General features: G+C 38.7%; 1 protein-coding gene across 2 annotated transcripts; it reads right to left on the reverse strand.

Annotated features, from left to right (window-relative positions):
* Nucleotides 1-2,273: 2,273 nt before the first annotated feature.
* Nucleotides 2,274-40,735, reverse strand: CDC40 (cell division cycle 40). 2 transcript variants are annotated; one of them, XM_080614547.1, is made up of 15 exons: nt 40,329-40,735; nt 31,112-31,198; nt 29,408-29,537; nt 20,160-20,243; nt 19,124-19,254; nt 18,467-18,563; nt 16,682-16,821; nt 15,000-15,074; nt 14,290-14,335; nt 12,809-12,910; nt 11,390-11,505; nt 11,175-11,308; nt 6,567-6,643; nt 4,211-4,355; nt 2,274-3,313 (listed from the first exon to the last, which is right to left on the reverse strand). In XM_080614547.1, exons 1-15 carry the CDS (start codon nt 40,518-40,520, stop codon nt 3,136-3,138), a joined length of 1,734 nt encoding a protein of 577 aa, XP_080470673.1. In that variant the 5' UTR covers nt 40,521-40,735; the 3' UTR covers nt 2,274-3,135. The 2 variants fall into 2 exon arrangements, with proteins under 2 accessions (XP_080470673.1, XP_080470672.1); XM_080614546.1 differs by having other exon boundaries at nt 19,124-19,263; nt 40,329-40,734.
* Between the last annotated feature and the right edge of the window lie 31,354 nt (nt 40,736-72,089).

Below are 72,089 nucleotides of genomic sequence, written 5' to 3' on the forward strand. Positions count from 1 at the left end.
ACCAGCAAGTTGCAAGAGGGTATGTGGGATATTTCTCCTCTTGCACATGAAAAGAAGTCAAAGAAGACGACGGCACAAGGCCAAAGGAACTATCAAGCTTCCCAGGCAGAACTCCAAGAATGATGGAGGTAGTTCACTTCTCTGTAAAAACTTCCACTGTAAAAGTAATTGGTATTAATAAAAGTGGCAGCATATTGGCACATCATTTCTGAAAGTTACAGAGTATGATCAAGGGGAACAAAACCACAACGCTGTGACAGCAGCCCTGCACTCCAGCTTGCGTGCATTCCATCCTGGCAGCACGATGCGCTTGACTCCAGCCCTCCCAGGAAGCTCCTTTCTGCTTGAATCACATTGCATTCTCTGCCTAATGTTAGAGGAGAGTAACTTGGGGGAACTTGAAACGTGCTTTTTGCTCTTGCCCCCAGCATTGCCTTTCCTCTGGCATTGTCTGCTCACGCGCCAAGTCAGCCCAGGGGACTCAGTCTAGACCTGCTCTGACCAACACCATTTTCTGGGGAAACATGAAATTGGGAAGATACGAGCAGGACATGATTCAAGTTAATGAGCCCAGCAAGGAATCTTTTCCCGGGTGTCTGCTGGAAAGACAAGTCTAGACTCGCACCACAGACACACACCGTCTATCCTTGTACACAGCAAACCAGCTGACAGTGTGAGCTTTGGAGTTTGTAACTCTAAGATGACAAGAGGGAATTATCCTCATAAAAATTCCCCCTGCAGGCTTCAGTGCAGATGGGAGAAATTCCACAAAAGATTAACACGGAGACCAACTGTGAGGGACAAAGGGTTTTATCTCAACGTTTCTGGGGGAATTTTGATTCTGGGCTTGTTGCAAATATTTAATCCCAATTCATCAACCTCAGCCGAATTGATTGAGTCAACACTTCTTGCTTTTTTTTTTCTCCTAAGACAACACCCAGTTATATTCCTACAAATGTTTATATATCTCTTCTTATACTTTGTATATTTTATGTGTGTGTGTGTTTATATATATGTATGAAGTTCTGCCTGGTAGGTGACACATGGGAAAACAGTCCCAACTACAGACCAAGCATTCTAAGTGTTATGATTTAAAGGCTTTTAAGCATTTGGGAAAGGTGTTTGTGATGTGGAAGCCAATATACATTCCTGTGAGAAGTTTTCGTATCTATCTGCTCTATTCCTCCTCTCCTCCCCAGTTCCCTGTACTTACAAGCTGTTAACGGCCAGGGCACGCTGCCACATATCCATTTAGGAAATGCATTTGAAAGAAGAAAACCACTCTAAATTATTTCAGCCCACTTTTGGCTGACACAGCACTTGGGCACAGTGCACACCAGAGCTCAACTCCCAGCTCAGGAGTCAAGTCTTCTCTGTGAAAAGCACCATGTCGGAAATTCACCCTCTGACACAGCAACTCCCACTGGCACCCTGAAGAGCTGGGAAACAGCAACAGCCTCTTCTCTCCTTGCAGAGGGGATGGTCCTTGGGCCAGCACACCGGCTCTTTTGTCTCTCTCCAGGCTCCACAATTTCCTACCTCAATACTGGCATGGGTGCAGGGCCAGACAATGTCCGGTTACCACCAGAGCACCTCTTATGAAAGCAGTGTGTGGAGCTTTTCAGGTACACAAGGCTGCCGAGATGGGAAAGTAAACAGAAACACGAAAACTGTGCGCAGCTACGTGCCAGCATGAATGGACACTGGAAAGACTCAGGCTCAGCTTTAGAGAGTTGGTCTAAAGTGCATAAGCTCCACCTTCACTCATAAGGGCCTAACTTTCAAAGAGTACTCGCTAAGGAACAGAATTGTCTTGTTAATCAGTCAAAAAATCCCAAATCAGCAAAACTGCACAAAACAACGAACCCACTTCCTTCCATCCACACAATTTGAGATCCTTTGCATATCATCTATGGAAGTGCTTTATCTTCTATGCTGCTGTCAATTAAGGCAATTATTCCTTTGCTACTGCTTATCGTTGATAAGCGGCAATTAGGGTTATAGTAAAAAATACAGGGTAACTCAAAACTGTAATTGAATATATGGGATAAAAATGTGTAATTGATTTCTTGCCATTATGTGCTTAAAAAGACAGAAGATAGGGATTGCAAAGGATTTTTTTCTCCTGCTTCAAACTTGCATTAGTTTTGTATGAACAGTGCAAGAGTATGGGTTTATCTGAACACTGGTACACAACTGCAAATTAAAATACCAAATAGTAAGAAATATGTTATATGGACATGCTTGACAGAAGAATTAAAGATAACCAGACATTTTATAAAAAGATTTATTAAAAATAAGTTCTTTAAAGAGGAAGAAGTATGACCCATTTATATACATTAAATTGGCAAATCCTTTATGGGGCTTATAATACAATGTATTCCAAACTGAACAAGAGACATCACATCTTTTCTTAATATGTCATGCTTATTGGAACATAAGAGCATACGGGAAGAGAAAAAACAAACACAACATATAATCATTACAAGCAAACTCTTGAAATCGGTAACTACTTGCAAAGATGAAAATCGGTGATCAGCATGATGCTATTGTTAAAGACAGTCAGAAACAAGAGTTTATGAATACCATCTTCAGTGGATACAGTTTATCTGACAGCTGCTAGCTTCCAATTAGTTCTTCATTTGTATTGTGAGTTAAAAGATCTTGGCAAATGGGTTTGTATTCTATAAATGTAGAAGTATATTGGGGACAACAAAATACCACCCAAAACCAGGTAAAGAAATGCAGCTTTTCCAGTAGGTATCAAAGATTACTTCTTAGGAAGCAAGTTACACAATTGCTCGTTTTCTCTTAACTCCCCACATCTCTGGCAGTCAGAACCACAAAAATAGTTTTTCTTAAAATTATTTTATTTTACAAGAGCGTTTTGCATAAACAGTGACATGACAGCACTTGATTCCGCATGCTTCAGGTGACCTCAGCTTCTCATACCCAGAGGTCATATTGAGAAGTAAATCCTTTCAGTTGTGTCTTCAGAAGATTTCCCATTTTTTAGTGCATACATACAGCTAGCTGAGAACTGCAGTATTACAAACCTCTACTCATCCTTACAGAATTCATTCTAATTTCAGGTGTATACAGGACTTAAATCCTGAGATCTTTGTAGCATTCTCTTTAGTCCCATAGTTTAATAAGACCATCCCAGCCACACGTAATGACTTTAGATGTTTCGTGTGGATGCCACACTGCACCGATACAGACTTTATCATGTGCTTTTAATCTGCTGTAGAGTTTTGTTGTCTTCCAGTCCCAGATGTTAAGTTTTCCATCTGCATCTCCAGATATCACATAGCTGTATTAACAGGATTGAAATAAAAGCTGTATCATAATAGAATATGCTTGTATTATAATACTTTTATATTGAGCAATGGAAAAGGGCTTCATGCAGTGAGCTTCCTGCGTGACAGTCTGCAAACATATCTACCAAAGAATTAGCATTCATCCTGTGTTCTAACGTGCATAAATCGTACAGAAGGCAATTCATCAACTGCAAGGTAAATGTGCTAAGCAATGTGATTATACCATATACTATGTTACTGGAACTAAAGAGAATACATCAGCAAGACAGAGAGTGCTGGAAGTTTCTCTAAAATTTATAGATGATTCTACATTTTCCTGCGGTGCTACTGAGGTTATTCTCCAGTTTTTATAGTAAGGCATATTTTATGTATGCATAGTGGTAAATGTATGGAGCCTATTACTGAGCAAAGAGGATGAAAAATATGGTTCTCTGAACAATAAATAAGGATACTCGCACTAGACCTGCAAATTGGCAATACTGGGCAAGTCCGAATCCCAGGCATTTCAGACAAGTGCGTATTGCGGGAACAGACCCTGTGCTACAGACCACACACAAAAAGAGCCAGATGCACAGGAGGCTTATGGCTTGCTACACCAGGCCTAATTTCTGGATAGTTTAACAGCAGTGTAAATCATCTTTGCAGAATGGGGGATCAGGATTACATGGACTGTTATCTAGATGTTGCTCACAGTAACCACTGAGTATAACTTAGTCCGATCAGATGACAAGAGTAAAACCTTCCGTTCTGCTGCTTGGCTAGAGAACTCTGTCTGATGCCAAGTTAATATGATGGCTGTGCATCAATGAATACTGCAGAGGATTCAAAAAGAAATTTAGCGTCTGTACTAGCAAGTTTTAAGATGAAGCTTATTCTCTCAAAAAACTTACCTCATGTCAGGTGAAAAATCCACTTGACAAGCATAGCCAGCTACCATGTGACCTTTGAAAATTTTCTTTTTGTTTAATCTGAATCTGTTCTGAGCTCCAAAAATCAGAATTTGGTTATCCATCGACTGGCAAGCCAACCATTTCCCTATAAATGCAATAAACAAAGGTGGTATCAGAGTGCTGCATTTGAATAAACAGACTTAACTGGAACGTTTGAAGATATTTTTATAACTTTTCTTGCACTATCTTAATGCAGATGTTCATTATGTAACAGGGTTCCAGGTAGCAGCTGATATTTCTTCTGCCTGGTACAACTGTCAAGAGACAAAACCTTACATTTGACAGGATTTGAGACACCTATTCCTACAAAATGCACTCAGGACTCTAGATAAGCTCTGGCTGTTACAAAAATATGCTGTATCAACCCCACTGACTTACTGATAAGTTTTTAAGCTACTAAATTTACTGGTGCACATAATCAAGTAATTCAGATGAGGGAGGAAAAAAAACCCCAACTATCTGCAATCTATCTGATTACCTGTCTTGTGGATAGTCTAAGACTGTCATCTCTTATTTTCTTTAGAGGAAAAGCACGTCTAGGGTAGACAGAGGAGTTTTAAAATCCTTACATTTTTGCAACTATTTAGTATTCTCTGCCCTAACAGAACGCAATTTAATAAAGATACTTCAGTGAAAGAGAAAAACCCAGGCTTCTCTCTTCTTAACTCTACCTCATTTTGCATCTTGGCAGTGCATTAACTCCTGCCTGAGAATCCAATGAAGGTAATGTGTTACAAAACACCACAGAACAGTGATTTCTGTCCTGAATTTGGCATATAGTCGCTGTCTTTACAGAGTCTTATGCAAACAGTGATAACATAAAATGTGCTGACTTGACTGTAAATCTGATCACACTTCCAGCTACTAGCTTGGAATTTGAGGATTTTTTCAGCCTCCCAAAGAAACAAATTGAATGTATACCGCAAGCATGTTACTCTCTTCCTTCTTAAAAAGTCTGTTTCCTCCATCACTGAGGAGGAAAAATTTAATTGATAAGATTCTTAAATCAGTGCCCATAAGTAGAAAATTTCCATATATGTAAGTTTTCAGTTGACTTTTCTTTAAAGGACTCAACTCCTTTATTGACCCTAAATTGATGCACGACACGTCTGGCACAATCTGTAGCTTAACTATTCCTAAATAACTTGTTTTGTGTGATACTGGCCTATTGTAGTAAAGATAACGTTACTTAATGTGACAGTTAACTAATGTGTTATTTAAGGTGATGTCTTAAACTGAAGAGATGACTACTTCATTCTCAACATCATTTACTGTCTCATCTCAGAAATCAAATACGCAAATGATAGCCAGCCAGAGCTGGAAAAAGAATGAAAAAAACAGTATTTCAATATGGAAGACGGATATGAACTGAAAAATTGGATTAGAATACAGCAAGTTGTGCAGAAACAGGGGTTGAAAAAGGCCAGCTTGGGAAGCTGATGCTTTTAAACACAGCTATCTCTTTCTCCAGAATCTTCCTTTTTATATTGGAAACCCACTTCTATTGTTAAGAATAAAATATCTACACTGGAAAGGCATACAATTTGATGCTGACAGCTGGCTGAAAACATCAGCTGTACAACAAGTTGATCAGTCACTACTTGGCATAATGGGACTGTTAACTGTATATCTGGCAACACTTTAATAATGTTGACACTAAAGCAATTTAATTTTGGCCAAAACAAAGACTGTCCTGTTAGAAGGATTTTCACTGACTACTGGAAGCTCTAAACCTTTATTCTCCTTCAGTCTGCTTCTAATTGAAGAACATAAACATCAGCGAAACATTAACGTACAGAAACACTGAGGTGATTTGGTATTTCTCTTCTGCAAGAGTTGTTTTGGGCTATATTCAGAACAGAAAAGAATAGCATTACAAGGATCATGTACAACATCAGTTTCTGTTTTAACTGTGGCACCACAAGGACTGCTGAACTTCCTTAGTACTTTGCAGCCATTGTCAGTTCCCACCATTGTTTCTTAATATTTTAAATATAGCAAAAAGCAGATTGAGCTCTATGAAAAGAAAGAGTCCTTTTGCCCTGTCTGGATGAAGGTCTAAATTTAAACCAATACATTTATCCTGATATAACTCTAATTTTTGACATAATTTTTATTCTTAAGACTTTTAAATCAAACCCAGATCCAGTCCAATCTTGGAATAAATGCACACACTGGTTTGGAATGGGTCATGTGGGGTGATAGGGGGACACAACACAGCAACATTATGGAGATATAATCAGTAAGACATGCATATGTAAACTATGCCTAAGAAGGCAGTAAAGTTTTAACTTACCATTTGGAGACAAAGTTACAGCTGGCATTGAATGCATACTTGGCTCAGCAATATACTTGAAGTCTACAGGAATGTCCCTGCAAAAGGAAGAAGTATGTTTTATGAAGACATGGAGATATTCCAAAGGGCTGCCTCCAGTAAGCTGATTTACTCAGCCACTGAGCCATGTAGAGTGTATCATGATGTCCAAAGGATGAGTGTGTAATAAAAGCTCAAAAATAGTAGGAATGCCCAACTAGACAGCTCCAGTTGCAGAGCCACCTACAGGATAACCTTTGAGAGTGAATTTACCTCAATCGAATAACCCCAAGTGCAAAGCAGAATCATAATTCCAATTGTTAAAGAGTAAAACTGTAACACAAAGATATTCTATTGCCTCCAGTTTAACTGCAGCTCTTACAAAATTCTTATATAGGTAACAAGAATAGACTGATAAATGCAGGTATTTTACTGGAATGTGTCTTATTTTCTGAAATGTCTTATATGTTTTAATTGTCAGTCTCTGCAAATGCCCTTTTCATGCTGATCTCCCAAAAAAGATTGCTAACCAATTCTGAATGTTCACAAACTTAACTGTGAACTCCTTGGTCTCAACTGCATACAGGACTATGCCAGTGCACATTAAGAATATATACTGTCCTATACAAGGCTTAAGGAAAAAAGAAGTACAGTCTAATTCTTACTCAACAGAAATGTAATTTGGTTTTGACTATATAAATTGAATTACTAACAGTCATGCATACTCACAGTATTCCTCATACCCTGCACTAGAAGACTGGTAAGAAGGGAAGCATGCACATGTCTTTCTCATTAAGCAAAAGAATTCTCCAGCAGAAAATAGATTTGCTTAATGTATTTAGCATAAAACACATTTAAAATGTTCTGTAGCAACATTAATTAATACAAAGGGTTTATGACTTCATTGTTTAATTCACACAAGTAGAAGAGCTGCTGGGACACTATCGGAGCAGAGTGTGGGTGGCTGTTTTGTACTAGCTGACCGAGCCTTGCTGGATGGCAATATGGTTGACATTAGCAACGTAATTGCAATTCTATTTTATTATGGAGTAAGTGATTTCCTGTCATCTTATGTTAAGCAACATGCACATGGGCAACAGGGTGAGAAGCTGCTCTGTTGTTAGGAAACAACACAAATATTCCTGTGATTTAGATGGTAAAATCATTTACCCCTCAGAATAGAGAAGGTCAATCCACTTAACACAATCTGTAGATAAGAACATATGCAGGGATAACTGGCTTCCAAACAGGCAGGCCTAAGACTACTGTTGGACAGTGAAACTGCAAAGGAGTAACAAAGTCCACATAATCTCTAAGGCTGACCAACATGATGGCACAGAAAGTGCAGCCCCTCGCACCCCACCCTACCCTTTTGCATCAACACCCAAACAGCTTCAAACCCCACCTGCAACACAACACAAAGTCATCACTGCAGTAAGGCCAGATCCGGATCAGCTCCTACCACCCAACACTCCCTCAAGCCCACTGGTCATCTGGAGTCCTCAATGTCAAGGTAAAAGCAACCTCACTTTAGGCCCCATTAAAAAAGTCTCATCACAGAAAATGCATCTCCAATGCTGAGTTGTACTGCAGCAAGAAATTTAAATGCAGCACAGGTTGTCCTGCCTTCTATTCCTTTACAGATGAAGGTAGGCTCATCTACAGGATTTATTCAAGACAAGTCTGCTTTATGTTGAAATATACCAGACACACTTAGGACAGCTGCAAGATACACTGCATTAAGTTATTAGAATAAAGAAATACATTTCACATTTTTTTCCAGTCTAATTTCTAAAGAAGTAATATCAGCCTGCTGCCTTAAGAAAAAGCTAAACCAAAAAAATTATCAAGAAAGATGCTGTCATAGCTTTCTGACCTCAAAACTCATGTGATATACAGCTTGTTCAAATATTTAAAGATCTTCAGGTTCCCACTTCACAGCATTTCAAAGGCTGAAAAGTTTTAAATATCAAAAGTAGTACCTGCTAGACAAGATTCAGAAATGTGATACTCTGGGGTTCTAATACAACTTCTTCCCTAAGCAGCAGAGCAAAAAATCCTTTTAAAGAAAGAAGCGTGTATTTGTGCATGTGTGTATGACCAAACCAGACCAAAACCCCAAACCCAACCAAACCCAATTTTAGGATCTACATATCATGAAGAGCTCTCTCAACGGGTACAAGTATCTTTACTGAGAATGATGTAGAAAAGGCCTGCTGAGGGGTATAGCTTTACAGAGATAAGCCTCCTAAGCCTGTCAGGATAATAACTAAGCTACCACAGTATAGTTCTTGCTTTGCTAGTTCACTTGAAGGTGAAAGGAAATAAAAGTCTCCAAGGCCAACTGCCCACATCATTTCACTGCTTTTCCAAGTAGGATCAGATGCACATGAAGCAGACAAACTAATATCTTTCATTTCCAAAAGAACACTGCATATGATACCCATGCCAAGTTTAATATCCCCGCTGTAACAATACAATCACAGGAAATGAGAAAGCAGACAAGTTTAAAAGTACTTCCATTAAGATTCCTAAAGAAACCATTTAATCTGCAAGAGTCTGTGCTATACTTGCAATTTGAATGTTCAGCAACCAACCAGTTGCAATTGAGTGAGATCTATGCATGGGATGAACTCTTGAGGAAAGGAGATTTGAATTCTCATGATGAAGTCTGACATGGCGTCCTATTACCAGCTCTGGCCAAGTCAAGGAGTTTACAAAACTCCTCTAGACAATTGAAACTAAGCAATTAGACCAGCTTTAATTACTGGCTTTTAAGGCCATACTCGCATCGTATTTACTTCTGCTTTGTTTCTGCAAGATACTAAAGAAATATTGTGCTGAAGAACAGATGAACAAATGTACAAAAAAGGATGTTTTAGTAACCAAATTACCCTAAGTTGCAAATTATTTTCCTTATGAACTTAGGAAAAAATGATTTGAAAAATCATTTTTCACAGAAGTTTAAGCTCTAAAAGCTTGTGTAGTGAATATATTAACTTACCTTTAAAGCATTATAAAACCTTGGATCTTAAAATTATAGAAATATATACTATTTATGATAATACATATATCATGGTAGGTTGTGGAGAAAGTTTCTGAAGTCATGCTTAGGAAGACAGCATTACATTTGCTTTTTCTAAAACCAAAAAAACCTGCCAACGACTGGTTTATGCCATATTGCCAACAGTTGATTTCCCTGTTATCTGAACAAGGAAGCATACAACAAGTTCAGTACGTATTTTTTCTTCAGAGGGAAAAAGCTTCTGTTACTGGAACAATCAGATTGTGATACTCCCGTGCCAGAACCTTTTTGCCTTTCCTGCTCTTCCCCACAGAGTGACTAAATCCACCCACTTCACTATTTATTTCAGCCATCAACACAAAGCTCACAAAACAAGGGCAATCCAATCTCAAGGAAATAAGAGATTTGTGCAAGTGAGATCATCCTCCCACTCACTAGAGAGGAGACATTCCTTAGAAGATACGATACTGCAAAGATTTTTCTTTAAAGAGCTCAGTAAATGTACGAGTCTAATTATGAAGTACTGAACAGGGATTCTCTTGGAGTGACATATGGTGACAACATTACATGTCTAGCCTAAGCCTGGGTTCTCAAACTTTGGTCATTACCACTGCTGGTACTGGCAATGATAGCAGCTGATCACAGACATGCTGAGGGTTTTTGCTGGCTGCTTGGGTACCATTCAAATGTCACAGATTTTTTTGTCTCTTTTGTCTAGGTTTGTCACAGAGCTGTCAATCTAGTGTCTGTATTGTGTAACAGCTTTGCATGTGTGAGCAGCAAAAGAAAGGAAACTGATACCTAAAGATATGGAATTGATTATTTCAGAGAGAAATGTGAAATCCTAGAGGAATCTTACAAGTCCTAAGCTGACAATCTTAGTAGCTAAAAACTTGTGAAAAACATTTTAGATTGGAGAGATCTGCTTCTTCCCCAGGTATATTAAGAATTGGAAATCATTTAAAATTATAGGTTTTATGAGTTTTTCTTTGATAAACTCTCCCTTTTCTGTCATCTATTTTATTCATACTATGAGTACCAATGATTGCCAAAACCCCCAGAAATTAAGCTACTTTGATTAATGTATTTAACAGAAAACACATGCAAAATGTCCTGTATCAACATTAATACAAAGTTGTTATGATTATTCTATTAATAATAATATTATATTAATGCTAAACTACTCATTTAATACATGGTCTAAGTATTATATGATACTATGCATATCCAAGTTCAAAGCATTCAAAACTGACACACACAAATGTAAGACTGCAGGTTAATTTAAGACCTAATACTCAAGGAAAGGAGAGAGAACAGAGATCACTATTAAAGTGCAATGTGCTTCAGGCTGACAGGCTATCTTATGCTTTCTTTGGGGGAGGAGGAAATCTGGGAAGTATCTCAAGCATTAAGCCAGAATAGGGTTTTAAAGCCAGCTCTTCCCCAACTAGCTAGAACTGGGTACACTCCAGTGTTCCACACGCTGTGAGCTCTTTTAAAAATAAACTCTCTTCTCAGTTTGCTCATAATACACTTTAAGTTAAAATTCAAAAATTTAAACTTACCATTCCCAGACTCTTAAACTCTTGTCATCAGATGTACTCACAAACCTTCTATTTTCATCCACAAACACAATGGTGTTGACAGCTCCCAAATGCCTATCATATTCCTGCACAATCTCACCACTTCGAATATCCCACTACAAATAAAAGAGTCAGAGTAAGACCATTTTTATTACTAAATATCAAATTTTAGAGGACGAGATAGTACACAGACATACCTGAACAATTTTCTTATCTGACATTCCAGCAACAAAGAGATTTTGTTTATCTTCGTCAGGATTGAACTTGACACAATAAGGAACCTTCCTGTTTGTGAATCTTGAAATACACTGCCCTGCAACAGAAAAGCCATTCATAGTGCATCAGGTTGGAAGTTCTATGAGCTGATTAGTTCTTGCAGATACTGATGAAAACCATTCGTTTTACTTTTACTTTACTAACAGCAGAAAATACTTGTTTTATAGCCTTTGAGAGGATTAAAGAGTAGAATTTACCCTGTTCTTTGATTAGACCTTCTTTTACATGTTTGCATTAATGCAACCTGCACAAACACATACACATATAAACTGTTCCCTACCTTTACTACAGCTTTCTAAAAATGTAATTGCATAGTACCCTGTATGTTATCAGGACATATCAAAACTATTAGGACCAGTCAGGACATCACAAGCTGACCAGTCATTGCAAAGCATCAGATCCTTAGGATCAGAGGTCTTCTTAACAAGAGACAAACTTGGGAAGAATTCCTCAATCCTAAGCTTAGAAAAGAGTAACAGTAATCCAACTGGAAAACAAACCACTGACCTCCTCCTCTCATAGTCTCAGCCATAAATACCCTGGTTACACGTTATCCGTAACTTGCAGGAGCCTGTTTTAATCTGAAAGCTCAAGACATTTTTCAGGTGTCTAAATGACTGAGTTCGGACTCAAGACTGGAGAATCTGACCTACACCTTCCTAACTGTCTCCTATGTAAGACTAGGAGCACTGCTAACCAAGAAAGCTAATGTTTCTTTCAAACATGGAAGCTTCCTGTCTTAGGAGCAGACTTAAGGTTAAAAAGAATATTGACAAAAATCTATCCTGTATCTTTTTAGCTTAAAAAACTGCTGGAGCAGAATGCTACAGAGCATCTCCCAGGCAGTTCTGTGAGAGCATCAGGCCTACCCTCCATCTCCCTATACCAGCAGTTTATCTTATTTGGAGTGCTCTTCAAGTGCAGGTTAACCAAAAGATCAAGTGAAAGAATTCTTTTAAATTAAGCATATTAAAGTATGATTTTATTACTAACTAGCATGTTTACATTTACAGGTATAAAAAGGTATAAAATTAATTGATCAGGTAAAACTTTGTCTTTTTGTTGAGAACTGTTCTAGCACTACAAATAACTATCAGACTTCTCAAATAAAAAGGTATATGAAATACAGCTATATAGGTAGTGTCAACTGCATCATTACAGATAACAAAACATTTAGGGGAAAAAAAAAGAAAAAAAGAGGACTATTCATCCTGTAATAAAAGCCGGAACACTGAACTACAAGAAGACATTAAGGACAATTGGAAACAACATGACTGACAATATATCAATATATTTACTATTAATTAAACATAGTGCCAAATAACAGTTTGTAAACCTACCTGTTTCAGTGTCCCAGAGTTTAAGGTAGCGGTCATAAGCAGCACTAAGAAACCGAGTGCCAGCATTATTAAAACAGATGTCTCTAACAGCTTTGCTATGTCCTACAAGACAGAAAAAATGCGCTGATAAATTTCTTATCTATTCATGCCTAGAATTAATGTTTTTGTTTCTTTAAAAATGTTATGCATGTTAAATGCTCCAGTCTTTAACAATGCAGAGAAAACAAGAAAATCACTCAGTGAAGTTATTCATGAGCACTAGTAAAGAAAAAAATCAAGTAAAAGAAAGTGTAACTCCTAAAGAATAATGAAAATAAAACCCCCAAATCCCCACACCTCTAAAGCACTGGAGATAGAAACAACAGCACTGCACAGAACCAAGCGCTATGAATCATTCATAAATTGATTTACAATCAATCTTTGGCTTCAAAGATTGTTCAGGTCACAGTTAAGAGCTGCAAGAGGAATTTCAAACACTGTAATAATTGTCAACATCTAACAAAAAACAGGAAAGAAACACTAAAGGAGATACATTTAAAAGAGAAACATTTATAATTAGAAAACAAGTACAAAATATGGGCAATATTAGATCAGAAAATTAATAGTGCTTTCATCTGGTGTTAACCTTGTTATCCCTCAACACCAATTGTTTCATGTGACCACTGCATTAGACTTGTAGGAGACCCTCTTCAGTTACAATATTGGCACAGTAACTTAAATACAGCAAAATAGCAGGTGAATCTGGCTTATAATAAGGACCTTTTGAGAAAAGCAGTCAAACTGTTCAGAAAGAGCAGTCTACTGAGAGATAACCTTTTTTGAGCCATCATTTTCATCGCATTGCTGTCATCAGAAATATTAGGTAAAAAAAAGACTTCTTTGTTGTTACTCAACGTATATTCACTCAGTGTTCTAGAAATGTTCCCATTTCAAAAGGAGAATCAGTTGCTTTTGTTCTGTATTCAAGGCTGCTAAGAAGTTTGTATTTCTGTCTCTCTCAGATATCTGCTTTAAAAAGCACTTGTTACATGAACAAAGACAGCACCTGAACCTGAAAAAAAAAAATTCCCATGCTTTTTGCACAGAAGAAATGACCTATTTGAGATGGGATCATCAGACCATGAGACGCCCTCACTGCATAAATACAGAGAGCTGCTGTTCTCAACATGAAGTTGGGGCAATTAAATTTCAAGATTTTGCCTTTGAAAAGGAGTTTTGCATAAGGTATTGATGACTGCAACACACTAATGTTTTGGTTTAAGGGTCATAAGATGTTTTACATGAACATTAAATTATACGGAATAATGACAAACGCTCATTAAAAACTTGCACTTTTCAATTCTTATTGCCAAGATCATACTGAATACTATGTGCTGGATGCCTACAAGTCCTCTCTATGATAAATTAATAGGCAAACCTAAATCATATCCTTCCATGAAGGTGTTTTAAATGAAAAAAATCAGTGAAGAAAAGACTATTACCAATAAATGTTCGTAGACATCTTCGATCACCATACACTTCCCACAGCTTGGAAAAAATAAAAGGGATGGGGAGAAAAGATGTCAGTTGTTAAACAATAATGATACTGAAATTAGGTGCAAACATACATGGCAACATGTAATTAATTAAGGAATTAATTACAAAGATATGACACCTACTGATTAATCACAACTATCACAACCCAGAAACTCACAAGAATGCTGTCACCTTCTTGTTAGCAAAGCGCCCTTAAAATAACTAAAACCCCCATACCGTATTCCAACTTTAAAGCTCTAAGGTTTTACTAGTAGAAATAAAACCAAAAGATATCACCAGCTTTCTAATATGAGGTATGCTGGACTAAAATGAGATTAGTTCAAGACCACAAATGCTTCAATAAAACACTTCAAGAGAAACCTTTTGCTAGCTGTAAAACTAAGCTCCACAGAAAACAAATTATTATAACAAAGGCAATAACCTGAGGAACCTGCAACCTTCTAAATGCTATTACTAAATGATTAACACTGTTCTAACACCAACAGTCTTGGATATTTTTCCATCTTTGCTCAAACAAATTTGTAATCAAAAAATCAAGTCAGAAAACCAAAAATAACACAGACAAAAGATCTGGTAGAAGCAAATGCACTGTCTGTATTCAAGGATGGTATTTTATATATAAAAGACCACATATATTACCAGTAAAGTAACTTACCTTAATTTTGCAATCCATAGAGCAAGACAACAGTATATGCCCAGAGAGAGGAAACAATCTAACTGCACTGACACCCTGTAAATAAGACATAATTTAAACAGTAAGTGGAGCATCTAGGTGTTTTCCTTTGTTCACTTGCCCTCTTTTCTAAGCAAAAAGCTTATCCTCATAAAATATACAGATACTGTACCTTGAAAAGAAATAACCTGCCCACATTCCATTTTGGAAACAGTGATGCATTTTGAACAATTGTTATTGACAAATTGATTCACTTCAACTGCTGCATACATACCCTTTTCCAACACTCACGCTGCTACTGTGGTAAACACAGCAAAAATCCAACCTGTGGGTTTAGGGTGACTGTTTCTGTATAACAAGCCTTTTTGGGTGGGGCAGGTGAGGAATTTTTCCACAAAAAAAGTTCCTGGGGAGCTCCATCTCTTACACATACTACCAATGGCTTGTACCAAATGAATTCAGATTCCCTGAGCACAGCAGATTCCCACTTATCTATTTCAGATACTCCTTTCAGAGAAGTCCAAAGAACAACTCATTGTTTCATGTCCTTCTTTCCATTTCATGTCAATTACTCTATTCATATTCTACCCAGTTCCTCCCACCTCTGTTTGGAGTTGGGTGCTTTATCCTCCCTATTATTTTCTCCTTATATCGTCCAGTTTTCTAGAGTTGTCAGCCCATCTTTCACCTGCTTCTCACATCAGTAATGTCATTCATCTCAGGAAAAAGCTGTTTTATGCATCAGTCTGCTTTAATAGGATAATAGGCTGAGGAGTGACTAGAGCTTTGTGGAGGAAATGTTATTCTGGCAAACACTGATAGTTACAGCTACAAGCTTTACGATGCAGCAATCATTAGGAAAAAAAAAAAAAAAAGTTCAGAGCTGTGACTCAAGTAAAAAGGGGTGAAAAACTGAAAGTGTGCCCTGTGTCCTTCTTTCTTCTTTCCATCTTTCCAATATCATTAAGGTGCCGTCCACTGCCAGATAGCATATTCCTTCGAGCAACACAGAAAATTAGAGAGAAAAGCAGCAGCAAATTGAGTATAAACTTTACAAACCTTAACAGTGGAAGACTTCTTTAATACCAAAATATGTATATAGTTATGTGCTCTTGCACAAGAAGAAACTGTAGATGTTAAATGGCATCAAAGAAAAGTCTCAACCAGGCACCACCTTTCAAAAGTAGTAGCTTTTGGGTAATAGTGTTTGGGAAACTTGCTGATTCATCATAAGCACAAAACCATTATAACTTTTTATAAGTTTGATATGGAATAACCCTTAAGTACTTTAACTATATTTTTTCTTTAAAAAAAAAAAAAAAAAAAGGCATGTTTAGGGATCTCCAGTATTAGTCTTACCCTTATTCATGTGATAGTTTAGGAAATAACTCCACATCCCACAGAAGTCACTGAATAATACTTGTCCCTTTAAGGGAGATCAGGAAGCCATTATGCTAATGAAAAGGTATATGCAAGTAAATAACTGCATTTCAGCAGACAAACACCTTGTCTGAGCATGTAGTGCAACCAATTACACGCATAACATAGTAAAGACAAAAATATCCCTTCCTTCTATTGACACTTCAGTTTTATAGAAGTTATTAGCTTCAGACACAAAGTGAAGTGCGTTTTTATGATTCACGCTCACACACATGACTTCCTACCTTTGTATGTCCAGACCACACGTGGATTTGTTTCTTTGGAAGATAGCACTTTTCAGGTGGCATTGTAGAACGGAGATTAACTCCAACATCTTGAGGGACATGAAGGTATGATCTCCCTTGGTAGTCATACATTTCCTTAACTGAAAAGGTAAACACAGAACTCTGAGAATTCAAGACCCTGTACTGTAAAGGTTTATAGTCTTTGAAAGGCTCAACGGCCACCCAAAATTAAGGTTTTTCTGAACATAGCTGATCTGCTGTCAAGTGGGAGGGAAAGGAGTTAGGGGAAGAAAAATCCACTTCAGAGGATACAGATGGAGAACCTTATTTGGCATCAGTTAAGCTCAAATTAAATCATTTCAGCAAAGTCTGCTTGGAATCTGATAATCTGAACATGAAGACAGTCTCTCCACACACACACCTGACTCTTCATTAATCAGCAAAAAAGTGCTCAACGCAAGGGTTGCTTACACTAACTCTACATGGATTCAAATGTGCAACTCTAACCTTGGCATTTGCTTGCAACTCACATTCCAGCCAGCTCTGTGCCATGTCAATCATGTCAACAGAACGACTAATCAGAGTAAAAAAAAAAATACATTTGGCCAGTGTGAATCAATATTGGTCAGCAGTAGCCAACAGCTGCTCTTTAACTAGATTTAAGAAGTGATTAGACAATCAGACATGCAGGGATGCACTGTGCTCAGAAATGGGTACTTCAGAGTAGACTTATGCTGGATAGCCATGACATTAAGCTGTGCACTGATTTAATTTCTCCCTTTCTGGGATATTGTTATGGCAGTTTCAGTTGTACAAGCGACCTCCTGCACAGTATCAATGCTTAGATATTTCTGCAATGTTTGTTTTTGAGAAGACTAAAGTTTATCTTATAAGGTCTTTCACTGCAAAACTTCAGGTAGAGGCCACAAAAAGCTGGATTAAAAATATTATTCTACAGGAGCCCAGTGGCTAAAATTTTAGGTTTGTTAAGATGATCACTATTCAATAAAACCTGTCATGATCTGCTACTAAAGAATGAAGTACTAATGTCAGCCACTTCTTCAATGCATGTAAGAAAGGATACTCCAACTTGTGCATGTGAGCCTGTCTGTAGAAAGTGGTAAAAAAAGAGAGATTTGGTTTACCAGCTATCTATGCCAAGCAATATAAGGCAGGACTGTTTTGCATGCAGAGTTGAAGTAACAGTTTCCCAAAATCACTTTTACTTACCAAACCATTTTATTTGAAGGTACCACTATAAATACTGATGCTATAGGCTTCCATAGCGTAATTATTTGACACACAATTATTTATAGTATAGCAAGAACATTTACATTAAAACTGAGGAAGTATGAAGTCCAAGTGATTTTCTAAATTGTATGTAAGCCATAACTCAAAGCACTACCTGCTGATGAAAATACTGGCATTCAGAACTGCAGTAATTCTGAAGCTGAAACTAAGCCAAACTCATAACTTTAAAATGTTTGCTCTGTAAAACAGGAAAGGATGTGCACGTCTAGTAACATTGAAAATAAATAAATAAAACCAGTGCCCTGAAAGATGACATTTCTAGATGCTTTTCACAGTATGAAGTGGAATTAGTCCAAGTTTATCTCTTTTCCTGTCCTTTACACTTACACCTGTGAGTGCCGTTATCTCCAAGACAGAGACACAAAGGTACCTCATCAAAAATGCTGAGGCTGCCTTCCTTCCTTACTAATTAACACAGCAGGCAAGAAAACACTGTGAACAAGATCAGGAGAAAAGACAGGAAGATGGCATTACCATGTAATATAGTCTTCTCCTCTCCAGGTTTATCATCTTCTATTTTTCCTCTCTTCTGCCTCTTAGCTGTTATTTCATCCAACTCTTTCTGTTCTTCCTGGAAAAATAAACCACAATTTTTAAAAAATTCAGTGTCCAGAATCACATCACAAAATCCAGAACTGTACCACTGTTTGTTTATTTACTATTAAGAACACATTTATTTGCTAAATGAGATTAGAAATATTTCTAAGCATCAGTAAAGAGAATACCTTTCTCAAAACCAGAATAGTTTGAAAAGAATTTAATATTATCTTTTCATTCATAGACTACAGCTAAGCATCACTGTCTGAACAAGGATGTGTGTTCGAGGGTTGTGTGTGTGTGTGTGTGTGTTATTGGAGGGGTTCTTTTGTTTGGCTGGGTTTTTAAACAAGCTGAACTTTCAGTTCTTTTCAAGCTGCTTCTGTATATAAACCTCTTTTAATCACTCTACACACTATGCACAGATACAATGCCTTTTATTTCCAAGCAGTCCTGCAAATAATAGAATGCAGAATATTGGGAATACCTTATTTGGACATATAACTTGACATGTATATCATCCTAAAGCATAGCATGGGTAAACCACTGTGATGTACTAACAACTTGTAGCTACTGTGTTAAAGTAGTACTTACTTCTGATGGTTTGGCTACTTCTTTTTCATCAACATACTTTGCCCATGGTCCCAGAAAACCATCAATGTTAGATGCATCATTCTCCTTGAATTTCTTCCTTTTTTCAATTTTCCTTTGTCCTGTTTCAAACACTGTTAAACCTGAAGAAGGAAACAATACATTGCCTGGCTGCTAACACAGAATACAACATCACAAGTCACACCATAGTCAGTTTAACAGAAAAAGCCACCACCACCACTCTTCCCAATATGCACCGCAGAATGGAAAAAGCATTTGCATAAAACTGGTGAAAGCATTGCTAACTTTTCTAACTATGAACACTGCTAACTGTACAATAACAGAAGAACCATTTAAATTGTTTTTATGGTTTGTTAGACAATGCAACCATGCATGTACCCATGCATTTTTAACAGTGAGTCTGCAGACATCAATTTTCATACTTGAAATAGTGCAGTGTTTGAAAGCAGGGTCCCAGCAACTGGCTTCTGATCCCCCTCACCCCTTTACCATTTGGCAGCCTTCAAATGGCTTTTCTTTTCCAAATAACCCAATATCTTAACTCTGCTAAGTACAGATAACATGCAATTTCCAGCAGGGGTGCTAGAGGTTCTATACAGTGATCAGTTTGCTACTGAGTAGCACAGTTAAGATGATTAGCTACATACAGGTATCCTAATAAAGACATATGACAGTATTAGCTAAGACAGAATGTAAGAGGACCAAAAAGCTGTTTCAAACATACAGATCAATTCTATTTATGCAATGGTACACGCCAGGTTCCAACCGCAAATATTTGAGATTTGACATGACAGCCTGAAATATCTGCTCCTTCAAGAAAGCAAAGCACTCCAATATCTCTCTTCCCTTTTCACATTACAATTACAACACATCCTTTTTTATTGCATCTTTGGATATGCATAAGTCTCCCATAATTCCTTCCTTTGCTAATACCTCTTCCATTTCTCAGTAAAAAAAAAAAAAAAATGGAAACAGTCATCAGTTGCAAGTCATTTATATGAGATTCTGAACTAATTACCTTGATTTTTTTCAGCTTCTTCTACGGAACCAATATATTTGGTAGCAACTTCAGGGGTATCTATGGAGGGATCTAATGCATAACCTAGAACAAGAAGAGAGAAAAAATACTCTTATTTCAAGCTTTTTAGTTTTGTACAACCTTTAATACTTTGACCCTGCCCCTCAAATTTTTTTCTTGTTGACTCTGAAGGAGCTAGAGATGAAGAAGGGTTGATACTTTCAAATCCCATCCACTTTTCACTCAGCCTGAGTATTAACACAAAGTATCATCACGAAGCCCTAAGTATGCACTGCTGCCAGAATGCTTCAATTTGTACAAGAGAGAAGCAAATAAATACAATAGGCAACAGTTAACATAAGACAAAAAGGGAGGGTTGTCACAGGAAGCAAAGTCACTGAATCTTTCTAGTGGGAAGGGTCCCCTGGAGGCCCCTGGCCCAATGTCCTGCTACAACTGAGGTCAACACTGAATTCAGATCAGTTTGTTGTAATGCAAACATTACTAGTTTTTTGAAATGTCACAGCAGCCTCTTCTTGTTGTAACATGGCATAACCAGCTCAGAATCTTATGTCGTGACGTGACTTTAAACAGATGCTGCTTTAGTTCAGTGCCCTTGTTCCTTGGTTTTCAAAGCCAATCAGTCACACTGAAACCAGCCCACTGCTGGTGCACACCCAAAGCTGTCCGGCCTCAGCAGCAATCTCTGGCCCTGCAGCCTCCTGCTCTGCCCGCTACCTCTGCTGGGTTAAAGAGAATGCTACTCGTGTCTGTCAAGCCTAGGGATGGCAGAAGCTGGAAGTAAGAGGACATGGCAAAAAAAGGAAAGAAATTTTCTAGGGCTTTGTGCATATTCTGTCTCCCCTGGCTGAAATCACTTCATCCTCTTCCTGCCAGAGTTGGGAAAGCTCGTTCCTTCACCTTGAAAGCAGCTGAAGTTCCTTTAACTTGCTTTAACTAACATGGATGGTACCAGAAGCAGCAGCAATGGCATTTAATTTTCAAGAAAATCAAGTATTTTTAATCAAGTATTTATTATCATTTCCTGATTGCAGCTATTGAGTCTCATAAAAACCCCAAACCAACCATACAAAAAAAACAACATGAAGACCCCTGCTGAATTCACTCTTTAAATAATTTATAAAATTTACCAGCATTTCATAGATATTCAGGATATTTACTATTTTTTATGCTGAGATTCTCATTTTAATATGTATATCTCACAGTTTTTCTTCATTTCTAGAGTGGATAGCAGGATCTTACAAGAATAAGATAGATGAATAAATTCATCTGGTTCCCAAGGAACAGGAGTAGTGAACAGTTAGTTACTGACCACCATGGCTTTTTTTTTTTTTTTTTTTTTTTTTTGGAAAGACTGCACCCTAGTGGACATATCACCATTTTTTATTAAACATTATTTAAGTGACAAAATGTCCCTTGAGGACTCAATGAGAATCTCTCCGAATCAGGAAGGGGCAGAGGCGGAAAGATGGCAATGAATATATTAAATCACTGGTAAAAGTAATCACATACACAGAAATCAAAGAAATCCTACAGCATACTATCTAATTCTTATATTTCTGATGATTCAGAGACAATCAGGAACAGCAGGACACTGCTCAGTCCACCCCAGAAACCAATGGGTTTTATAATAATAAAATATATAATAATAATAATAATAGCACTTGGATGCATACAAATTGAGAACCTATCAATATCATCCCAACAGCCCAAGGAGGTCATCTTCCCCCTTCCTCCACATTACTCAAAGACTACTGTCCTAGAAGATGGCCCTCATAATTTCTTTCCAGATGCTGGGGAAAAAATATTATGAAAATTAGTAGAAGAGTTATTCCAAGAACATAGCAAGTGTTCCCATACAGGTGCAGCAATTTGTAGACCAGTTCTGGAGCTTCAAACCTGGTAAGACCCAGCTCCAGAACAACATATGCCCAGATGTTCCACCAATATGATATAAAGATAGAAATGCAGACCAATGTCCTCTTATGAAATATAAATTCCCACTATACCTATACCAAACAACAACAAAAAAGGATCATTCAGTTATTCTAGACTATTACCACAACTCACTTCCAACGATAAGCAAACTGAGCAGACGCTGCAATTACGCTTTTGCTAATTAGACTCCCTGCTTTCACTAAGCCCCTATTTCAATGAGTTCTCTTCCAAGCTATAATGCTTCTGTTAAGAGCGGAGAGATATTTCTTTGGCTTTATGTCAAAATCAATACAGTGGATTACTTGTCCTCCAACTGTACTGACACAGTCTCTGGGACTCTATTTGGTCAGTACTCGTAAAAGAGGGACAGTATTCTAATGAATAGAGCCCCTGGGACAGGCACAGCTTCCCATGGAAGTGGAGACTTCTTATAGCTGGGTTGAATTTGGTCCAGAATCATTCTCACAGAAAAGCTCTGAACAATTTCTACTTTCTAGTGGATATGGGAAAGAGAATCTTTTCTTTCTGCCTGGGACTCCTAAACGCAGCTGCAAAAGACAGCTTGCTTTTATCCTGCTCAGCTGGTATGCCATATAATGTGCCCCGACTTCTACATCTCCTTCAGTGTTATTTAGGAGGTAGATATTTCATGCATTGTTTTAGCAAGGAAAGGTACAATTCCACCTACATTCATAATTTCAGTGCACCTGAAAATGGTTGGTTAAATTATCAGACTTTGGTACATTCCAGAAAGACAGATAATTACAAGTATGTTTACACTGCACTGGGCAATGCAGCACACAGAGACCTGAGATAGCTCAGGTATGTGGAAAAATGCAGCTGGACTAAACCATTCTGACTGCACTGGCCTCTCCATGGAATCAAAGCAATCAGGGAATAAAATGCCTACAATTGTAAGAGGTAATAGTGACTGTAGGTGTTGCATGTAACATGAGGAGATGAAAAACAAACAAAAAAAAAATCCGAAGTGTTATTTCCAAAGTCAGTCATTTTAAGCTTTTAAAATATCAGTCTTACTGATGAAGTAATCCTGTTACGAGTATTCAGTAACTTGGTTATAACAAGCTTTGAGATTCATGGGCAGCAGACTGTTTCTTTAAAAAGGATTTCAATATCTTGGGAAGAAGAGATTTTAAACTACCAAATGAATGAAGCAGTCCACTTCTACAATGAGTGCTGATGCTGAAAGAGCCATGAAATTATTTTTCTACCATATTCATAAACAGTTCGTGTGCAGTATGTAAAAAATAATCTGTAATTCTCCTTCACACTGAAAATTGATATATGCCCACATAATTAAGGACAGTATATTGTCCTTCTCAAAAAAATGCTCAGAAAGGAATTACCAAGAAAACAGACAGCTTCTTCTGAGGGTACAGACACAGAAGAATAAACAAGGCCTTATCTTTTGGGGCTTCCTAGTCTTTTTAGCCATGCTTCAAGGACTACAACATTGGCTTTTGACCATTTACATCGTCATGGCCTGTGAAGTGAAATTTTTTTTTCTAGAGATAAAGCTTTCTCTTTAATAGCTGAAATTATGTAAGAAGATTGCCTTACATGAATGGATTCAAAATAGGGTAGATTACCTATGACTGCAGGTGCAAAACTGGTTACTAATTAAAAGAAGTCAAGACTCTCACAGGGTAATTACTGAAGGCTTTCCATCAAATTGGGAGGGGATCTTATACTAAAATGGCCTGCCCAGATATAGTATTCAGTATTTTTTATCGATTATGCCATCAGAAAAGGATCCCATACCTGTAAAAGCTGCAGCTGACACCAAAGACAAGTGTGAAACATTTCACTTCAGCAAAGACATGATGAAGGATAAATACCGAAAGCAAGCAAACAAGAAAGAAACTGATTAGATCCAAGGGGAAAAACACAGGCTGCCAAGGTACTGGTGTAGATACACTTAACAAGTGTATCTGACACCAATAAGAAAAATAAATAAGTAAGTAATAAAAAAAAAAAGAAATATAAGATTTATTGCAAAGGAAAAACTACATAAAACATGGAACAGCACTGGGAAGGCCTAATCTAGATTGGCATGTCCAGTTTTAAGCAATGTAGTCAAAATAAAAATTCAGAAAAAAATTAAGAGTAACAAGAATGATAAAATATTGGAGGGAAGGGAAGGCCTAGAAAAGACTGAGGAAACATGCTTGTCAGTCTAAAGAGAGATAAAGGACAAACCGCAAAAACCTGATGGAACCAAAGGTAGCTTCAATTTGCAAAACATCAGAGACAACAATGACCCATGGCTTGACAGGGCGGCTGAAGGGAATATGAGAAATAGTTTAGATTTGTGGCACAGAAGTTTTAGGGTGGTATCAATAAAATCTCAACTATTACACTTGTGAAAAAACCTACAACATTTAGAGTCATACAATAAGTTAGGTTAGAAAAGACCTTGAAGATCATGGGGTCCAACTGTTAACCCAGCACTGCCCAGTTCACCACTAAATCACATTACTAAGTGCCACATCTACACATCTTTTGAATCCCTCCAGGGATGGCGACTCCACCAGCTCCCTGGGCAGCCTGTTCCAATGCTTGATAAACCCTTCAGTGAAGAAACTTTTTCCTAATATCAAATCTAAAGTTCCCCTAGAACAACTTGAGGCCATTCCCTCTCATCCTATTGCTTGTTACTTGGGAGAAGAGACTCACACCCACTTCACTACAACCTCCTTTCATATAGTTGTAGGGAGCTTTAAGGTCTACCCTGAGCCTCCTTTACTCTAAGCTTAACAACACCAGTTCCCTCAGCTCCTGCAGATCTTAACCCTAACATGGAAAATATCTCCAGTGCCTGTGTCAACTTCACCTCTCCAAACTCCTGGAATGAAGAGAACCTTATTGGGATGGGTAGGTCTCATCTAGATTTAAAAGGTTGCTGGTACTGAGAAGGTTCAAGTGCTATTTGATGAAATAGCTGGGGATAGCCAACAGTTAAAGAAAAACAAGCAGGCACATTATTTAAAAAAAAGCCATATCCTTAAGCAAAAGGCAGCATAGAAATCTGAAACCTCAGATAACAAGGATAGCAGTAAGCACAAAATCCTATTTCAACTGAGGGCAGGGAAATGGAAAACCCAAGCATGCATACAAAATGCTTGGTTAAAATTGGAATATCTTGTTTTAAATTTATAAACTAATGTATTCTATTCAATTATGTCAGTATTACATTCTTCACCAGGTAAAAAGAATACAGAAATAAGATGGTCATACCAGTAGGGAAACACATGCTATACGTTACAGAAAGCTTAAAGACAATTCAGATGAACAAGTTAATAGAGTTAACAGGCATTAAAGGATCCTTTGGATTGAAATTCCAGTTTTAAGTAGTGGTGAGTACAGTCACCAGAATTCCCTTTCTGAGCATTCAGCCAGAAGGTACAATAACCATGAAATGGTAACAGAGATTAAACAGGTGCTAGGGAGAGAAGCACAGTAATAATGACATGGTTTAGTCACCTCCTTGTAACAGACTGCAAATCTTACACCAAGATGTGACGGAAACAGCTTTTTTACACAATGTACTTGTACCATGAAGCAGTCACATTAGAAGCTCACATAGGAAAAAAAAAAAAAAAAAAAAAAAAATCAGAAAAGGGCCAACTGAGCAATACAGGAAACTTGATCTTAATTTTTTTTTTTTTCCCAAGTATACACACTTTAACAACCACCACAATGCAGTATAAATTAACATTGTTGAGGAGCCAAAGCAAACCATAAAAACATTCGCTACAATGATCTCAATCTCAAAACAGGAGGGCTGTATTAAGTAAAGAAGATTTTAAAAAGGAACAGAAAGTGAGCAAAGGGTAAAAAAGCCTTTTCCAAATGCAGGGACACTTCAAAGACACCATGTAGGAGAAAAAGAACTAATGCCTGCCAGCTATTAAAGAAGACTTTAAAGAAAGCAGAAGGAAGTGAGCACAGCTGAACAGTATGTAAAGAGAAACTATTAGAAATAAGAAACTATTCTTCAAAGAGCTGAAGTTGCATCCAGATGTGAAAGATACAAAGAACCAAACTCTAGCAGACAAAGTAAACACTACAGTAAGGCAAACCCCCTTTGCCCCTCAAAAACGAGGAGCAAATCACATAAGGTATAAAACCTAACATTTGCCCTTTGTCAAAAACTGCAGGGGCAGAAAGCATGTAGGCCAACAGATACAGGAATGAAAAGAGCATCAGTGAGGTTTCTTAAAATATATGTTCATTGTGAAGGAATGTGGTAGGCTCCTGTGCCAGAACCTTTCTTTATGGGTAATGTGACAAAATATCCATCTCAAAGTGAAATGTCAGGAGACTAGAGACAAACAAGTGGTAACAAAACACTGGGACCAGATGGTAGCTATCCAAGAGATCTAAAGCTGAAACAGTGCAAAAATGCTTATGTTGTATCACCTCAATATGATAGAAATAGAACGTACCAAATACAATGCCAACTTTCAAAAGATGTTTCAGAGGAGATTTGGGGAACTACAGGTCAACCAGCCAGACATTTGTATGGTTAGAAGCTTCAAGCAGTAGAAACTATAATGAAGGAAACAAGGAGTAGGCACTCGGATGAGCATTATATATCGCAGCAGAGCAGATAACACAGCTCTCAACAGAGATAAATTACAATGACAAAACCTCCAGAATACTTCTGAGGTGACAAACATGAATGAGCAAAGCTTGGCTGATGTTGGATACCTTTATGAAACCAAGTTAGACTGATTACAGAGTGTCTCAGAGAGTCTTTAAGAACTCCGCAGGTCTTAAAGTTATTAAAAGTTATTAAGACACTGTCAAGCTTCCATAGCACAAGAAAGTTGCTGCCAGACATATGTTCAGGCCCATGCTGTTCAACATATTAATAACTTATCTGGAAAAAAGGAGCAAGTAGCTTTTACAAAGCTACTCAAAGTAGTAGAGAAAAAAAAAAAAAGCCATGTTAAGAATTCTTAGAAACCCAAGGGAAAAAGCCTCTCACTTTATTGAGCCACAGAAATTCACAGTGAGATTACATCTTAAATGCTGTGCACAGCTTTGCCGTTCATGTCAGGAACAATATAGTGAAACTAGCAGAGACTCAGAAGAGAAAGAAAGCACAGCCATAGATATGGAAAAGCTGCAACAGAGGAACAAGAAGATTGACCACTGAAAATTCATAAATATAGAGACATTGCCCTTAGTTGACAGACTACATACCAAAAAAAAGTATTCATTCTCTTGCATCTTTCTTCTGCTCCTCACTAGGTACCAATTGCTGCCCATGTGTCTAACAGGATAAAGGGTTGAAAGGACCCTCAGTCCTTCTAGTGAGCCAGGATATCATGCTCATTTACTGCATCTTCTAGCTTGGACTTCAACTTCCCAGTGCTTGTTCTTGCAGTTTAAATTGCCTATATCTCAGCCTTTTCATAGCTCTATTATCACTGTACCCAGATCATTATCTTTTGAACATGTCCATAAAGCTGAATACTATAGTTGCACAGTTGCCAATGTTATTAGTCTTAAAAATGTATTTTTTATACTTTCTTGTAAGACAGCTTTCAATACTGCACACTGGTGACATAAATCAACAGCAGGGGCTTTGGGTAGATTTACTAGTTATATCTTTCCCCAAACTAAATTTCACAAACAAAAAAATTCAAAACCTAAACACTACATACAGAGAAAAAGGATCTGTATGCATCTGTTTTACACATACACACCCACAAAATACACAACCCATAAAATGCAACATTTTATTTCACAGAAAAAAAATCTCATCTGTCAATTCAGATCCTGATTAGGGCATTTTTGCATTATCTATCAAGTTCTAACATCAAATTGCAGTCTAGTAAGTTAAAGTTATGCTATGGAACTAAATACCTATTTCTTATTTGCCATATCCTAACAACTCAATGAAAAGTAACTATTAGCTAAAACTGTGTAAAAAAAAAACAAACAAAAAAACCAAAACCAACAACAAAACAAATCCCCCCCAAAACAAACTGTCTTAAATATATTTCAATTTTTAACATTTAAAAGAAAACCTCTAATAAAACACAAAGAGAAACTGAGGATGTTATAGTGTCTGATTTTAGCAATTTTTTTCTTCCAGGTTTCACTGTAATACCTGGCTCCTACATATGTAACCAATAAAATCCCAACCTTGTCTGTCACAGAATGCAGTAAGTGTACCCATGCATGCATAAAGCCCTAATGAATTTAAGGAGACTTGTGAGTAGAGAGGTAATTTTGAGGCATGACAGTTTGCAGGTAGTAGTATTTTGACGGTAAATACAAATAAAGACAGGCTCAAGTCTGCTGTGCAAAAAGCTGAGTGTTGTAACATCTTAAGGTTACACAGGAAGTATCATTATATACTTCAAATTCAGTCTATTCGGCAAGTAAAGTGATACTTCATCTGAAACCAAAGATGCATATTTGCAAGACAAGCCCTTGCAGCCAAGTTTAAAATTGAAATGAAAGCTTACAATGAAACACAGAAGAAAAATTAATCACTGTTATATGTAAATATATGGTAGGTTTGTTCTTTCAAATGAGTCCAAAATAATGCTTAGAATCCACAGTCTTTCCACATCTTTTCTATTAAAAAAAACCCAACAGTTTTTTCTCACAATCCGTAAGAAGTCTATTTGAAATTCAAGCCTCCCCAAAACTCATACGTTTTATTTTCCAAAGGCAACTATTTACAAGTGTAAGGATTCTTCAAGATAAGAAAGCAGCTACTAAAATGACCACCAACCTGGAGTAACTGGGTCTGTCTTTGCTAAGAATATTTTAGTGACATATTCCCACTTTTTTCAATTCCTGTTCATTCAGCCTGTATCTAGAGGCAATTACTCTGAAGAAATTAACAACTCAGTAAGGCTTCCTTTTAGTTTTGAGAGAGCTACCTTTAGTTAGGATCACATGAAAGAATCTATTTGCATAAACAGATCTACAGCTATTTGTCATATTAAAAGCATGAAATTTTGATTCGTTTTCTCCATTGATGCAACTAATGGAAGGATTAATGAAGAGGGGCTTTGTAGGAGGTTGTAAACTAGATTACAGTTTCAAAAGAGAATTACAAAATTACATTTCCCAAATAAATACTATGATCTCCAGCCATATGGATTCTCAAAGACCTTTCTCCATTTTAGTAAGTCTGTTAAAAAGCAATTTACAAAACTTTCAGTCCTATTAACTCTTCTATAGACAGCCCAACCTGGGCACAATACAGGTGGAGGTGAATTCTACTATTAAGGACTTACCATAGGTTGCAAAGGTTCTTCTTTGTTGTTCAAACATGAAATCATTGATGTGAGCTGGTTCTGCATATCCAGAAAGCATATTTCTAGGTGCAGCCATTTGTTGAGTCCTAAATGGGTTTTCTGGTCCAAACTACATCAAAGATGTTAAAAGAAAGTATATCAGAGTTACTGATTTCTTATTTACGTGTGTATAACTTTTCAAGAAAAAACACAGGAGAAAAAAAAATCCCAGCACCCGACTTGTCTTTCAAAAATTGTAACAAAATCACTTCAACTTTATATTTCTTTACAATTACTGAATAAGCTTCTAAGTCCTTTATTTTACACAGTAAGTGCTTGCACAGTTGCTCTGTACAGCTCATTTTGTGATTGAACTCTCTAACCTGTATTACTGGTACAGCAGATAAATCAATACCAACTACTTGACACAAAGTGCTGCCATTCAGTATGTGATCAGTACAAGCATTCAGAAGACAAAATAACTGCATAACATTCCTCGTAAGGGAGAGACAGCAAAACCTACTAAACCTGTGTACTTAATGCAGAAATTATACTGCCAACTGCATTTAAAAAGCAACTGGGAACTTGCTGTGTTATTTCAGGAAATTCACTTATGAAATCCTGTCTTGTTTTTCTTCTTGCAAGACAACAATTGCCAGTCTTCCTGACCATACCACAGTTAGGGGAAAAACAAATAAAAAAATAACAGTGAATACAAACAAATGCAGTACACTGAGACTAATACCAAAATAAATGTAATTGTAACCCTACGATTGTTGCCATATTTGCAGGCACCTGAGACTACCCTATATTAGGCTTCCCTAACTAAAAACACTTATACAAGGTAGCACGGTAGTAAGTTTAAAGCAGTATTTTTGCTCACACGCTTTGTGGCCTTGGTATGTTGTAAAAAGCAAGCTTGCTATGAAAAGGCCAATTTATGTGATTCCACAAAAGGTTTTGTAAGCATAAAGTATAACTAATATAGAAATTTCAGATTGATGCAGCCTTTGTCTACCTAAAATACTAACACCTGGTCTAACAGAAGACAAGCTGTACAAAGAAGTTAAATACTGAAATCAGCTAAAGGCGTGAACAGCTATTTTTATCTTTCAGATAGCATGTCAGTTATAACAAAATAGAAAGCAGCTCACATGGCATCAGGCAGTCCAAATTCAGCCTAAAATGATTTTTCACTATACACATTCAGCATAGCTTAAGCTACTAAAATACTTAAAGCTGATGTGAATCAAAATACTGAAAGAACTTGGATTTTAATTTAAAATCCTGCTCCAAAAGCCATGTATCCCCAAAACTTACAACCATTCATTTTTCTAAGTAGCATGTTGAGCAAATAGCAAAAAAATGTGAGAACAGCAAAAGACTACTTTAATGCACTTCATGTTTTCTCAACATCTTTATAATGCTATTTTCCTACCTTGATTTTTCAATTTCCATAGCTATTATTCTAATAAACACTTTAAGAATCTTCTTAAAACAGCTTTATGCAGAATATTAAAATTCAAGCATTAACAATACCAACACACCTGTGTAGAATCTTTTTTCAGTTTCCTCAAACTAGATTCCAAAATAGAGCAAGCATCCAAACAAGGTATGTCTTATATGAATTTCACATGAGATTTAAAGAACCTCTGCCTTTAAGCCAAAGGCATTTCTGCTCTAAAGATCAATACTGTTTCTTACCTCAGGTGCAAACATGGTATCGTAAGTGGGATTGTACTGAACTTCCTTGATAGCAGGATCAAGGTGGACTCCTGTTTCCACATCTTCCTGAAATAAAACAGACATATGAATAAACCATTTTCCACATACAGACTTTCAAATATATTACATTACCCCATTTCAGACCAAATTAGGGCTGTAGTTCAAGTTGACACTTTCAGGACTGTGAAAGGAGTAGCCTGGGCAAAGTTTCTATTTTCCAAAAATACTGATTGCAAAACTCATGTTGGGCCCTCACTGAGAAATCCATCTAAGATACATGAGGAAATCTGCACGTGTATTATTAATTCTTTTTTTTTTTTTTTTTTAAGGCTTCATGCACACAGTTTAAAACCAGTGGCAAGATTGGAGGCAAGCTTTTTTTTGTTGTTTTTTGGATTTTTTTTCCTTTGAGGATGTTTGAAAACCAGACCTAGTAAAGAAGAGTCAATTGAGTGGTCATCAATTTAATATGAAAGAGTGAAACTAGAGTCTACAAAAAGTGTAAGGCTGAAGTCACAAGCAACTGTTCTGAAAAACAGTTGGGAAAAAATATTAGACATCAGTGCAAACATAACATGGAATAATGAGTTTCAGAGAATCCACTGATCCCTTACCTCCAGGTTTTTAACAAAAGGTATAAGTGTAATTCAACATTTACACACAATTTACATACATTTCCAAGAATGTTGTGACAAAAATGGAACTCGATAGATGAAGAGACAAGAAAGAGGGCCTAACTAAAGGAACAACTTCTCAAGCAACTCGAAGAGAAAAACTTAAATGAGTACACACAGCTGAAAACAAAGCAGAAACGATGGGAAAGAGAAAGGCAGTACTCAGAAAGACCTCGTTTCACAGAGCTCTACTGAAGCTCATTTACACTGACCCTGAATTGACACACCTGCATACCCCCAATTCAGAGCTCATGAAGGAGAATGTTACTTTGCAGTATTATTACTGGTATTGCTTCCCGCATCTTCATTCTAGAATAAATACATTTGAAAGGGATTTACAATGTGCGAGTAAATTGATAATATCCCTAGTAATTTTACTGAAAACCTATCTTCGCATCAGCATCTAATCAGTGCTCACCTACATGATCCAAAAGCATTTGCAATTCAGAGAAGGAAGTGGCACAACAGAGGATTGCATTTTAGCAGTCACTTCCTCAGCACAAAATTACCTTTAAGAAACTCAATCTTGCTTTGCATTATAGTATCTTGAAAGACCAAAATGGCATGTTCTTTACTTGTTTAATACTGTTAGCTATTCTCTAACATGGCATGCCCAGAAGCCTTTCTTCTCCCCAATTTAATAGTAGTTCAATTACAAATGAATTTGCTTAGACATGCAAGACTTAAAAAGTTTTAAAACCTTGTTTTCCAGACACAGAAAAGCAGTACCTTTGCCATGTTATCTGATCATATTTGGTTAAAACTGCTCAATAAAACCAAACCAACCAAAAGTTGAGTGTTTGGTTGGTTGTTTTGGGGTTTTTTTCAGGGTTTTTTTGTTTGTTTGGGGTTTTTGTTTTCTTGGGTTTGGGTTTTTTTTTTTTGGTGGTTTGTTTTGGTGTTGGGTTGTTTTTTTTTTTGAAGAATGACATCAGCTATTCCATCAATTGTTTTTCTACTAAGATCACTGTCTTAGATTGTTAAATCCAACTAGAAAACTTCACTCTCACTGTATACCAATTATTTTAACAGGCAGGTCCAGCAATTGCACTGTTCTTGCTTGAACCCTTAGCACTGCCAATTCTCAGCCTGACCTTGCTCCTCTCATCACACGACCTTAACAATTCAATGGGTTTAGATGATAACAGCTACCGGTACATTCACAGCTCTGACTTTCATACACTATGAACTTGCCTGGGAACAGCACAGCAGGCCTAATCCAGTCATTTAGCAACAACAACAATAAAAAAGACACCCCCATCCTCAGTTAGAATAGGAGCATATCAAAACCATTTTGTAACCTCTATTACCTACACACATTTTCTTTCACAGTTCTATGACCTGAGGACATTTTCCACAGGCAACTTTTCCAAGTCATGTCATACAGCTTGCTCTGCCAGCTAGACTTCAGATCTTAGCAACCAACCTTATAATTTGAAAAAATTAATGTCATTGATAATATGGCAAAATTCATCTTATGAACTGCTAGGAACATTTAAAAAGTTATCAGTTTACTTGAAATTAAGACACCTCTTTTTTTTCCTGCTCATTAAAACTGTAAAAATGAGAAAAATCCAGTTTTGCAAAACTGCCAAGAATTTGTCAGTTCTGCTATTTTTCTTCCTCTTTTCTCCCTGTTAAGTCCTATTATATGCCACTTGGTAATTGAGAAAAGAAACAGATTGTGCCATGAAAGCTGATCCTCTGCTGGACGATTATAGCAATTCTGGTTCTACTTCACTGCTGGTAGAACAGTGCTGAGTCATTTGGAAGCCACACAATATGTTCACTCCTAGACCCACCACAGGCATAGTCCTTCTGTGTGAAAACCACCGAGCCTTGAAATTGAAGCACATGTTATATTCAGAGGTACACTCCCCAAGACCTGCAGCCTTATTCATGTTTTCATACATTTGGGCATCAAATGATGATCTGTTAATACGCTGCTGAAGCACATACTGGTTCTCTTTTCATTATGCCGTTTCACTTTAAACTATATAATAATTAGAATGTGTCCCAATACCTACTTTACCTTCTCAGTATTTTAAAGAATCAAAATCTTCATAAGAAAATAAAGCCTTGAGTTAACATTCTGAAATGTTAGTCTACAGCATGAGTTCAAATTACAGCAGACAAATTATCCTTTGGTCAGCATCTGATAACTGCTATTTTGTACAGCATTATGAGACTCTGGTAGGTAGCAGAAACATTAAAAATATGAAACTAGTCTATCAACCATTTCAGAAATTGCCAAGCTGTCTGCATCGGGGTGTTTTGATGGTTTGTCTTTCTTTAAAAAAAAATAATAAAAAAAAAAATAAAAATAAAAGAGAGGAAAGAACTCCAACAACCTCTGCACACAGTGAAGATCCTGGGTACATCATCATGCATCGCCAGAAGACCATTTCAGCAGAACTCATCATTCCAACACCCAGAAAGTGAAAAAAGTAAACATACAGGTCTTACAACCCTGTCCCTTTATGCTGGCATTCTAGATGCAGTCGCCATAGCTACAGCGAACAGATAAGGGACCACAGGTGCAGCAGTTTGGCAGAGCTGTGTGACTGAGACAGATAATCTAAAGGATGTCCCTCTGCTGTGCTGTAGGTCTTCCTTTGGTCACATATGACATATCTTGATCTATCTAAAAGCCTAAGGTGCGTGATCTATCATGCAGCTTATGTCCCAAGAGTGACACAAGTGGCTCTGCAGGATGGAAAACTATCAGTAGGCTAGACTGAAAGAGGAGGGCATCTGTGAACTTAATGATGGGCTAAATACTACCCTGTGTAATTTCTCACTCACAAAGGCATAGGAATCACAAAAAGGAGGGTCAAGAAGCTGTCAATTTAAACAGATACAGGGTTTCTCCAGAGAAAAATAAAAATTGAGCCGCAGGACTGGCCATGAAGCAGCTTGTGTTTGCTCCAACTTGGAAACTGTATAAATATGGGCTTTACGGCATGCCATAATACCACCAAGGTGGTATACCCCATATAACCTGAAAAAGAAAAATAAAGGCTTTAGGAAGTTACATTTCACCAAATATGGCTTTCTTGGAAGACATAATACAATAGAGCTGCAAACTTCTGCTCTACGTGTCACCTCTCTGCTTTTCTCAGCACTGGTAACAAGCATCAACTGAAATATAGCGGCTACATTGGGCACCACATATCAGCTAAGACACATACTACCGAAAAGGGTACTGGGTTTAACAGTAGCAGTCATTTTTTCTCCTTCTTCGTAGCTGGTGCAGCGCTGTGTTTTTGACTTTCAGCCTGGGAACAGAGCTGATAACACTGATGTTTGGTCTGACCAAGGACTTTGTGAGTCTCATGCTCTGCCAGGGAGGAGGAGAAGCTGGGAGGAAGCAGGGACAGGACACCTGACCCAAACTAGCCAAAGAGGTATTCCATACCACAGCACGTCATGCCCAGGATGTGTAATTGAGAGTTACCCAGAAGGGCTGGAACACTGCTGGGGTTGTTCTAGGTGTCGGTCGGTGAGGTGTTGTATTCTCTTCCCTTGTTATTTCCTTTATCGTTATTATTATTGGTGGTAGCAGTAGTGGTTTGTGTTATACCTTAGTTATTGAACTGCTCTTGTCTCAACCCGTGGGAGTTACACTCTTTTGATTCTCCTTCCCATCCCTCCGGGAGTGGGGGGAGGAATGGGGGGAGTGAGTGTGAGTGCTGCGTGGCTGGGTTTAAACCATAACAGGGGTCCAAAAGAGAAATTCAAGAATCAGAGGTCTAAGAAAATGACACGTACAGAAAAACTGAACAACCTAATTTACACTAAAAAAGATCCAGATTATACAATTAGCAGAAATAAGGAAAGCCAAATACTGAATTTCTCAGTCTATGGATCCACTGAAGTTCTGTAGAAAAGTTAAATGAGTGTCTACCCAAGCAGATGCAGGTAAAACTCTTGATGTAAGGCAAAAAAGCAGCATGTTGTCTTATCACTATACTACTTGATACGTTGTGTTTTCTTTTTTGTTTGGGTTTTTAGGTTTTTAAATAGGTGTGATGTCTACTTACTTGCAATATTTGGTTGATTTACAGTTCAGATATGATTTGATTAGGTAAAAAATTATTTGATACTCAGATGGTCTCCTTTTGCGTCTTTCACCCTCCAGCACAGCATCACACTGTCACAGGGGAATGATGCTTATGGCTGTACTCTGTGGTGTTAGCATTTCCTAAGCAATCTACCTTGGGACAGACAGAAACTTTTGATACCAAGTGTAGACGTTATAACTCCCTAGAGATCACAGAATGCCTAGCTCCTATCAAGGCATGCTCCTTCAGCCCTACCATAAAGGTCCTTTGGCCAGTTAAAAGTCAGCATAGGAAAGAGCACAGGATATAGAAGGGATTTTAGACTATAAATACAGTAAATCAAATTAGCTTTCCTTCCTATGGATTCCTTAAACATGCCACAGTCCTGGTTTTCTTTGGAAAAACACTGTCTGAAAGCCATAAAACAAAACCATTACTGTATATGAAAAGTACTTGATTTATAGAATTCAAAACAGTTCAATAATAATAAAAAGCCTGCTAAAAGTCTTTTTCTGCTTCATTTTTGTTTCTTTATATGTATGCAAGACAAAAACATTTTTAATTAAACACAGGCCAAATCCCTGTAGTAGGCATCAGAGCAAAGCCTTAAATAAAGGCTTAAATAAAGTTTTTAAATAAAAGAATCTGCAGCATGGAGTGCAACACTTATCTGTTCCTTAGAAAGAATATAATGTTATTTACATTGAGGCAACTCACAATCCTTTTAACCCACAATATTTTAAAACTTCAGTCAAATTTTGTAATCTCCACTGTGCTATTATGTGGCTACCTGTAATGTAATAAGAACCATTCATGAATTTAGAAGCAGAATTTGACACTTAAATCTCAAGCATTTGTGTAAACACAAAGTTTGTAAGAACAAAGCAAAGGTCAGAGTTTTCCAGTTTCATATCATGCAAGTGAAGAGTTATGACGTCTATATGTTTTTTTCTGGATATTTTAGATAATAAATCTACAATGCTTTCTTCTCCCCAGGTAAATTCATTACTAATTAGCCAAGAAGCTAAAAAGGGCATGCTGCTTTGCTAAGGCCTAATTAGTTTTAATTATCCATTAAATTACAATATGGTAAATTAAGACCCCATCCTATGAGCCACAGAGGCTGACGCAATTTGTCACTTACCAACACTTGCATAAACCACATGGGCTGTGAAATATGCTGTATTATCTTTTATAAAGATTTTCAGATTTGTTACCAAGAGAAGAATGGTGTTTGCAGTGAAGTTCCAATATTTCATTGTTTTCAGCTTTTAGTCATTATACCTATTCATCTCCTCTTAACAGTAAATGTCCATCCCACTAACTTCAATAGAATAAAAACAAAACAGGAAGAAAAGGGTATGTTAAATGGATTTGTTGAACTAGTCTACGTTCCCAGCATCTTGCAAGATGCCAATTTCTAAACATCTATTCTCTACAAAGATAATATTGTGTCAAAGAAAGCAGAAACCCCCACCATATTAAAAGAAGCCAAAACATTCCTAACAAATAACACCTCAAATTCACTAATATTCATTACTGCTACAGAATGGTCACACACTGACTTTGCATCATTCCTATCTCCATAAATGGGGAGACATTAGGTTTTAAAGAACATCAAGAAATACTACTTCAGTGGAAGAAAGAGACTTCAGTTGCATTTTTCTGGACACCTGCATACTGCCAAAGGTAAACTAGATTCTACAAATAGACCTGAGACTTCCACATCCCTCCCACATTGAAGACAACACAAATGCTCCAGCTCTTGTATTGGGCCAGGACAGTCTAGCTGATTTCAACCAAGATGAGTATCCTCCCCTCAAAACCAGTGAATGCAACACTGTAGATAAATATGGTAAAATCTGCTGCCATTCAAGTCGCACCCTGAACTGATGGAGATCAAACAGTAAACGTGCTGGGTTTGGCTGGGGTAGAGTTAATTTTCTTCATGGTAAACAGTATGAGTCTATGTTTTAGATTTGTGCTGGTAACAATGTTGATGATACAGAGATGTTTTAAATACTGCTGAGCCAAGGCCTTTTCTGCCCATCACAGCACCACACCAGTGAGCAGGCTGGAGGTGTACAAGAGGTTGTGAGGGGACACACCTGAGACACCTGACCCCAACTGAGGATAGTCCATACCATACAGCATCATGTTCAGTGTATAAAGCTGGGGGAAAAAGGAGGAAGGGGATAGATGTTCAGGGTGATGGCATTTGTCTTCTCAAGTCACCACTACTCACGATGAAGCCCTTCTGTCATGGAGACGGCTAAGCACCTGCCTGCCCATGGGAAGGAGTGAATGAATTCATTTTACTTTGTGTACAGCTTTTGCTTTACCTATGAAACTGCCTTTATCTCAGCCCATTTGTTTTCTCTCTTTTACTTTCTGATTCTATCCCCCATCCCACCAGGAGGAGCGAGCAAGTGACTGCCTGGGGCTTAGCTGCTGTCTGGGGTTAAACTATGGCAATGTTCTCTTCTTTGCCTGTAAGGCAAAGCTTACAGCTGCAACATTTCCTGTGAAAGTTATTTCTTTACAGAATATGCAATTTCCTTCAGCATTTTTAATTCATTAGTGAACGTAAATACTTTGTGAGCAATCTTAGGGTGTTTTGTTTTTAGTTTTGTTTTTTTTTTTCATATCAGTAGAAGCTGTAGCAAAATTGATTCTAATTGGTTTTGGCAATGTCTAGAAAAAAATGTAACTTAGAAAGAATCCTAAAGCAAGAAGTTTAGAGTGAAAAAAGGAAAATGCTATGTTATAGGACTTGAAACATATGCTGGCCTCTACTTTCACACCAACATTCATAATGCACTGGTGTTAAAGACCAAATAATGAATATCTATTTGACTTTTACAGTTTATGTTCTTAATTAGCCTAATTCACACCACACAAAAGCCACCACTAACATACCTTAGCCCGTTTTTGCATAGCCAATGGCAAAGAACGCTAGATCATCAGACTTCCATTACTTAAACTTATTCTGAATTTATTCTCACTGTGTTAACTGTAGTTAATCAGTTCATTTAATTAAATGCCTTGGCACTTAGAAACCTCACTCCCTTTTTACCTTGGTTAGCAGAAGGCCCTCGGCAGAGACAGTCCTAGTTGTACTGGTGGATACCCCTTCCAGGGCATAGCCTGGAGAACAGCTTCAAACAGAACATGCTACTGGCACCTAACTCTTTGCACTTAACTCTTTCCTCCAGCTGCTTGTTTCTCCTCTGGCACTGGGAATTTAACTGTGCCAGCACAGCAATCGTGCAGCTACATGGCAAGACAGATCTAGGAATGGATCCAGGGACTAATAACTCCAGCAATTGGTTTGTAGTGTGGGGGTTTTTTTGTTTGGTTTTTTGTGTGTGTGTGTTTTTGTTTTGTTTTTGTTTTTTGTTTGGTTTTTTTTTTTTTTCTTAAATTCAGACATTCAGACTAGTTCCTTGATGTCAGTCACCAAGCAACTACACAAACCTTTGTGCTGTCATGGCAAAACTGTTCCTACAGCCCCAAGAGCAATGAAGAGAACAGCCAATACTACTTGCCACTTATCATTCACACTCAAATAACATTACAGATGTTAATTAGCATTCCTTTCAAAGCCTGTATGAGAAGACAGTCTGCCAGAAGCTGGAATTCAATAAGTTCAGTATTTCTAAGACTCCAAGGGATCAGAAAATGCACATCTAGTCAGGACATACAATATAACATGCACACACAGATACGACCAGGTACTACACCATGTGAATTCACTAACAAAGAGAAAGATTCCATTCACCTCTTTGTCACAAAGTAGGAAACTTTTCAGAAAAACTGGAAGCAACACAGTACTACAGTGACAGCCATAATGGTGAGTCACCTGCTTTTGATTAGAAACTAGTTGCCTATACTAAAATCCCAAACCAAACTAACACCCTCTCCTTCCCCTTTCTGAAATCACAAAAGTGAACTAATATCATACTGAACTTGGAAAATTAAGGTTTCCTAAGCAATGGTGGAATTGAAATCAGAAACACCGATCAGCTTCCAGGATACTGTTTAGGGCAGGATTCTGCTGCACTCAGCCTATCAAGTATCGGTTTCACCCCAACACTGGGGCAAACCACACAGAAGAACATCCTGAATCCAGGGGAACTGAAGACAAGAATACCTGAAGAGCGCTAAGCAAGGCACGCTTTTAAGATAGACATAATACGCTTTAATAAGTTTAACGGCCACAGTAGGATCCACCGGCCGAGCTCTCCGACAAACGCCTTCAACTCCCAGCTCCGGCCTCACACCGTGGGTCAGGGCAAGGCCAGGCGGCGACAACGCCCCTGCGCCGGGCCCGCCCCTCTCCCTCGGCCTGGGCTGCCCTAAAGCCGTCTGACCCCAGCGAAAGAAGCCAACGCAGTGTCCACAGCGGCGCGCAGGCACCCGGGGCCCCGGTCTCCCGGGCAGCGGAGGGACGCCTACCTTCACGGCTACTTCCGGGGCCGCGTCCACGGCCAGGGCTGCTGGGGCGGCGGCGGGCGCCCGGAGGTGCAGCACAGCGTCGCGGGTGGCGACCACAGCAGCGCTCTGGGAGCCGCCTTCAGCCTCCGGCTCCGAGTCGGGCTCCGAGTCAGACCCGCCGTAAGAGACGAGCGCGGCGATAGCCGCCGACATCTTGGCGCGAGGGATGACGGGACGAGCAGGTCCTGGCAGCTCCTCAGAGCTCAGCGCTTTCCTTCTCCCGCAAGACGAGAAGGGTGGGGCTGCCCATTAAGAGATAGCGCTTTAGAACGGATCATACGTCCCACAATGTGTGGGATAAATTATGGATTTCCTTTGGATATACAGGCGTTACAGGGGGAGGACCATCTTCCTTTGCTGTTTTCTGTATTCAACCTTTCAGGACTTCCAGACAGGACTACAAGCTCCAGCATGCAACGCTGAGCCAGCAGGCCGGACCCAAGCCCCGCTGGAGGCGGGGACAGTCAGTCCGAGTACTGTGGCGCAGCTGCTGCTGTCCTGCTGCCCAGGCAAACGAGTTTTATGGCACCGCTCTTGACGGGGAGAGGAGCGCGGGAGTGTGGGGAGGAATCTTCTCGCTGCTTGTTCTAAGGGAACGCGCGCCTGCCGATGGCAGGCTCTCGAGCTCCACCGCTCTCCCGGCGCCGCGCTCCCGCGCGTGACAACCTGTCACGGGCTCTCGGGGTTTGCACCCGCTCTCGCCTGCACCTTGCGTTAACGGCAGGGAAAAACTTCAACAGAGGGCGAGCGCCTTCTCCCGCACACAAAGGGTTCTCGCCATCTCTTCGGCAGGAAGCCAGAACAAGAGCCCGGCCACACAGCGGCCCCGGAATTCACCCCCAACCTCCCACCGCTCTGCACGGGACGCCCCACCCCCTACTGCTGATTGGCAGCCAGCAGCCGGCTTTGGGCAAGTCACAATGGCGGGCCCCGCCCAGCCCGTGCTGGGGAGAGGGAGCCGACCGGCCGGACCGTACCACCTGCCGCCCGCGAGGTGGGGTGGGCTCGCCTCCCTCACGTTGGCGGCGGGAGGAGGCGGCGCATGGACCAGCCCGAGCATCGGGTGGGGGGGCGCCGGGTCTGTCCGCCGGGTAAACAGCCCTGCCTGCCTCCTCCCGCCTCGGCTCGGCGCGCCGGGAGAGGCCCCTCCTCCCGCGCGCACGCACACACACACACGCTCTCTCACACGCGCGCTGCCCTGTGTCTATTGTGAAGCCTTCGGGGGAGCTCCGCACCGCCGCACTCCCCCATCCCTCCCGCCCTCAGCCCCGCGGAGCCGGCGGCCGGCCGCGGGGCTCTGTGCCGTAATGGCTGGCACCGTTTGAAGTTCCAGTGGCGGCGGGGGCAGTGCGAGGCGAAGGGAGGGGCTGAGGCTGAGCGGCGTGAAGGTGTGAGGCGAGGGGAGGCACCGACAGAGACGGGCTGGCGAGTAAGTGCCCCGCGCCCTTCCCTCGCGGCTGTCGCGTCGGGCGGGAGGGACCGGCCCTCGCTTCTCTTCCCCGGCGCTGCGGGACGTGCCCGCCTTACAAAGGGACCGGCTGCCGCCAGGTGCTGGCCCCCTCCCCTTTGTCCGTGCCCGTGCGGGGGGCGGCGGCGGCGGCGGGAGGGATGAAGGGATGCACATCGCGGCCGCGGAGCCCCTTCCCCCGTCTCCCCGCCGCCCCCGCCAGCCGGGGCAGGAGGGGGCGTGTTGCGAGGCGCAGAGGGGAGGGGGCCGCACTCTCTCCGGAGCGCGGCGGGCTCCCTCCTCTCGGTCTCCTCCCGGTGTCCTAGCCCCGTGTGCCCGTACCCGGAGGGGAAGGTGGGGCCGTGCGGGGCCGGGGTCGGCGGGTGGTGGTGACGTCAGCCGCGGCCAAGTACGAGTGGCTCGCGCCCGGCCGGTCTGAGGTGAGGGGCTCCCAAGGGCCGTTGTGGTGACGGGGGCTCGGGAGGGCACAGCCGGCGGGGCCGCCGTTCGGAGGCGAGGGGATGCGGAGCGACGGAGGGCAGAGGTGCCCGCTGTAACACTGCTACCATTGTTAGGCGGGCTCGGAGATCGCTGCCGATTGAGAGCGGGAGAAAGCGCGTAGGTTCCAACTTCTCCAGGCAGCAGAATGCCTTTTCCTGCGCCCGCTTCACTCGCGGGCAGAATAATTGGCAAGTGCAGAGCGCTGAGGGGCTAGCTTCGATGCTAGGTAATATGCACTGCATGCGCTTAGTACAGTGCCATGACTTCCTTTCGTGTGCCGCATGTGCTTCAAGAATTAAAGTGAACATACAGTGACATCTAATTGTGACACAGTGGCATTTAATCAGATTAAATGCTCTGGTTTGATTTTTCCGTCCTTTTCATCAGTCACGGTTTTAAACAAGTACCTTGGCTTGAGAAGAGATAACTTGGATTTTTTTCTGGAGAAAAAAAAAAAATATATATATAAAAAAATATAAGGGCAAATAGAAAGTATTCATAGCATGGAGTGGAATGAAGTGCTGCCTTTAGACCTGTTTTATTCGACACGGTCATGTGTCTTCTTTGATTCATAGAATAGGGATTTTAGGTAAAATTCCCAGATTTTCAACAACACTGAGACCTTTCTTTTGTTTACATTTCCAACAGCTGAAATGTACTTTTAAACTAGCATTTCATATGGTAATGAGTTTACTTTTTCTCTTAAATACATGGATGATGAATCTATAAGTAAGGAAAGCTGTATGACACTATGCATGAATCACTGCTTATTAATGTCAAAAGTGGATCTTCCACTGCAGTCAATTTGTTTATTGGCTGTAACTGTTAACTGATTCCATATGACTGCATTCCTTTTTCTCTTGGCATACAGAGGCTGGGTATTGTCTGAAGTTGAAAGGTGTTCTTCCTGAAAAGTGAACTGTTTCAAGATCTATTTGTGCAACCAGTCTCTGATATTTTATCTGGAGAATTGTGTTGAAAATGATTAAATAAATTCTACTTTGTTATTCTTGAATCTCAAGTGTTTAATTGGCAAAGCTTTGGTAGTTTACTTAAGTATATCCAGCTATGTTGCATCCAGGCATCCTGGATCACTTGCCATTAGAATCCCAGATGATTCAATTTCAAATGTTTTCATTGTAGAACTTATGAAAATCACTTGACGGTTTAAATTAGTTGCCCTTCTGGTACTGTCAGGCTAGTAATAAGCACACAAGAAGGTATTCAGTAGAACACTGTCTGAAGTTTCTCTTTGCTTAAATTGTAGCAAAGATTAATTTTTAGTAAGCATGCAGAGGCCATTTTTGAATATGAAATGGTAACGACTATGCTTTAGAAGTGTTGATGGATAATATGGATGGCTATCTAAAATGTGGTTTTACTGAAAGAGATGAGGAATTGCTGCTCATTATTTGTATTGCGATAGTCTGTTAACAGTAACTATTAAGTGCATAGCTGTGGATTCAAGAAGGGGTTGATTAGTGTAAAACAAATAAAAAGAGTGATATAGCTTAAAAAAAAAAAGTCTTCTTGTTGATTACTATATGCTGTGTGTTCTGTATTAATCGGGTTCCAGGAGATGTGTTATGTTATGCATTGTATGCTGCTGGTTCTGAAAGGCAGACTGTAGTAGTGGATGGAAGGTGATTTGGGTTATTTGGCTTTTATTTCCATCCAGCTTTTCCACTGCTGTTTTTCCCTGCAGTCACTTTGCCTCTCTTGCTTTGATTTCTCTGAAGGAAAATAAAGATGTCCAGCTTTATACAGCACTTCTGCGTATAAAAGGGGCCTTTTGGCACCTGTTTGTTTCTACTCCCGATGGTGAATACTATACCAAGTATTATTGTGTACTTCCTTTTTTCTTCCACAGGTGAAATAGGAAGGAGTACTTTAAAAGAGTAGTTCCTTGAGCGGTAGAAGCTTTTGGCTTCTTACCTTTTTCTTAAAAAAATCTCACGGATGATTGTAAGTTCTAATGGAATATTTTATAGTGTCATCCTTCTGTGGATCATCTAATGTCGAATACAGGCTTAATGCATACTGCAGCCTTTTTCTTGGTCATGACACTCTTACCATCTTGATTTTGTGACCTTAACATTTTCTTAGGCAATTATCTTTGAGACCTCTACCTTTCTGTCAAATCTGATTGAATTCATCCAGCAGTTTCCAAGTGGGAGATCCCCCCACACTTCCTGTATAAGACTAATTTGCTTAAAAAGGTGGTATAAAATATTTTAAGTTTTAACTGCACATTTCACATTTTTTCTTCTATATCAATCTTTTCTTCCATATAGTAGATAATGGTATCTGTTGCCCTATGCTTTTAATGCCTTTTTTTTTAAATCCTACTTTCTTTTACTTTCTCTTCTATAGTTTTTTGTTGTTTCCATGATGGATGTGCTTTATCTAATACCTTGTATTTTCTATTTGTTTTCCTTCCCCACAGAAGATGATGCATATAATCCCACTTGTTCTATTTTTTCTATATGCTTTTTTTTCATACTCTTAAACTGCTGTCAGCCCACTTGCATATATACTTCTCATCCACCAAGATCTATAACTCTGCATTTTGGAAGGAAGGGAAGAAAAAAAAAAAAAAAGGCAGCAAGCCAGATACTTATCAGGATTGAACTAAAATATGAGGCTCTATTGTCTGTGGGAAATAGAGTTTGAAAGAAAACGAAGGTTTTTTTGTTTGTATCTATGCTTTTGGATGCTGTGAAAAAGGTATTATGGAAGTCTTATCTTGGAATTATATTATGGAAGTCTTATCTATGGAAGTCTTCCTGTTACTGCATTCAGATTGGGCCTTTTTATAGCCTTCTGCTTGTGCCTGATGCATCTTAATATACTCTAATTTAACTGATTGAAGAATGAAGCACCTTTTATAACTCATGCTCTGCTTTTTCTACCACCTTGGAACCTCTGACTGCTGTGAGAGTGATAATACCTCTTTTCCAGTCTATGTTTTTTTGGACTGTGTCCCGGATTCTGAAAGATTTCAAGGCGCCAGATTGCAATAGGAGTTCTGTGTTCTAGTACATCTGTGAATCAGTCTCTTAAGTTTTTTGGGAGGGATCTTGAGGTCGTCTGACACAGATTACAGGCTATATATTTCACGTTAACAAGACATGGTTTTAAAGAAGGAAAGATATGGGGTAAGACTTGAACAACTTGGACTGTCACACTTATTTCAAGTGTCTTTGCAAACAATTTTTTTTGCAGAGCCACCTCCTTCCTAGAGGTCAGAAGCTGTGTAGCCTCTTCAAACTGCTCAAGTGCTTGTGCAGAGCTCTGACCTGCATCTTACAACACAAGTTGGATGAAGAATGTCTGTGAGAGCTAGCAAAACACTAATTACAGACTTCCAGGAAAATAAACTAGTTAGCATAGTTAGAAATGCTCATGTCTTTAATATTGGATTTCTTAATTGTCTGAGTTTTTATTTTTTAAAAAAATCAGTCAAAGGACAGAAAATGTCATCAAAAGTGTATACATTTTTAAAAATATATTAATTTATGTGCCTATTTTTGGGTGATGGGAAGCTAAATTGAATGCTGGCTTACTTAGGCTGATGTGTTGGTGTAGTAAATTGCCTTACATGCAGAGAACTACAGAATAACAAAGGCAGTTACATTTTAACAAAATGCTTAATGAAGAGCAGGAGTCATGGATAGTTTTCAATGAGTTTATATCTTGCTGTGATGGACTTTTTAGTTAGATTCTGTGATTTCGAGATACATGAATTTAGTCTTCCGACAGCAGATTTCATGCAGAAGTAGATTATTATGAATGCCATAACTGTCTGACACTTAAAACTTATTAAAAACCAGGACTCTATTCTAAAGCCAGGTTGAATTTTTTGGCATTAAATTCTGTTAAAGTATTTCTTACAGCTTTTTGTAGCGTGTGTTTTTGTGGTTGGTATTTTTTTTTTTCTCCCCCTTCTTTCCTGCTCCTTGGTAAGCTGCATTAATTTACTGGGAGTATTAAGAGTCCCTGTTCTCTATCTGGCTGTTCTTGCAAAATTTGAGAACCTCAATGTACTTGAGGTCAGTTCTGTAGAAACTGGTCGATAGGTTTTAAGGTGCTGAAGGAGAGCTTCCAACAAATACTCTGCAAGTGATCTCATGAACTTTGTTTGCATAGGAAGCAGGTCTGAAAATTGTTTGGTGCTCTTAAAGAAAAACATGAAAGATTCCACATGTAATTCTCATCCCTTAGAGCTGCAGCTGCCTGTGCATAGAAGTAGTGTGTGATTATAACAAAGACTGGTGGTAGACACAGTACTAACTAGTGTTGCTAATATAGTTAGTACTGATTCTGCAAAGACAATTGCACCTAATCTGCTGGGGTTTTTCATTGTGGTAGTAGCATAGCAGATTAAATTTTAATGCAGTTCTAATTTACATACACTTTTTAAAGGTGTAATTGAAGGTTCCTCACACCAGGCTATTAAATAAAAAAGCCAGGATGTGAGAGGTAAAATACTGTTACTGGTCACAAAAATACCTGAGAGGAAGTAACAGAACTAAACTATTAAGTTACAGGAGGTGTAATGTTTTGTCTTAAATAGACACTGTTCAATAATATTACTAATCATTTGTAGAATTTGATTTCTAAAGCAGCAGTATTTTCTGGGGATTCAAAGCTGTTTAATCAAACTCAGAAATTTGAAAAGGTGGAAAGGTCATCTGAGAAGTCTAATCAAGATGTGAAAGGACAGCAGGATGACAGGTAAACCTGGTTGTTGAGCTATACAAAACAGTATGTTTTGGAAGCAGAAAATAAGAAAACATTTAAATATGTCTTAAAAGTTCCTAGATAACTAGTATTAATGTAACAAGAAAATCTGGGCATCATTGCAGTTTGCTGAGGTGTAATTACCCAATTTATAGCTGTAATCAGAAATTAGGGGAAAAAAGAAGAAAGTGCCATTCTATACGAATTCTTATCTGCTATTCAGAATGTATTATTAACTGTCAATTATTGTAGAAAGTTTGATGTGATATGGCAGAGTTTTTCAAGGCATTGAAAAGATGGGAATTATTTACCCAAGGAAATGAAGTACAGATCAAGCAAGTGAGGAGTGGGAAGTTATAAAAATAGGTGTGAATTTAGGCTCTCCAATAGCAGATGCAAAATTTAAAAACCCCATACATTCAGGAAAATACAATTTATTGAAGCAGTACTTCTTGAAAGGGGAGGGGAATTGAGGATTTCCCCTGCTTCCACTCAAGGTACTTGTATTTCTATGATTCTGTGATTTCTCTCCATATATGTATGTATGTATGTATCTATCTGTCATTCAGTGTTAGATTTCTCTTGAATACACAGAACCAGCTTAAACTCCTTGGTTTATTTGCTTCAAACCAATAATTTGAACTTTGCTCTTTCTCTTCAGAGATGACTGCTCAAATAAATTAATATACATTGGAGTGAGATATTCTCAGTCCGCCATAGCTGGAATGAATTTTGTAGTTTCTGGGCTTTGGAGTAATTTTCTGGCTGTTCAGTGTAACAAACTGTTCTACAAAATACAAACCAGTCTGCTAATGGGAGAAATTCTTACATCAATATGTTGAATACGGAAATGGCTTGTAGCATGGGAATGGCCAGTCTGAACACAACCTATGGATGAAGATTGATGTTTGAAGAGAATGCCATCTTAGGCCAGTCCAGCAAGCTGATAGTGAAAGTGTATGGCGAAGGAGCGTGAGGGTCACTTTCAGGGGTGGAGTCTTCTTTCAGATTAACCTTTTTATTTAAGTATCAGTGCTGCATAGTAGATTCATAGGTTAATAGGAAAATTGGAAGAGTGATTGGCACTGAGGTACATTACTGGTGTTACTTAGGCTAAATACTGTGGCTTGTCTAGCAGCACGTAATTGCCACCTCTGAAGTAACGGCTGTGGAGTGAGCATAATCAAAATTGTCATCTGTATTCCCTATGACATGATACCGTTCATAGTTTGAGGGACAAGAATCTTTTACCTTCAGGCACATTCAGGATGGTGGTGTGGGTTCAAATAAGATTATATGCCAGATCAGCTATATCAGATAAGCAGGGTCACTACTGAAGAGCCATTATTGGTAGCTGGGAGAAGTTTTCCACAGAATATTTTCATTATCATAAGACAGACCAGAACCCTCTGTAGTTACTTGAGCACGGACTTTAAAGTAATTAAAAAAAAAATAGGGAAAATAACAAGTCATTTATCACTTGATCATATGCGTGAACTTAAGTAGCTCAACCAGCTCTTGTAAAAATGGCATGCAGACTCAGCTTTTCAGTTAAAAAAAGGAAATACTTGTTAAGTCTTGTTCAGCCACTAGTCACTAAATGTGTGCAGTAATGCTTAGAGACATCTTACACGCTCAGCTGGTTCTGCCTTTTTGTTGATATTAAAGGAGAAGGCTGTGATTGAGAATCTTTCCAACTGTGATTCAGTGTGCAGTTTTGAAACTTCCAGGCTTGAGAACACAACCAAAAATACAAGTTGAGTTTGTCACAGGTGTTCTTCATTTGGAAGCCTCTCCTCAGGAACAGTGGCTTTACAAAACTTGTGCAATTCTTGGGGAGGGGAATCTTACTTCTGTGCCTCCCAGCTATCTAGGCTGGCAAATGACAGTCTCTGGTAATACAAGACATCTTAATACTCTGAACAACCTGCTCAGTTGATCCTGCTTTGGGCAACCTCAAATGTGTTCTATGTTTATATGATCTTCATGGCAGGAGGGGAAAATATCTTACAAAGAATTCAGGTGAAGTGACAGTGGACTAGACTGCTGTAGAGGTGGTAGTGAAAGTTTCTGACACATATTCTGATCTAAATTTGCTCTTGTGAAAATACATTAAAAAATGGTACAACAGGTATTTGGTGTTGCAGGGACCTACAGTGCAGCTGAAGAATGGCATTATGTGGCAGAGTACGTATGCGTATCATTCGTGTTCAGAATGAACTGGTGTTATTCTGTAGGCTTAAAGATTCAAGACTGTTGCACTCTGGAAACCCCAGATGCATTTACCCACTTGAAACAATACTGTCTGTATCCCCAGGCAAGACAATGGAATGGATTCTGTGGCTATAGCTAGTATGAGTGGTCTGTTAAAAAATCCTGAATAATCGGAGTTACAAAGAAGTTAGCAGTTTTCATTTCCCATGGGAATAAATTTAAAGCAAATCTGTGTTCAGCAAGTTTCATGATACAGGGAGAGGTTCTGTACAATTCAGTCAAAAAAGAATATACTTTATACCAGCTATGATGTTTCCAGTAATGGAAATCAAATATCGGGGGTTATCTGTGTCTAACCTATCCAGCTAGACTTCTGTTCATTCGATTTCTAAATATATATATATATTTATAAAATAAATTCTTTGTCTAGGAAAGGAGAAAAAGTTTTATTAACAAGGGAGCAGATTTTTGTTCACACAGTTTTTTCTCACAGGAGGAGAATTGGACCTCTATTCCTTACCTGTGGGTATTTCATACCCTGCTAATTCCATTCTGTACTCTGCTAATAAACACATTATTTTATTCCAGGATGACAAATACATGTGTCTTTAAGCTCTGGATAGGTTTGTATTCTTCCTATACAGTCATCTGCACTGTAAGAATTTTTACTCTTTGTTTCCTATCTTCCTCAAAAGTCTGACTTGCAACATGAGCCTTTTCATGTTTTTTTTCTGACCTGCAGCTTGCCTATATAGCATTTTTGCAGGTTAGTAGTTTATGTTAATTTTCAAGACATTAATCCCATTTAGATCCCAAGACACATCTGTTAGCCTCATTTTTAGAGTACTCGGCTATTTCTAAGCTTGAGTTGCAGACAAAATGATAGATGGTTTTAATTTCATGTTGGAACACGAGCAACCCTTTGGACATTGTTGTTGAAAGGATTCTTGAGAAGCCTGATTCTCCTGTAGTTGGAACAGTAATTTGCTTGAAAAGATATACTTCAGAAAAAGATATATTGTGTCAGGACCTTATTTCTGTAAGATTATAGGAATGTTGAAATATCTGGAGTCTCAGAGAGCAAAAGTGCGTGTTCAGTGCACAGTATAACCCTTTAAAAATGAAGACATTTTAGGATGCCTAAAACAGCAATGAAACATTTAAATATCATGATAATAATCATGATGTTGTTCAAATTGGTGTGTTGTTTTGGTTTTTTGTTTTCTTAATTAATGAAAATTTTTAACTGGCACTGTTGTGCATGTATTTTGGGTAGAATTATGCAAGCTTTGGAGATAAGTTTTAATAAGTGATGTGCACATCTTTTAAACTATAAAATTATAACTTAATTTCTAGATTTAACTGGACAAAATGATGCTAATTACTGATATGTAGTGGTTTTCCTTTTGTTAGAAATGCTGTGGATTTTGTAATTAAAATTGAGTGCTTCAAAACCACTTGTTATCCAAAGTTAGTGAAAGCTTATAGTAAAAGTGAAATATATTTAATTATTACATATTTAGAAACTAAAAGTATTGCTGGTACTGTTTGTTGTTGTGCAGCTGTTAGGATTTTAACAGTATATTCTGTAATTAGTGGATACCCTTACAAAGAGAAACTGGTGTATTAAATACAGTTAGCTAATGCATGAATTGGGCAGATGAGGGAATGGCATCCAGTTTGACTCTGGTCCGAAGCCTGTATGAGCCAAAACTTAGTATTTGCAGTGGATGTACTTGTGCAGTGTGTGTCAATTAAATGACAAGTTGTCTTTCATTGTTGAAATCAGAATGAGATCGTGGTACAGGACCATTGCTTAGTAATTTTAATGTGCTTCTGCTGGGCACTTTTAGCCTTTCCTAAAGGTTCAAAAACTAGTGCTCAAAATCTCAGGTAACTAGTATGTTGTTATATGGGAAAATAATTTTGGTAAGTTTGATTAGCATTGGAGAAACTGGTGTGCTGAATCTTTAGTACAACCAGCAATATTAAGAAGCTACCTTACTTGTCAGTAAACAGTTAGGAAGTTTCCCTTATGGAGTATGAAAACCAACCTAAAGCTCAGTAAGTTTAGAATTTATACTTTCAATTAAATACCTATAATTTATCAAGTATTAATAGAAAATAATATTTTTTTGTCAAGAAGTTGCAGGCTGAAATTAACGCCTGTCAAATTGGTTGAGGCTTAGGTATGTTCTCATCTCTTCTGTGTGACTTGCATGAAAATGAAAGGAGAGGAAACGTTCTTCGACTTTGTTTTAGTGCTAATTGAGATATGGTGTGTCCAGTATATGAAACTTTAGGACAGAAAACACAAACTTCAAGGATCTTGTTTTTGAAGAAGAAAGTGGTAGATTGCTAGGCTTCAACAAGGGAACTGAAACTGAGTTACTGGTGGTGGACGTCACCTTTTAAAAAAGGATATCAACTGTTTGCTGCTTTGGATTGTGGCTAAATATTGTCTGGCAAATCATCAGTCCATGATGTTTTGTCCTGTTTAGTATCTACCTGCTTTTTCCTAACAAATAAAATGAAAATAATAATGTCAAACTTCCTGAGAACATACCTTTTTTTCTTTTTTCTTCTTTTTTTTTTTAATGATGTTGTCTGTGTTCTGAGTTTGGAACATATATTTTGTTGTAATAACAGAGAATTTTAGAAAGTTATGAAACGAAATACAGAAAGGCTCTCTGGAGGATGTATTGTATGTCCTAACAGATGAGTCATACAGTAATGCTTGCTTTTTTTTCTGCTGTTGTAAATTTTTAGTAATTTTGTGGTTAGTGGAATCATTGCAGAGGGAAGCTGAATAGTTGTCTAATTTGTTTGCCTATAGTTTGTCTTCAGTATATGTATTCTCCCCCATGGGAAGTAGGAGATATGCTTTTGAGCTCCCAGAAAGCGAAGGAAGATATTTCCACTTTGTAAGGGACAGACCTAATATCGTAGATATTAGGCAGCATCTCTCCTGGCTGCATTTTGTAAGAGAAAATGAGGACATCTGCTTCATTCTTGGAAGGAATGGATGTGAACAGCTATGTTCATCTTTAGTGGATAAAGAAGCTTGACTTAAGTTTAAATTTTTTTTTTTAAGCTTCTCAGTTTAAATCTGACAGGTGAAATCTAGAAAAGGGATTGGAACATAACATTCACCTGTATCTACTGGCATCCATAGATTATTAGATTGTACCCTCTCTGCATCATACTGTATGTGGGTAGTCTAGAAGGTTAAATAAGGACTCTTCTGTTTCTGAAAGGTGGTCCAATCAGCCATAGGCATAGAGTGGGGCAGAGGCAGTGCTGGCTTGCCTCCAGGCATCTTAATGGATAGTTGTCTTCAGCTGTTCAGGTAGACATACTGTAAACATTTTATTCGATGTAAGCTTTAATGGTATGATCAGATTTGACTGAATTGTGTATAATGCAAAGTTATTTGATGCAACATGTAAATAAAAGCAAGCTGGTTTGGTTTGTGTTTTGCTTTTTTTTATGTTGGTTTTTTTTTTTTTTTTTATGTGTGTGAGAGTAAAGCTGTCTTTGCAGTACTGAAAAAATGCACCTTTTTAATGAAAGCTGACACAGATCTGTGAAAATAGAGTCACAGTGACTCTTTCATAGTTCATTTCTTAGAAAACTGAAGTATACCTGGAAATGAACCCTGGGGGATTAAGTTGGGTGGGTTTGGTTTTATGTGTGTTGCTTTTTTTTTTTTTTTGTGGTTTGTTTACCTCCTCTCCTCCCAGTATTTCAATATTAAGTGAAGCATAATGTTTTAATGTAATTTTGATTTATAGCATATTAGTAATTTTGAATGTTGTTTGGGGACAGACCATAAAAATGAAGTTGACCAGTATCTGTCATATTCTGGTTTGGCTGAGAAATAAGAATTGTTAGAATGCGAAATCATGTTCCATGTGTATTTACAAACTTCTCTCCTTCACCCAAATGCTAGTCTCAGATCTTGTTCTTTCCTGGACTTGTAAAGTTTAAAATCACACCATTTTCATCTCAGTCTTCTAAATATGGCATCTGCATTTTTAAGCTGATTTACTATCAGATTTTTTTATTGCCATGGAGCATGAATTTATGAAGGTGATCTGTTTCTAGAGGAGAAAGAGAAACTTTGAGCAGAAAAATAAAGATTTCCTAGTGTTGTTCCACCATTTTCAGTGCCTGAGATCCTTAATCTTTTCTCCCTGAATCTGGTGGTGTGCTGCAAACCTCCACTGCTGTCCAGCAACTAATATGAATGTAAATAGAACTTTTTCTTAAACTAGCGGTTTTCAAACCTTTTTCCTTGAAGTTGCTGAGTTTCTGTTTACTGCAATTTGAGAAATACTGGCTTGGTTTATTTGCTCTGTTGTACCTCCATGTGTACCCACAATACACAGCACAGAATGAGGAATGCAGACTTTGCTCTCAATTGAGAAAGGATGGTACCTGAAACTGTTTCTTTTGTAAAGGGCGTTGATGAGCTTCCGTTAGAGAATGCCGGCTAATGCCTTTCTTCTCACCTCAGAGCTTTGCCGTTTGTGCTGTCTCACACCTACCCAAAATGCGTGCAGAGAGAGCCTTGTCTGTAAGTGGTCACCCCTTAAAGTATGCTTCAGTCCAACATTAAAAGCCCCTCAGGCTGACAGCTGCTGTCATGGAGAAAGAGGTCTCTGCAGATGTTGTGTGGCTGCTACATTTTAAGAGCAGAACCTTCAGTCACTTTTAACGTTCTGTTGTGACATGTATATAATGGGTATTTCATGGAATTCGTAAGTCACTCCTTGTCAGAACATTTTGAACTTCAGGTATTAGAAGCTAATTGAAGTGAATATTATGCTTCAGCCCTTGCCAACCTCTGTAATCCATGTTACTGCTTAGGGTAGTAGTTGCATTCACTTGTCCGTTAACTTCTAAAGCTGTACTGTCTGATCTCAAGAGTGTCATTTTCTTAATGGGATTTTTTTAAAGGTGGCCATAAAAGAAAGAAAACAGCTACAGTCTGTAGTATTAAGAGGTAGTGTGTGCAATGTGAACAGGCTAGTTTAACTTGCTCCTAAATAATTCTTGCAGATTCTTCTAAAAATAACTCTTACCCGAACAATAAAATTTATACAAGTTGACAGCATGTTTTAGCAGACACTGAAAAAATGTTCATTTCTGCTTTTTGAGGTTTTGGTTAAAAATGTAAGGAACCAATAATTTGAACTCTTCTTAGTAGATGTTGCTGCTGTATTATATTGCCCTTGTCAGTATTTTGTGTCAGATGAACACTAGAAGTTAGCACTTCATTTGTCTTCTGATTCCTCTCTCTTCTTCCACACCCCCCACACCTCCCATCACACCATCTTTTTCTCCTCCTCTTCTCTTTTCTACAAAATTGCAATGTTTTACTTGCTGAGGTAATACCTAATTTGAGCTAGATAGTAACCTCTGTCATGGAGTAAATTACTGTTCACAGTTCTTGGCTTTTTGTTCATTGCTACATGAACGTTCATTGCTACAAAGCTAAAATGCTTTGTTCTCTTCTTGTGCTGGAGGTAAGTCTTCTCTGTGATAAAGAAGAATGATGACATGCAGGACTTGTTTTAATGTGTGTAGATAGCATACACAAGGCTAGGCAAGTAGCTGTGTCACAGACTGTTCCAGCAGGTGTCAAGCTATGCTTATTTGCGTTGGTGGGTCACTTTAATGCGAGTATGTGGAAGGCTTCATCAGTTTGACAGCCTACATAAAGAACTGAAAATTGAAGATACTGCTTGATTTTTTTTTTCCTCCCTAATTGCTGTAAATGGTAATGCATAATTTTATTTCCATCATTCTAGTTGTATGGCTTACTTTTTTTTTTTTTTTCCAAATATTTTAAAGGTAGGAGTGCTGATGTGTTATACTGTGCTTACTTCTGTAAGCATGAATTCATCAGTATGTACCTAAGCAAAACCCCTGCATTTAATAGCAGTTGAATTTTGAACTGAAAACTAGAAAAATGTACCAAGATCAAGAGAGTAGCAAAGGAATCCTGTTTTGAGCAGTAAATTATAGAATGTAAAGACAATAAACATTTTGTTTTGTTTGTAACAGCTAATATAATTTAAAGAGGTAGGGATATGAAGGGAAGGTAAAATTTACTGTTCAAATTTTTAATTACTTATGTCACGTCAGTCTCACCTCTGTGCCTGGCAAACTCTTGGAGCAGATTCTCCTGGAAGGCATGCTAAGGCACATGAAAAACAAGGAGGTGCTTGGTGACAGCCAGCATGGCTTCACTAAGGGGAAATCTTCCCTGACCAGTTTGGTGGCCTTCTATGACGGGGCTATGGAACTGATGGACAGGGGCAGAGCAGTTGACGTCATCTTACCTGGACTTGTGCAAAGCCTTCGACACTGTCCCACATGACATCCTTGTCTCTAAATTGGAGAAACATCAATTTGATGGGGGGACCACTTGGTGGATAAAGAGCTGGCTGGATGGCTGCACGCAAAGAGTTGTGGTCAATGGCTCAATGTCCGGCTGAAGACCAGTAATGAGTGGTGTCCCTCAGGGATCGGTGTTGGGACCGATCTTGTTCAACATCTTCGTCAGTGACATGGACAGTGGGATTGAGTGCACCTTCAGCAAGTTTGCTGATGACACCAAGCTGTGTGGTTCGGTTGATACGCCGGAGGGAAGGGATGCCATCCAGAGGGACCTTGACACACTTGTGAGGTGGGCAGATGCCAACCTTATGAAGTTTAACCATGCCAAGTGCAAGGTCCTGCACCTGGGTCAGAGCAATCCCAGGCACAGCTACAGGTTGGTCAGAGAAGAGATTCAGAGCAGCCCTGCAGAGAAGGACTTGGGGGTGTTGGTCAATGAGAAAATGAACATGAGCTGGCTTCAGTGTGTGCTCGCAGCCCAGTAAGCCAACCGTATCCTGGGCTGCATCAAAAGCAGCGTGACCAGCAGGACGAAGGAGGTGATCCTGCCCCTCTACTCTGCTCTTGTGAGACCTCACTTGGAGTATTGTGTGCAGTTCTGGTGTCCTTCACATAAAAAGGACATGGAACTGTTGGAACAAGTCCAGAGGAGGGCTACGAGGATGATCAGGGGACTGGAGCACCTCCCGTATGGAGAGAGGCTGAGAAAGTTGGGGCTGTTCAGCCTGGAGAAGAGAAGGATGTGTGGAGACCTCATTAGCAGCCTTCCAGTGTCTGAAGGGGGGCTGTAGGGTTGCTGTGGAGGGACTCTTCATTAGGGACTATAGTGACAGGACAAGGGGTAACGGGTTAAAACTTAAACAGGAGAAGTTTAGATTGGATATAAGGAAGAAGTTCTTTACTGTAAGGGTGGTGAGGCACTGGAATGGGTTGCCCAGGGAGGCTGTGAATGCTCCATCCTTGGCGGTGTTCAAGGCCAGGTTGGATGAGGCCTTGGGTGACATGGTTTAGTGTGAGGTGTCCCTGCCCATGGCAGGGGGGTTGAAACTAGATGATCTTAAGGTCCTTTCCAACCCTAACTATTCTATGATTCTATGGTTCTAAATTATTAGCCACTCATACATGTGGAGTTTATTTGGGGAGGTTGTTTTTACATTATGCTACGTAAAGTTTGCTCAGGAGAGAAATTTTTAACTAACTCAATGGGTTTGTGTATACCTAGGAACTGAGAAAATACCTTCTGAAACAAAACTTTGCAGTTACTGTTAAAATTTTTTTGCTTGTGCTCATTACAGTTGTAAGCAGAACTGTATTTAGTGATAACAAAGCCATAATCCTGAGTGGACTTTTAAAAAATTTTTACAGTTTATTAAAACAAACAAACATGCACAAGTTTGGAGAAAGCAGTTGTCTTTGGTGATGGGTGATGTGTATGTGGAATCCTAAAGGGTTTCTGTGTGACTATTCACAACTGTGATATATATACATACCATGTAACAGCTCATAGCATTTCTTGTTGTTGTAATGAAAGTCGAACAGAATTTTTAGAGCTTCTCTGCTCTCTTCAAAGTCTGGGCAGCAATGTTACTAAGGAAGAAAACTATTTGGTTTCATTTATTTTTGTCTCAAAACTGGAAGAAATGAATAACTAGCAATTAGGTTTAACAGGTGAAAAAGAGGATATGGAAAAATAGAGGAAATTTTTAGTATGAACAGTGAGCACGTTCAGGATCATTTGCAACCAGTATGTTCTGGCAGAAATTCACTCATGCTCCCAGCTGAGTCTTAAAAATACTGCCACCAAATTAAAGGGATCCTTGGGTGTTGTCTGCAGTAATAGTCTTATCTCTGGATATTGCTGAATCACCATTAGAACATATGATCTATGTGGGCATCTCAGGAAGCAATCTTTAAAGTATTACAGCTTTTTGGAATGAGGCATATTTAGTGAAATAAAATACAATCTTGAAATCTACCAAGATGGTGCACAAAAGTAAGCTTTTCAATCACAATTTGTTCTATCCTTACATGTCAGTTGGCATGTTCAAATGAAATCTTGGTCTGTCTTTCAGTAAACTTGTGCTTTTTACAAAGAATACATAATTCTTCCAGTAAAATGCAGCTTAATTATTTGCTTGCTTGCCACTGTCTTTTCCCATGGCAGTTATTAGAATATTTCAAAGTGGAAAGTCAGATTCTAGCCCTTGTCATACTCCCTTTCTTTCCAATTACAAACTATGGATACAGCATTTTTGTCGCAAGGTGAAAAAAATGTGGTTTAAGGGCCTCTTGTGTTACCAGAACCACTTAGCTTTCTAGCATAGGTGGGCTTGGTAGGGATGGGAAGATTTCAAAGTTCTTCTAAGCATGCCTGCTGCAATAGGTCTTTGGGAAAAAAACGGATGACTACTAAAGAATTAAATAAACAAATGAGGTGAGTGACAACACAGCTAAAGAACCCCAAACAGCAAACACCCTTCCCCCTGTTTTACCTGAAAGGCTGAAACAAGGACACAGACCAGTCAGTCATGCTTTGAATCCATTTATTTGACATTTGGGTTTATTTTCAAAGAGTGTTTTCTATTTCTGTCTCTTCGTGAAGGAGACTGAAACCTAACAAATGATGAGAAGGGGAGTGTAGCCAGTGTCATACTTATTAATTTGTTTTATTTACATCAGTAAGGCAACAGTTTTGAAAATATGAGGAAACTTGCGTGTAGAGGAAACTATTCATGTGTGTAGAACAGGAAGATTTTTGGCTCTTTTCAACATGAAATGAGAGTGGTTATGTTCATAGTTGTGTGTGATCACATCGTGGTATAATGGAGCTGCAAGACGTGGATGACTGGCATCAATAGATGGCATTATCTGAGAAGGCACAGGAATTAATCACCAAGATAAGATGAGTGAAGCAGTGCAGCAAGAAGCTGTTTGGAGGAGTTAGATGGAATAGAAAAAAAAACCCCAGCATTTGTGATTTTCAGTCCCCTGAGTTTGAGAGGCACTGGAGGTTTCTGTGTTTCTCCTTTGGGAAAATTCACTTTAAAAACTGCTGATTTTTCTCTTACATTATTGAAAGCCCTAACAAAGCCCTGACCTTTTCAAAACTGGTGGTAATATTCTCAAAGTTTTCTTTAATGATGTGTTGAATGTAGATAGTGCTTTCTATATAAGTTGCATACACTGGGAAGAGTTGAAGTTAATGAAAGGGTGGAGAGGGATAAAAGGATAGATGTACTTGGAGGAGGAAGTGAATCTGGGAGGTGGAAAAGGGAGAAAGGGAAATAAATCTGCTGTGTAGATAAACAATTTAGGAAAATGTAAAAGGTAAAGGAACTTTGGAAGGAAGCTCTAACATGCTGAATGTACATTTGAGAAAATATACAGGACAGTAGTAAGGGAAAGAAAAATAACCTTGGGAAACAAAATTCTGTACACAAATATAACTGGTGGAAAATGTGACTGAAAATAGTGGAGGGAGAAAAGCAAGCAGAGAAAGATAACAAAAATACTGAGGATATAGGATCAAAATGTATATCCATCCTAAATCAGGGGCTCATTTAAGAAAAGAAAAACACCCGAATTTACAGTCTCACAAAAATATGAGGGAGGAAGAGGGATATAGGGTATAAATCTAGTTTAAACTACAACTTGCTGTTAGAAACCTCATGCAGATCTGAAAGGCATGTAGGTTGGAGCTGCTTTATGGGCAATGTTTGTTTTATTCGAATGAACATCTAGACAGTCAGACTAATATCTTGTTAGCCATTTTTATTCATTCTGGAATCTAAGAGTATCACTTAGGTTTTCATCTTGCCTTCTGGCAGATGCTTTCTTTGTTAAACACGGGATATTGCAGAGTCAGTTACTTAAGTGCATGTATGAGGATCCAGTGCGCTATGTTAACAATCTGCAAAAGGCCTCAGCAATGTCGTGTTTTAAGAACATTATACAATCTGAACTTCATGACTAACTGAGACTAGTATGTTGCATAAAATTCTTGTGCTGTTGTCACTGAACTTGAGACAGAAACCCTGTCTCTGTGTCTCTTCTGTCTGTATTTTGAAAAAGTATGGATTTTATATAGCTGTAAGATTTTAAGTAAGCTTAGTGAGTTTCAGAAATATGCTTGTTAAGAAATTGTTGCAGTAACAATTTTGGTAGGCAGCCCCTGCTGATGGTTCTTGCATTCATGTCACCCTGCAGTTGTATTGTCTTACAGTAGGTGGGATTTGGTACTCATCCAAGGTCTTTTTAGGTTTGCTAGATTACATTTTACTTGCATTAATTTTCTGTTCTTCTCAGACAATTTTACCTGCATGCTGGGGGTAGAAAGACAGGGGAAGAAATTGCAGGATTTGTGTGCTGCTTGAAAAGTGGTTATCAAATTATTACCTAAATATTCATTGCAGTTTTGTGCAGAACTTTTCCATGAAATCTCTTCAAATTTGTTTCTGCACTTGTGAAATCAGGGGTTTGGAATTGATGTCAGTAGAATCAGGTTCCTTATATTAAAAAAAAAAAAAAAAAAAAAAAAAAAAAAAAACCACAACAAAATTGGATAAGCTGGGAGGCTGAAGGGAATTCCTGAGCTTTTTCTTAAAAGATGCAAGTCATCTTTTCCATTTCCATCGCAGTATGCTTAATTTCAAGCCAGCAGAGTAAGAAAATAAGGCATCTGTGTTGGACTTTTGTCAGAAATAATGGTGATGACTATTCTATACAGTTATAACATTCTTTCTAAAATTATAGCTGCAAATGGTCTTTATTCTTTTTAAACCTAGGCTGGTTTTCAGTAGAAAATGATTCAGGTAAATAGGTTATTCCAAGCTGAAGATACCCTCTTCCATGAATCCCTTAAATTAACTTAATTGCAAGTTGGATAGGGAAGCTTTATTAATGAACTTGGGAGTAAGGGAGTTTGGAATAAAATAGGCAAGAAGGGGTGACAGTTGAAATGAGATTTTATGCTGTCAGACAGCAGAAAGATATTGTTCTAAAATCAAATAGGCAGTTTGCATGTATAAGTGAGTAATCAGTAATCTGATGCCATGTCAAACAGACTACTGTTGTTATTTACTTTTTCCAGAAGAATTAAATACATAGTTAATATAAAAAAGTTAAAGTAATGCAGGGGGTAGAAGTTTGTTTTGTGTTACATTCTTCTCATAAAATAATTCTTTAACATAGCATCAGGACTGGTTTAGTTCCATTATTTGTATGTTATGTTTCAGGTGAAAGGACACATTTTGTTTTAGTGGTAATGCCAAACTTCCATCCTGTTTCATTTTGTATTGAATACAACTACTTTAAGGGGACATAGTCCTAGAATTCTTAAATAATTACTGTAACATTAGGAAAATTAAGTTAGTTTTTCTGTATCGTCATCCACTTATTTTTTTAATATGTTAGCCGTTTTAAAGTCTTTTCATGAGATAAAACCACAGGCATGGTGACTAGGGACCTCACTTTATGTAGACCAGACTCCTGCTAAACTTGGAACTAAGGCCAGCACTAAACCAGGCCAGGTGCCTTTAGCTGGATGAGTGTCAAACACTTGCGAGGATGGAGCTTCCACTGGCTCCTCTGCAACTGGTTTCAGCCCTGCGCCATCCTCTTGTGCAAGAATTTCCTCCAAAAGTCTGGTCTGAACCTTCTGAATTGCAATTTATGGCCATTTGCTCTTAACTGTCTGCTTCTACCAAGAAGAGCTTGACTCTATTTTCTTTGTGACTCCCACCAATAGTTGCCATTTCTGGTTATGAAATTGCTTCTGAGTCCTTTTAGCTGAAATAGAATCATAGAATAGTTAGAGTTGGAAAGGACCTTAAGATCATCTAGTTCCAACCCACCCGCGATGGGCAAGGACACCTCACACTAAACCATGCCACCCAAGGCTTTGTTCAACCTGGCCTTGAACACCGCCAAGGATGGAGCACTCACAACCTCCCTGGGCAACCCATTCCAGTGCCTCACCACCCTAACAGTAAAGAATTTCTTCCTTATATCCAATCTAAACTTCTCCTGTTTTAAGTCTGTTTAATGGTCTAGCTTGCTCAGTCTTTTTGGAGGCTGAGTTCTTAGCCCCTTACCATCTAGAGGGACCTTCTCCAGTTACCTAATAGTCTTTTTGAAATGGAAACCCCAAAACACAGACCGGTATCCTGTGTATTGCCTTACTAGTGCTGTGTTAGAGGGGGATGGTAACTTTTGTCCTTCTTAGTGAACTTCACAGTTAAGATGACTTAGTTCTCAAGTTTCTTCATGTCCCTTTCGTTACTGTTATACAAGTAGTTTGTTTGTTGGGGTTGTTTGTTTGTTTTACTGTGTCAAAAAAGGATCAGAGCTAGATGTTCTGTACAACTCTGCTTACAGTCTATGGTAATCTAAAGATGACTTGGGAATCAAGGAGTCATCAAAGTGAAAAAAGGCCCTGAACATGTTGAATCTCAGTCATCAAAAAAAGGCTTTTTTAGACATAGGAAAAAAAAAGCCAAATTTCCAAACTTGTAAATTAAAGAGGAAAGGAAAATTTGTATTTTAATCTTCATCTTTGTAGTGATGAGAATTTATTGTTACTGAACAGGTGCATAGTGGTGTGTGTGAAATTGCTTAGTAGTAGCAGTAGCACTGGTTCCACCATCATTTTAACGCAATATTAGTCTGTGTTGCCCTTCAAGGATGTTGTTATCCCAGTAGACTTTCCATCGATATACTACATGTGTTGAATCTGTTTTATAGATGAATGCCTCCTTTTGGGGGATGTAAATACCAGCAGCTCTCAAAGAAGGAAAAATGATGGACAGCTATTTTAAAAATAATGGTACAGTCACATTGTGGGTGTCTGCAGTAAAACCTGATTTATATCCACGTATTGCAGTTATTGCTATACTTTGTTTTGATTAATGCAGTTAATATTTGGATTCTTTTTACATAAATAACAAGTTCAAACTAAGCCTATTAACCACTTTTATATCTAAGTAGTTCTTCTGAAGATACAATTTGAACAGGAAGTGAAGGAATGAAGTCTGATAAATTTGTGTGTGAAGGAATTAATTTTTGTTAATCTGCTCATTAAAATTTTAAAAGAAAAAAATCTGAAAGTTTTCTGACAACATAATCTAGTAGTTTATTTTTTTTATATTGCAGCTGAAATTAAAAGCATCCATCATAGTGACGTAGATAAATAAAGAAAGTATTCTTCACAGGGTTGTTATTACAGGCTAATGTTCATCTAGCAATAACATAGTTAATAGCAACTGATTTGAGTAGTGAACACAGAAAGTTAATGAGACTGAGATGAAGAGTTCAAGAGTATTTCTGTCTGGAGAATAGATACTAAGATGTACACAAATGCAACTTTCCTGATGTGTGTTTTTTACTGTTCTACCAATCAAGACTGCAAGATTAAGACCTAAAGTGCTTATATTCATTAGACACATGAAAAACATTTGTAGTAGCAATGCAAGTCTCCTGCCCACACACCAAATGCTATTACTTGATTTCAATTCATATTTGCCATAGCTGCTTCCACGTCTGACAGCATTTTATGCTTTAAATTAATGGTGCACAGATATGGGTGTTTTGTTGCATTCTGAGAAACTGCCTTTCTGAATTTGTAGTGCATGTAAATTGGAAGACAGAGGCCTATTGTGATTACTCTGCAACTCTAGTTGAGATCCACATTCAATTTTAGATCTCTGTGTGCTTTGGTAGAGCAGTAGCATATTGCAACCCCAAGACTAGTAAGTGTGGTGCTTCTGATCTCTGAGCAGGGGGCATTTTTGATTGATACTGAAGGTTGGTTTCGTTCAGTTGTTTTTCTCAGCTGGAAGTGTAGCGTCCATGTGTAAAGTCTCAGAATGGAGTGATGAATTCCCAGTAGATCTCAGACAGGAAACCCCACATGGAGTTACTTATCCATCTTATGTTTGTCTTGCTATTAATTTGCCATGAGCTGGCTAATTTAGGCAGAATTTTAATCCTTGTAGGTATTGTGACAATCCAGATGATAGTGACTCTGGAAATAGATTGTAGGACACTGTGTTCTCTGTCTTTCCTCATTTTTACTGCAGGGCAAACAAGCGCATATTTTTTTGCTCACAAGTAGTATACCTGCTGAAGTACAGGACCCTTCCTCAACAATATTGCTCTGTGACAAGAGCATTATTATAACTGTATTTTTTCAGACAGAAGAGCAGGAGGAGGAATAATGCATTTAAATATACCAAATCATGTTTAATTTGTTGCTTAGCAGCCAAAGCAAATTATGGAAATCTCTGAGACAGATCAAATATTGCTGTAGTAAAGGGATTTCACCTCAGCTTGTCCATTTTTGTTGTTATTTAATATTACACCAAAGTTCAAAGGGGAGGAAGGTGTCTTTTCCCAATTACTGATATTCTCATTAGCCGAAGTAATTTTGATGAAACCTGAGAGGGCATTTGGAGAAAAGCAAAAGTGATTATTAAAGCAAAAAAGGAAGTGGGGGACAGAAAAGAGGCACCCTTCCAACTCTGCCTTTTGAAATGTCACCAGATGAGCACTGAGTTAGGTATATGGATGAGAAAATGTAACCTATGCCTTGTCTGGATGGTTAGGGAATCCCTTGGATGCTGATTTAGCTTACGAGTTTTTTTCACCATGTAAGTTCACGCAAATGGAAAATACACTAACTGGTCTTTGTTGTTTTGAAGGTACAGGTGATTCAGTTTCAGGTTGTGGAAAACGGAAGCTATGTTATGTGTGAAATCTTAATCATTTGGTCTTAATTTAGTTTTACTGTGTGCAGTTGGATACAAAGGATAGTAATTACCACAGCAAAAGCAAACAAAAGCACATTTTTTGAGTATGTACAATTCTTTCAATGTTTTTCTGTCTCCAGTAGTGTGGACAGGGAAGGAATTATTATGAATTGATATTTGCGGCTTGGGGACGTGGAACTTACAATCTGTTAAAAGATACAAGTACTTCCAGATTGGTTCAGCAGAAAGATACATCTATAAATACACACAGAATAAAAATAATTAATAAAAGATACCTTAATATACAGGTAAGCATTAAGGTGTATGCATACAGAGCCAAACTGCTCCAGGTTGACTGAGGACCAGACTAAGCTGAGCAGAGGATGTTTGTATGTGACTGTTGCATGCAAGATCATCTGAGGGGCTGGTATAGCTATAAAAAACCCAAATCAAACCAAAGCTTATGCGGTGGCAAAGGACAGAGATTGGGAAATATTTTTTTTATCTGCAGTGCAGTCTAATGGCCTCTCCTGTGCTCTGTGATCCCAAGCAGCCAACAGTGTTGATAGGGCTAATAAGGCCAGCCAAAAGCATCTGAATTTGGGGTCTTAGAGCACAAAGGAAGCAGCTGCTGAAGTTCATGAGAGCTGGGCACTGTAATGAGAGGTGTGTGTGCGTGTATGAATTGAGGAAATTCCTAAGCTTAAAGCATGAAAATGGACTAATTTTGAGTCAGTGTTTTGTGATCACAAACCTGTTACTGTCATGAATTATACTTCGTAGAACCTTAAAACCCTTCTGGGAAGAAAAATCCTTTTGGTTGGAAGCTTGATGTACACTAATCTCTGTGTTACCCAGCACGCAGGCCACAGTCCATGTTCTTTGATTGTCAGTAAGGAAATAGAAGCTGAAGCTCTCAGGCTATGACCGCAGGTGTGGTTTTATGACTTTCACCTCCTCTAATTCTTTGGGCTTTTCTTCGTTAACTTTTTCTTTTGGTATAGTGTTCACCCTTCTTTTAAATCTTCTCTTTCTGGTTTAAATGAGTGGCCATTATGTGTGAGCAGCATCATTTTGAGGGTAGCTTTTGATACATGAGCAATTGCTGCAGAGAGGTACTGGATATTTGTGTAAGGTTTTGTTTGGCTTTTTAAAGGAGCAGAATATTTCTTATCCTATATAGAGAACGAAATATATACTTATCCAAATAACATATAAAAGTTGCTAGTATTTTCTATATTGCAAATACTTATTTTATAAAGAAAAACCCAAATGGTACAATGTTTATTTTCTTCATTATTGTGAAATATTTCTGCAGTTTTATGGTATTCCAAGAATTCTGTTTACACGATGTCTTTTGTTTAAAGGTGTTTATATACTTCAAGGCTTAATTGGATTTAGTAAAACGTGCAAAAACCATGGGAACTATCTGTTTTCTTTCAGATTGAAAAGCTAAAGGGATAGAGAATCTTTGTGGACTGCTTAAAATTAACATAATGTAAGGAGCTTGGAAGAAGAGCCCACTCTCCAGACTCCCTATGCCCTAGTCTCCAAAATACTATTTTTCATTTTTTAGCATTCAGAATTTAATTTCAACATTAAATTTTAGACAGTTGCAAAATTCCAGGTTGCAGAACAGTGTGACATAAATACTATATATCTCAAAAGACACTTGCTTACTGAAGCTGAGATTTGGCAACCTAAACTAGTTGTAATTGAAGAAAAGGGCTCTTGCTGTGTTGTGTTTGTGAGGTGGTTTGGTTTGTGTTTTTCCTGTCAGAAACAGGTTCTGTTATTGTTGTCTACAGTTTTCAATGATAAAAGAGAGACCAAAAAGCATGCAGAGAGCATCCCTTTGGTGTTTCAGTGATGAAATTCAAAGATAATGGTATCAGTCAACAGTGGATATCTAAGCGTTTGCTAACAGAAGTCTTAAGGGAGAGGTATTCTACAATTAGCAATGAAATTGTCAGAAGCAACCTTTTTCTTTAAGGCAGTACAGGTTTTAGTTTGAATTATAAGATGTATTCCCTCAGCTGTATAGGACCTCTGTTTGTCTCAAAAGTTACCATAGATAGGCTTTTCTCCATGTCTTCTGTATGAGCTCATGGGGAATGTTTGTCACAGGCACCTCCTCATATGCTTACTTTTAGGACATGTGATCTGTATGTTTCTGATAGGACTAGTGGTTATAAGGCACATACGCAGTACAGTGAAAAACACCAACAGATTTCTGCTTGTGTCTGTGAAAAGGCAGCATCTAGAAATGGCACCACAACAATTTATGTAGTGTACTCCCAACCATATTCTTTCCTGAGGACTATGAAAAATACACTGATGACAAGTTAGGCTGCAGCAGTCTATTTCCATCTTCCCTCTCTTCTGGAGTCTTTACTCTGTCATAGGACTGAATGTGTCTTTCTCACATGGTGGGAGCAAAATAAGTGTCAGGAGCAGACTAGCTACAGAGCAGTTTGGTTCATCTGCAGTCTGTTTCCCCCTACTACGTTTGAAAGGTCTTAAATAGTACGTGAACTGCATGTCAGGTGAATTGGGTTGGCAAGTTGCATACGTATCTTGAACAATGTCACTTAGGAAGTGCTCGTGTTCTGAAGGGGCTGAAAGTATTCTGGTGACCATGGTTTTCTGTTAGTGTGTGGATCTAACCAACCCCATACTAGATTTGTTGAGTTGAAAATGGTTTGGCAAGAACAATGTTGAATCTTGATTTCTAGCCTGTTGTCTGTGGTCAGGGCAGAGACTCATGGTTTCTGGGGTTTTGTTTGCATGTGCTGATATTGTTTTGCATTGAAATACATTTGAAGATTACATCATCTTGCAGGATTGGATCATTAATTTTTATTGCTAAGTTTCTTCATTTATAAGCTTGAACAGCATCTCTGATGCAGATAGAGTGAATTGGTCTGCCTGCATTTATATTCTTATAGTAATAAATTCTAAGCAAGAAGAAGATACCGTGATGGTTGACATTATTCAGAGCTGCAAAGTTGTGGTTGTAGCAAGTATGTGAAATCGTGTAGTTTATACAGAGAGCTTTTCTGCTTATAGAACAAAAAAGTGCACGCATCTTGTACATCTTGTGAACTCAGGTAGTTTTTTCATTATTTTCCCTAAATGCGTAGCTGAAGTTTACTTAAAATTACCAAAGATTGATCTATTTCCTGCTACTTACATGGGTAAATTAATTGTAACTGCTTTTCAGGAATGTAAAAAATTTACTGCCCTTTCTCTGCTCCCTGGATGTGAAGATACAGGGCTTGGCCCACACTGAAAGAAAAGGATTTGCACCTTTTTTTAGTTGTCTAAGTCCTGGAGGCCTACATACAAAGGTGACAGTAAAAATTCTTATGAGGGAGCCCAGTGCTTTCCAGTCACATAATGCCCTTACCAATCTGAAGGAATTCAGGGGAAAAAGGGAGAGCTGTCATAACATCAGGAATCTTCTGATATCATCTGAATTTACCAGCTCTGAATTTTTACCTTGGAATTTATAAAAACTATAATTCCATTGAGTCATATAGAACTTTATTATGTGCTCCTTCTGCTATTTCCTCTCACCTGCTCTTGTAAGCCGCCTGATACATCTCAGCTTTTTTTCCTGCTCTTGTTGCCACTATCTTTCAGCATCTCATTTTACTCTTTTTTTGAGATATCATTATTCTCCCCAGAGTCCAGAAACCACATGTACAGCTTTGCTTGTATATATATTGAAGTATCACCTCTGGGAAGGAATAGCTCAGATTTTATTGTATTGTACCGAGCTTATGTGGCAAGGTTTTGGAGGCAGGGAGGCTGCAGGGGTGGCATCTGTGAGAAAGCATCAGGAGTTGCCCCCACATTGAACGTTTCAGCCAGCTCCAAAACAGGCCTCTTAATTTCCTGTCCCATTTTAAGGTTTTTGGAAGGAGTAGGCCACTTCTAAGTACCAGGTGACAATTAGAGGATATATACATAGTAAGGTAAGACAGGGTGTTCAGGCACTGGCACAGGTTGCCCACAGAGAAGTTGTGGCTGCCCCATTGTCGTGTTTTAAGCCCAGGCCATAAATCAGAACCACGCAGTCTACTCCCCCCACCCCTTTCTTCCCTCCGCTCTCGGAGGGATGGGAAGGAGAACTGAAAGAATGTAACTCCCACGGGTTGAGATAAGAACAGTCCAGTAACTAAGGTATAACACAAATCACTACTGCTACCACCAATAATAATAATAATGATAAGGGAAATAACAAGGGAAGAGAATACAATACCACGCATCGATATGCAGCCCAACTGAGCAGTGAACTAGCCCTTCCGGGTAACTCTCAGTTACATCCTGGGCATGACGTGCTGTGGTATGGAATACCTCTTTGGCTAGTTTGGGTCAGGTGTCTTGTCTCTGCTTCCTCCTGGCTTTCCCTCCTCCCTGGCAGAGCATGAGACTCACAAAGTCCTTGGTCAGACTAAACATTACTGAGCAGCAACTAAAAACATCGGTGTTATCAGCGCTGTTCCCAGGCTGAAAGTCAAAACCACAGCACTGCACCAGCTACTAAGAAGGAGAAGAAAAATGACTGCTACTGCTGAACCCAGGACACCCATCCCTGGCAGTGTTCAGGGCCAGGTTGGATGGGGCTTTGAGCAACCTGGTCTAGTGGAAGGTGTCCCTTGCCATGGCAGGGAGGTTGGAGCTAGATCATCCTTAAGGTTCCTTCCAACCCAGACCATGCTGTGATGCTGAGAACCAGAGAGGTTTTATGGTAGATGTACACAATAGAAGAAATGGAGAAAGACAAAGTACATTTGTTGAGTCAAGGATCTTATCTTAATTGTACCTTAGAAAATGTAGATAAAGAGTTTTTAACTGTTTGCAGTGAGAACTAATAATAAATATATTGTAATGACTAAAATGCTGTAGTATAGTTATAGTTTAATAATACTGCCTGATATTCATATATTGAAAAACCTGAAACTTTTAAAAAGCATTCTTTAATAACTTTTAACCAGGTGCTATATCCCTGTTTGGGCATATGCATGAAGAGCTTTGCAAAGATGAGTGTAAGAATCAAGTATATTTTAATTTAACGAAGTACTTAATGCTTGAATGTTTTATGTTCACAAAGAAAACAGCTACAGTCTGTATTTTTTTCTAAAAATATATGAAATAAAAGTGTATGTGTGACTGATGTCTCTGTTGGTGGGGTTTTGGGGGTTGTTTTTTGGTTTTGTGTTTTTGGAGTTTTTTGTTTTGTTTTTTTTTTCCTGGGCAGTGAGAATAGTGAGCACCTGCAGAGAAATAAAACCATGCTACAAACCCAGGAAGCTTTCCAGAAGCCTGTCTGCTCTTTCAGGTCCCTCCAATTGAGGAAATATTAATTTAAGAACTTTGCCTTTTCCTGCCTAACAAGACCATTGAGGTATTTGAGGTTGACAGTACTAGAGGCTTTAAAGTCACTATCTTTAACTGGGTCAGGGAAACAATTGGTGGATTTGTACAGAGAACAAAAGCTATCCTATCATTGCCTCACAATAAAATTTATGTAGAAATAGATGCAGTTCTGTTAGTTCCTGTCTTTTGGCCTAGAGCCAACTCTACATGTGAACAGAAACCACCAGAGTGTTTGCACATCTGTCCAGCAGTCTGTAATAATTTATTAAAGAATCAGCACTAGAAACAAAAATGCCAGAGACTGTTTGATTGGTTTAATATAATATAGAAAACTGTTTCTGTTCTATAGTCAGGTATATGATGAAGTCCCTGTGACTTCTAATGATGTTTTATTGTTTGCATTTTATTTAAAGCTTGTAAAGAAATTGCAGGTGTAAAGCTCAGTCAGATGCGTCGGTGTTGGTTCTTAATTTTTGTTTGTTTCCCACTGTGATTCATACACACTTAAATACATCTGCTTCAAAAGATCATTAGAAAATAATAGTCTTAACAAAACATGTAAACCTAGGAGTTGCTGATACACCAGGTGGTTATGCTGCTGTTCAAGGACCTGGACAGCCTGACAGGAGCGTCATGAAGTTCTGTAGAGAAAGTGCAAAGCTCTGAACCTGAGGAGGAACAACCCCAGGCACCAGTACATGCTGGGGACAGACTGGCTGGAAAGCAGCTTGGCAGAAAAGGAGCTGGGGCTGCTGGCTGAGCGTGAGCCAGCAAGGTGCTATTGCAGCAAAGGACAGAAGAGTCTGGAGCTGCCTTAGGTAAAGGGTCACCAGTGAGTCAAGGGGTGATCATTCCCCTCCTTTCTGCTCTAGCAAGAGCTGGATGGTCCCTTCCAATCCAGACTTTTCTATGATTAAAGGACTGGAGCATCTGTAACATGGGGAGAGTCTCTGCAAGCTTGAGGTTGCTTAGCCTAGAGGAGAAGCAGCTTGGGGAAATCTTACCAGTGTGTATGAATACCTGACAGAAGACAGTAAAGAAGATGGAGCTGGGCTCTTCTCAGTGGTGCCCATGACGTGACAAAAGTCAACGGGCACAAACTGAAACACAGGAAATTCCATTTAAATATAAGAATTGCTCTCTGTGGTTCTGGTCAAACACTGGAACAGGTTGTCCAGACACTGTGGACTGTAGAGATACTCTAAACATGACTAGACAAGGCCTGGAGCAACTGCTGTAGTTGACTCTGCTTTGAGAAGGGGATTGGTTTAGAGACATCTCCAGAGGTCTCTTTGAACTGCATTGATTCTGTGATTTATTGTCCAAAGCTGTTCTGACTTGCTTTTGTACTGAACTGAGGTTTTACAACTTCAAATATGTTTCCAGACAGTTTAAAAAAGTCTACATTTTAGGAGGGTAGTGCAGCACTGGGATGGGTTGCTCAGAGAGATTGTAGTCTTCATACTTTCAGGCCTCTAGACCATGATGAATCAAAACCAAGGCTATCCTGGTTTAGTACTGGCAAACATCCTCATTTGACTGGGAGGTTGGCCTGGATGACCTCTGGAGGTCCTTCCAACCAAACATTTCTGTGACTCTGTGTCCCTGTGAATTTTAGATACACGTGTGCATCACACATTTAGAAAGTGAGTAAGGGTTCTTGCTAATCAGCATGAATGAGATCAGTGTGATGAATTGATCCAAGCAACTTAACTTCCTGTAGCTGCAGTTCATTGAAGGGCCTGTTGTTATGCACATGGTGACCTACATTCTATACCTGCTGTTTGGAATTTCTGCAGTTGAGGATTCCTGCCACTGCAGAGGCACAAAGAACAGCTTCATCTGTTGTACCTGCGGGTGTCATAGCACAGAAACAGTGAAGCAAAAGAAAATGTTTCTGGTTAAAAGGAAGCCCAAGTTTACCAGGGTGCATGCACACCAGCAATGAAAGGTCAACGCATCTGGAGTAACTGTGTTTTGCTTCTAGATCAGTAACTGTTTTCTGTTTATAGAACAGGTGTAAGTTTATGCAACAAAAGTACCTAAGTTCCACTGCTCTCTTTTCCTTGGCAGTAACCTGTAGAGATTGTCATTGAGGTAAGGATAGTTTATTATCTCTATGCTGATCCATTTTGATGACTCTGCAATAAATGAATGGTAGTGAATAATCAAATCTCTTCATGTTAGCTGATAACTAGCTTTAGCTAGTGTCACATTTTTATACTATTAAATAATGCCAAAATTTCATGGCTTTTCATACCTATGCTAGTTAAAGCATGT

The sequence above is a fragment of the Psittacula echo genome (assembly GCF_963264785.1).
Source record: "Psittacula echo genome assembly, chromosome: 4".
NCBI lineage: Eukaryota > Metazoa > Chordata > Aves > Psittaciformes > Psittacidae > Psittacula > Psittacula echo.

Coding starts and splice junctions, on each gene's coding strand:
- CDC40 (XM_080614546.1), bottom strand. CDS start 40,520: ATGTCGGCGGCTATCGCCGCGCTCGTCTCTTACGGCGGGTCTGACTCG. Junction 16,822..18,466: donor GGAGAAGACTATATTACATG/GTAATGCCATCT, acceptor TTACCTTTTCAG/TTAAGGAAATGTATGACTAC. Junction 4,356..6,566: donor TGTAACTTTGTCTCCAAATG/GTAAGTTAAAAC, acceptor TTGCATTTATAG/GGAAATGGTTGGCTTGCCAG.